Genomic DNA, 72089 nt, shown 5'->3' with positions numbered 1-72089 from the left:
AAAATCTCCCTTACTTCAGACAAGACGAACATGCATAGCAACTCACATGATATTCAACAAAGGTGTAACAGGTTGATGGCGTCCCCAGATAACATGGTTACCGCTCAACAAGCAACTTATAAGAACTAAGATACATAAGCGACATATTCATTACCACAATAGTTTTTTAGGCTACTTTCCCATGAGCTATGTATTGCAAAGACAAGGAATGAATTTTTAAAGGTAGCACGCAAGCAATTTACTTTGGAATGGCAGAGAAATACCACATAATAGGTAGTTATGATGGACACAAATGGCATGGGTTTTGGCTCAAGGTTTTGGATGCACGAGAAGCATTCCCTCTCAGTACAAGGCTTTGGCTAGCAAGGTTGTTTGAAGCAAACACAAGTATAAACCGGTACAGCAAAACTTACACAAGAACATATTGCAAGCATTATAAGACTCTACACTGTCTTCCTTGTTGTGTAAACACTTTTACCAGAAAATATCTAGACCTTAGAGAGACCAATCATGCAATCCAAATTTCAACAAGCTCTACAGTAGTTCTCCACTAATAGATTTAAACTACATGATGCAAGAGCTTAAACATGATCTACTTGAGAGCTCAAAACAATTGCCAAGTATCAAATTATTCAAGACAATATGAAGCATTTTCTGTTTCCAACCAAATAACAATAAGTATAAGTGCTGCGGCTTTCAGCTTTCGCCATGAATATTAAAGATAAAACGAAGAACATAAGTGTTCAAATGAAAAAGCGGAGCGTGTCTCTCTCCAACACAAGGATTGCTAGGATCCGAATTTATTCAAACATAAACAAAAATAAAAACAAACAGACGCTCCAAGTAAAGCACATAAGATGTGACGGAATTAAAATATAGTTTCACTAGAGGTGACCTGATAAGTTTTGATGAAGAAGGGGATGCCTTGGGCATCCCCAAGCTTAGACGCTTGAGTCTTCTTGAAATATACAGGGATGAACCATGGGGGCATCCCCAAGCTTAGACTTTTCACTCTTCTTGATCATATCATATCATCCTCCTCTCTTGATCCTTGAAAACTTCCTCCACACCAAACTCAAAACAATCTCATTAGAGAGTTAGTGCATAATCAAAAATTCACATGTTCAGCAAGGACACAATCATTACCAACTCTTCTGGACATTACCCAAGGCTACTGAAATTTAATGGAGTCCACTCAACACAGTAAAAGAGGCAATGCAAAATAAAAGGCAGAATCTGTCAAAACAGAACAGTCCGTAAAGACGAATTTTTTCGAGGCACTTAACTTGCTCAGATGGAAAAGCTCAAAACTAATGAAAGTTGCGTACATATCTGAGGATCACGCATGAGTTTTTTCAGAATTTTTAGATTCTTCTACAGATATAAAAACGCAAATTCGTGACAGCTAAAAATCTATTTCTGCGCAGAAATCCAAATATAGCATCAACTTTCTATTAGAGACTTTACTTGGCACAACAATACAAGAAAATAAAGATACAAAGGTATTGCTACATTAGTAACAAGCACCTTGACTCAAATATAAACAAAATTACAAAAATAAAATAATGGGTTGTCTCCCATAAGCGCTTTTCTTTAACGTCTTTCAGCTAGGCGCAGAAAGTGCAAATCAAGTAACATCAAGAGATGAAGCATCAACATCATAATTTTTCTTAAGAACACAACTTGTCACAAAAGGTATCTTAGATGCTCCATTATCTAAATTTCCCATAGTGGTACTAAGGGTTTTATCAATTTTAAGCTCATAATGATTCTTTGGCTTTGGCATCTTAGGGACATACATGAATTTTTGCTCCTTTCCCACATAAGCTTTCTCCTTAAACTTAAGAGAAGAAAAAGTTGAACCCAAGGTTCCCATAGCTTCTTCAAGTTCACCAATCCTATGGGTTTGATTATCATGGATAGCACAAGTTTCTAAGACAGCAATTCTTTCATTAATTCCTCCTAGGGATTTATCAAGTTTATCAGTATTATCAAGTAATATTCCCAATTTAGTCTCAACACTTGGAAGATTTTTCTCTATGGCTTCCAACTTTTTCATGACATCCTCAAGAGAGATTTCAATTTTAGCTTCATTAACAGGTGGTATTCCATCTAGACTCTCAATGATGCAACTAGCTTCTAAAGCAGGAGTACCTAGGAAATTACCCCCCGTAAGAGTATCAAGAACATACATATTCCAGCTAGAGATACCAACATAAAAGTTCCTAAGGAGGATAATAGTGGAGTGTTTCTTAGTGCAGCTATGATGAGCATCACTAATTCTATACCAAGCATCTTTAAAACTTTCTCCCCCCTTGTTGCTTAAACAAACGAACTTCAACTTCAGGATTACTCATTTTAGCAATAATAAAAATAAACTAAGCAGAACCGAATTAAATAAAGTAAAACAAGTAACTAATTTTTTTGTGTTTTTGATATAAAGAAAGCAAACAAGACAGAAAATAAAATAAAGCAAGACAATAAACAAAGTAAAGAGATTGGGTGTGAGAGACTCCCCTTGCAGCGTGTCTTGATCTCCCCGGCAACGGCGCCAGAAAAGTTGCTGCTGGCGTGTAGGGAGCAGCTCCTTGTGACGGTAAAGCACACGTCCGTTGGGAACCCCAAGAGGAAGGTATGATGAGTACAGCAGCGAGTTTTCCCTCAGTAAGAAACCAAGGTTTATCGAACCAGTACGAGATGAAGGTCACGTTAAGGTTGTTGGTGAAGGAGTGTAGTGCGGCGCAACACCAGTGATTCCGACGCCAACGTGGAACCTGCACAACACAATCAAACTACTTTGTCCCAACTTAACAGTGAGGTTGTCAATCTCACCGGCTTGCTGAAAACAAAGGATTAAACGTATGGTGTGGAGAATTATGTTTGCTTGCAGAAAACAAAAGAGAACAATGCATGATTGCAGTAGGTTGTATTTCAGATGTAAAGAATGGACCGGGGTCCATAGTTCACTAGTTGTGTCTCTCCAATAAGATAAATAGCATGTTGGGTGAATAAATTACAGTTGGGCAATTGACAAATAGAGATGCACATACATATCATGATGACTACTATGAGATTTACTTAGGGCATTACGACAAAGAACATAGACCGCCATCCAGCATGCATCTATGCCTAAAAAGTCCACCTTCAGGTTAGCATCCGCACCCCTTCTAGTATTAAGTTGCAAACAACAGACAATTGCATTAAGTACTGTGCGTAATGTAAACAATACAAATATCCTTAGACAAAGCATTGATGTTTTATCCCTAGTGGCAACAGCACATCCACAACCTTAGGGGTTGCTGTCACTCCCCCAGATTCAATGGAGACATGAACCCACTATCGAGTATAAATACTCCCTCTTGGAGTCACAAGTATCAACTTGGCCAGAGCCTCTACTAGCAACGGAGAGCATGCAAGAACATAAATAACATATATGATAGATCAATAATCAACTTGACATAGTATTCCATATTCATCGGATCCCAACAAACACAACATGTAGCATTACAAATAGATGATCTTGATCATGATAGGCAGCTCACAAGATCTAAACATGATAGCACAAGAGGAGAAGACAACCATCTAGATACTGCTATGGACCCGTCGTCCAAGGATGAACTACTCACGTATCAGTCCGGAGGCGGGCATGGTGATGTAGAGCCCTCCGGTGATGATTCCCTCTCCGGCAGGGTGCCGGAGGCGATCTTCTGAACCCCCCCCCCCCCCCCCGAGATGGGGTTGACGGCGGCGGCGTCTTTGGAACTTTTCTCGTATCGTGGCTCTCGGTACTAGGGTTTTCACGACGGAAGGAATATATAGGCGAAGGGGCAGCGTCGGGGGGCGCCCGAGGGGCCCACCCCATAGGGCGGCGCGCCAGGAGGTGGGGCCGCACCCCCTATGGTGTGGCCGCCTGATACGTCTCAAACGTATCTATAATTTCTTATGTTCCATGCTTGTTTTATGACAATACCTACATGTTTTGTTCACACTTTATATCGTTTTTATGCATTTTCCGGAACTAACCTATTAACGAGATGCCGAAGTGCCAGTTCCTGTTTTCTGCTGTTTTTGGTTTCAGAAATCCTAGTAAGGAAATATTCTCGGAATTGGACGAAATCAACGCCCAGCATCTTATTTTTCCCGGAAGCTTCCAGAACACCGGAGGGAGACCAGAGGGGAGCCAGGGGGGCCCACACGCTAGGGTGGCGCGGCCTGGACCCTGGGCACGCCCCCCTACTGTGTGGTTCCACCAGACCCCCTCCAACTCCGCCTCTTCGCCTATAAGAAGCTCACTGACCTAAATCCTCGACACGGAAAAGCCACGGTACGAGAAACCTTCCAGAGCCGCCGCCATCGCGTAGCCAAGATCTGGGGGACAGGAGTCTCTGTTCCGGCACGCCGCCGGGATGGGGAAGTGCCCCCGGAAGGCTCCTCCATCGACACCACCGCCATCTTCATCACCGCTGTTGTCTCCCATGAGGAGGGAGTAGTTCTCCCTCAAGGCTAAGGGCTGTATCGGTAGCTATGTGGTTAATCTCTCTCCTATGTACTTCAATACAATGATCTCATGAGCTGCCTTACATGATTGAGATTCATATGAGCTTTGTATCACTATTCATCTATGTGCTACTCTTGTGATGTTATTAAAGTAGTCTATTCCTCCTTCACGGTGTAATGGTGACAGTGTGTGCATCGTGTAGTACTTGGCGTAGGTTATGATCATAATCTCTTGTAGGTTATGGAGTTAATTATTACTATGATAGTATTGATGTGATTTATTCCCCCTTCATAGTGTAAAGGTGACAGTGTGTATGCTATGTTAGTACTCGGTTTAAGTTGCAAAGATCTATTATGCTCTAAAGGTTACTTAAACATGAATACCGAATGTTGTGGAGCTTGTTAACTCCGGCATTGAGGTGCTCTTGTAGCCCTACACAACGAATGGTGTTCATTATCAAACAAGAGTATATGTAGCACAAAGGAAGAGAACTTATTTATTTATGTGATCAATGTTGAGAGTTTCCACTAGTGAAAGTATGATCCCTAGGCCTTGTTTCCAATACTGCAAATACCGCTTGTTTACTGTTATACTGCATGTTTACTTCCTGCAATATTACTACCATCAACTGCACGCCAGCAAGCACTTTTCTGGCGCCGTTACTACTGCTCATATTCATTCATACCACTTGTATTTCACTATCTCTTCGCCGAACTAGTGCACCTATACATCTGACAAGTGTATTAGGTGTGTTGGGGACACAAGAGACTTCTTGTATCGTGATTGCAGGGTTGCTTGAGAGGGATATCTTTGACCTCTTCCTCCCTGAGTTCGATAAACCTTGGGTGATCCACTTAAGGGAAACTTGCTGCTGTTATACAAACCTCTGCTCTTGGAGGCCCAACACTGTCTACAAGAATAGAAGCACGCGTAGACATCAAGCACTTTTCTGGCGCCGTTGCCGAGGAGGAAAGGTAAAAGGCACTCACACTCCGGTCCCAGGTAACTAAGCACTTTTCTGGCGCCGTTGCCGGGGAGGTAAGGTAAAAGGTATTCACATCCTCCGACTACTAAGCCATTTCCTAGTATTGTTGCCGGTGTGTGAGTGCTCGAAGCTATTTCCTTTAGATCCTGCAATTGCATCTTTTTGTTTCTTGTTAAACACTAGTAAGGCATAATGGAAAACATCTGTGAGCTTTTTAAACTATTTCCTGAGTCAAGACATGAATGGTTTAATGCGAAAATTAAAAAACCTATGGAACCTTATTTGCATGCTAGTAGCAATGATATTAGTATGAACGCTTTGAACACCATTGTTGCTAATGATATAGAAAATTCTAAGCTTGGGGAGGTCGGTTTTGATGAAAATGATCTCTTTAGCCCTCCGGGTATTGAGGAGAAAGTTTATGTTGATTATGATATGCCTCCCATATATGATGATTATAATGATAGTGGTCTTTTGGTGCCGCCTACTATGGAGGATAAGTTTAATTATGATTACAATATGCCTCCTATATTTGATGATGAGAATAATAATGATAGCTACTTTGTTGAATTTGCTCCCACTACAACTAATAAAATTGATTATGCTCATGTGGAGAGTAATGATACTTTTATGCATGTGAATAAGAATGCTTTATGTAATACTTATATTGTTGAGTGTGTTCATGATGCCTCTGAAAGTTATTATGAGAGAGGAAAATATGGTTGTAGAAATTTTCATGTTACTAAAACACCTCTCTATATGCTAATTTTTTTGAAGTTACACTTGTTTTATCTTTCTATGCTTATTGCATTATGCTTCATGAATTTGTTTATTTACAAGATTCCTATGCATAGGAAGCATGTTAGGCTTAAATTTGTTTTGAATTTGCTTTTTGATGCTCTCTTTAGCTTCAACTACTATTTCTTGCGAGTGCATCATTAAAATTACTGAGTCCATCTTAATGGCTATAAAGAAAGCACTTCTTGGGAGATAACCCATGTCTTTATTTTACTACAGCAACTTTTGTTTTATATTTGAGTCTTGGAAGTTGTTACTACTGTAGCAACCTCTCCTTATCTTTATTTTGTTGCATTGTTGTGCCAAGTAAAGTCTTTGATAGTAATGTTGATACTAGATTTGGATTACTGCGCAGAAACAGATTTCTGTCTGTCACGAATTTGGGCAGGGTTCTCTGTAGGTAACTCAGAAAAATCTGCCAATTTACGTGTGTGATCCTCAGATATGTACGCAACTTTCATTCAATTTTAGCATTTTCATCTGAGCAAGTCCAGTGTCTCTAAAAATTTTGTCTTTACGGACTGTTCTGTTTTAACAGATTCTGCCTTTTATTTCGCATTGCCTCTTTTGCTGTGTTGGATGGATTTGTTTGTTCCATTGACTTCCAGTAGCTTTGGGCAATGTCCAGAAGTGTTAAGAATGATTGTGTCACCTCTGAACATGTGAAATTTTGATTATGCACTAACCCTCTAATGAGTTTGTTTCGAGTTTGGTGTGGAGGAAGTTTTCAAGGGTCAAGAGAGGAGGATGATATACTATGATCAAGAACAGTGAAGAGTCTAAGCTTGGGGATGCCCCCGTGGTTCATCCCTGCATATTTCAAGAAGACTCAAGCATCTAAGCTTGGGGATGCCCAAGGCATCCCCTTCTTCATCGACAACTTATCAGGTTTCTTCTCTTGAAACTATATTTTTATTCGGTCACATCTTATGTACTTTACTTGGAGCGTCTGTTTGCTTTTATTTTTGTTTTGTTTGAATAAATTCATGCTTGTGTGGGAGAGAGACACGCTCCGCTGTTGCGTATGAACACATGTGTTCTTAGCTTTACTCTTAATGTTCATGGCGAAGGTTGAAACTACTTCGTTCATTGTTATATGGTTGGAAACAGAAAATGCCGCATGTGGTAATTGGTATAATGTCTTGAATAATTTGATACTTGGCAATTGTTGTGCTCATATAGATCATGTTTAAGCTCTTGCATCATGTACTTTGCACCCATTAATGAAGAACTACATAGAGCTTGTTAAAATTTGGTTTGCATGATTGGTCTCTCTAAGTCTAGATATTTTCTGGTTAAGGTGTTTGAACAACAAGGAGACGATGTAAAGTCTTATAATGTTTACAATATGTTCATATGTGAGTCTTGCTGCACCGTTTTATACTTGAGTTTGCTTCAAATAACCTTGCTAGCCAAAACCTTGTATTGAGAGGGATTCTTCTCGTGCATCCAAAACCTTGAGCCAAAAACTATGCCATTTGTGTCCACCATATCTACCTACTGTGGTATTTCCTGCCATTCCAAGCAAATACTTCATGTGCTACCTTTAAACAATTCAAAACTTTATTATCTCTTATTTGTGTCAATGTTTTATAGCTCATGAGGAAGTATGTGGTGTTTATCTTTCAACCTTGTCATTTACTTTTGACAGACTTTCACAATGGACTAGTGGCTTCATCCGCTTATCCAATAATTTTGCAAAAAGGGTTGGCAATGGGGTTCCCAGCCCCAATTAATTAACTTGCATTAATAATTCTCTTCACATGTTTTGCTCTGATTTATCAGTAAGCAACTTAATTTTGCAAATAGACACTCCTCCATGGTATGTGATTGTTGGAAGGCACCCGAGGATTCGGTTAGCCATGGCTTGAGAAAGCAAAGGTTGGGAGGAGTGTCATCTAAAAAATAAAAAAATAAAAACTAAACTAAAGTACATGTGTAAACAAAAGAGGAGAGGGATGATCTACCTTGCTGGTAGAGATAACGTCCTTCATGGGAGCCGCTCTTGAAAGTCTGGTTGACGAGGTAGTTAGAGTACCCATTACCATTCGTTGACAACAACAAACACCTCTCAAAACTTTACTTTTATGCTCTCTATATGATTTCAAAACTTGAAAAGCTCTAGCGCATGATTTAATCCCTGCTTCCCTCTGCGAAGGGCCTTTCTTTTACTTTATGTTGAGTCAGTTTACCTACTTCTTTCTATCTCAGAAGTAAACACTTGTGTCAACTGTGTGCATTGATTCTTACATGTTTACCTATTGCGCTTGTTATATTGCTTTATGTTGACAACTATCCATGAGATATACATGTTACAAGTTGAAAGCAATTGCTGAAACTTAATCATCCTTTGTGTTGCTTCAATGCCTTCTACTAAGAATTTATTGCTTATGAGTTAACTGTTATGCAAGTCTTATTGATGCTTATCTTGAAAGTACTATTCATGAAAAGTCTTTGCTATATGATTCAGTTGTTTACTCATTGTCTTCATCATTGCTTTGAATCGCTGCATTCATCTCATATGCTTTACAATAATGTTGATCAAGATTATGTTGGTAGCATGTCACTTAAGAAATTATCATTGTTATCGTTTACCTACTCGAGGGCGAGTAGGAACTAAGCTTGGGGATGCTTGATACGTCTCAAACGTATCTATAATTGCTTATGTTCCATGCTTGTTTTATGACAATACCTACATGTTTTGTTCACACTTTATATCGTTTTTATGCATTTTCCGGAACTAACCTATTAACGAGATGCCGAAGTGCCAGTTCCTGTTTTCTGCTGTTTTTGGTTTCAGAAATCCTACTAAGGAAATATTCTCGGAATTGGACGAAATCAACGCCCAGCATCTTATTTTTCCCGGAAGCTTCCAGAACACCGGAGGGAGACCAGAGGGGAGCCAGGGGGGCCCACAGGCCAGGGCGGCGCGGCCTGGACCCTGGGCGCGCCCCCCTACTGTGTGGTTCCACCAGACCCCCTCCGACTCCGCCTCTTCGCCTATAAGAAGCTCCCTGACCTAAATCCTCGACACGGAAAAGCCACGGTACGAGAAACCTTCCAGAGCTGCCGCCATCGCGAAGCCAAGATCTGGGGGACAGGAGTCTCTGTTCCGGCACGCCGCCGGGACGGGGAAGTGCCCCCGGAAGGCTCCTCCATCGACACCACCGCCATCTTCATCACCGCTGCTGTCTCCCATGAGGAGGGAGTAGTTCTCCCTCAAGGCTAAGGGCTGTACCGGTAGCTATGTGGTTAATCTCTCTCCTATGTACTTCAATACAATGATCTCATGAGATGCCTTACATGATTGAGATTCATATGAGCTTTGTATCACTATTCATCTATGTGCTACTCTTGTGATGTTATTAAAGTAGTCTATTCCTCCTTCACGGTGTAATGGTGACAGTGTGTGCATCGTGTAGTACTTGGCGTAGGTTATGATCATAATCTCTTGTAGGTTATGGAGTTAATTATTACTATGATAGTATTGATGTGATTTATTCCCCCTTCATAGTGTAAAGGTGACAGTGTGTATGCTATGTTAGTACTCGGTTTAAGTTGCAAAGATCTATTATGCACTAAAGGTTACTTAAACATGAATACCGAATGTTGTGGAGCTTGTTAACTCCGGCATTGAGGTGCTCTTGTAGCCCTACACAACGAATGGTGTTCATTATCAAACAAGAGTATATGTAGCACAAAGGAAGAGAACTTATTTATTTATGTGATCAATGTTGAGAGTGTCCACTAGTGAAAGTATGATCCCTAGGCCTTGTTTCCAATACTGCAAATACCGCTTGTTTACTGTTCTACTGCATGTTTACTTCCTGCAATATTACTACCATCAACTGCACACCAGCAAGCACTTTTCTGGCGCCGTTACTACAGCTCATATTCATTCATACCACTTGTATTTCACTATCTCTTCGCCGAACTAGTGCACCTATACATCTGACAAGTGTATTAGGTGTGTTGGGGACACAAGAGACTTCTTGTATCGTGATTGCAGGGTTGCTTGAGAGGGATATCTTTGACCTCTTCCTCCCTGAGTTCGATAAACCTTGGGTGATCCACTTAAGGGAAACTTGCTGCTGTTCTACAAACCTCTGCTCTTGGAGGCCCAACACTGTCTACAAGAATAGAAGCACGCGTAGACATCACCGCCTCGTGGCTCCTCTTCTTCTCCTCTTCGGTGTTTTGGAAGACTCCATGGAAAATAAGACCGTGGGCTTTTGTTTCGTCCAATTCCGAGAATATTCGTAAACTAACTTTTCTAAAATAAAAAACAGCAGAAAACATGAACTGGCACTGCGGCATCTTGTTAATAGGTTAGTCTCGGAAAATGCATAAAAACATTATAAAGTATGACTAAAACATGTTGGTATTGTCATAAAACTAGCATGGAACATAAGAAATTATAGATACGTTGGAGACGTATCAAGCTGCTGTGGGAACACCGGGACCTTGCCGAGGCCTTCGCCTCCCTCAAGCTGACCCACAGCCAGTGCCAAGGTTTGTTTGTGCCTACCGGCTTCTTTTGTACCGGCCTCTATCTTGATGAACATTGTTAACAGGTTTCTTTTGCGCAGCTGCCCTGCCGAAAGCCTCCCTCGACGACCTTACCGGCCAAATTGCCGCGCTCAAGGGTAAGACGCATCTGGTGGTTTGTTTTTTCCTTTGATTGAGCCAACCGGCTTATTTTTTTTACTAACTCTTTCCATTCCGGATTTCAGCTGAAAAGGAAGAGCTGCTCCTCCAGCACCAACGCGAGCCGAACGCCCAGCGGGATGAAACCGCCAGCCTCAAGGATCAACTGATCCAAGCTGGGCTGCAGCACGCAAGGTCGCTGAAGGAGGCCATTGCTTCCCGCGACGCCAAGGTCGAGGAGGCCCAGAAGCAATTCGCTGAGGCCGAGGGACAACTACGGCAGGAGCTCGAGGAGGAGGAGAAGCTGCTGAAGCTGGAGCAGGAGAAGAGTGCAGGACTTGCTGCGTGGCAGGCCTCGATTGGCCACATGATCCAGGACACTGACGCCAAAGCGCTGAGTAGGTGTTCCTTTTCTTTTGCTTATAAGCTTTCTTTTCTTACCGGTGTATCCTCATACCGATTTATTATTTTTCCACAGAGCTGTTCCCGGACTCTCAGGAGCGCGCGGCGGTGACTTTCTCCAAGCACCGGATCGAGAATTCGGTTGCTGACGCCAACGCTCCCTAGACCCTAGAGGACCACCTTGCCGCTCTCTACTCCTGCATCTCCCACATGAGGGTTGTGGATCGGCACCTTGGGCAGCTGCCGGAAGTCGTGCTGAAGATCTTCAAGTGCCTCTGGCCCGGGGAACCAGTGCCAGACGACATCAGCGGCTTCGCGGAGCGACTTCAGGATGCCGGCAAGCGGCTCAGCGAGTGGCGGCATTCCGCTGCGTGGGCCGTAGCTGACACAGCGCTCCGGTTCGTATGCTCCTGGTACGAATCTCTGGATCTCGAGAGCTTGCACAGCATGCGTGCTGACGCTCCAACAGATACTGATCCAGAGAAGACTTCCGCGCGCCGCGCCCGTGCCTACCGGATCGCCAGCTACGCCTCCACCAACACCTTCATTCCTACTCCAGCGGACTTCGAGGAAGCGTTTACTGATGATGAAGTGGAGGAAGAAGAAGCCGGAGATGGCGAAGCCGAAGGAGAAGAAGAAGCTGAGCTTGAAGCCCCTAAGGAACCTGCTGCCGGTAACCCCGAGCAAGCCCCCGAAGTACCCGTCACACCTGAACAAGCCCCGGAGAGCTCATCTCTGCTTTACCTTTGAGAACTTTGGTCCTGCCTTATCATAAAAAAATTCGTGAAATTTCCCCCGGTATGCCGGGGTGGGAAATGTAATATACAGTTAAGTCCTTTTGGGTGTGGTAAACTTTAGTAGTTAATAGGTTTTCATGCTTGACTTTGAAGCTTATTATGCAAAACCGGTAACTTTTTTTGAGTTGAATATTTCGATTTGTTTTCCTTTGCACTTTGCGTGGTGAAGATTCCGGGTTCATTCTCGAATTCAATCTGATGCACACTTGGTTTTTTTTTGCTTTGGCTCTGTCTACCTCTTTTGGGTGTTTGACGTATGAGGCCCAAAGTTCTTTTGCCAAGCAAGCATTTTCTCGAACTTAGAGAAAAAATCGAATTTTTTCACAAAAAACCGGTATAACCGGGGTTAGTTAAACCTTTTCCGGATCATTTGTTTTTGGTTTCTTTCTTGTCTTTCATGTGCTCCGATCCTTCTGGTTTGTCTTACTTGCCATGAAGCCGGGTTTCGAACAGCAGCTAAGTCGAAGATTTACCTTTAGGTTAAGCACACTACTAAACCGGAAAGGAAAGTTCCCAACAAAAAAACCGGATACAGAAAAAATAAACAAATTGCATGCGATTTTGGTAGAAGCAGTCCCCGAGATACATTCAAGATGCCGGCATGTTTATTGATAGCAAATAAGGTACAAAAAAGGAACTCCTTACATTACATCCTTAGGAATAGAAAGGGCGAAGTAGAGCTATGTTCCATGGGCGTTTGGTTTCCTCTCCTAACATGTCCTTCTTTCCTTCCTTGGGTTCCTGTGCATCGATTAGGTAGTAGGCATCATTGTGTTGAGCCTTGCTCACAATGAAAGGTCCTTCCCATGGAGGTGAGATTTTGTGTCGTCCCTCAGTGCGCTGCACTAGACGTAGCACCAGGTCCCCTTCCTGGAACACCCTTGGGTTTACCTTCCGGCCATGATAGCGTCTGAGGTTTTGTTGACAAATGGCTGATCTTGCCAGTGCCAGCTCTCTTTGTTCCTCGAGCAAATCGACATCATTTTCTCGAGCCTCTTTTACCTCTTCTTCGGTATAGAGTTGAACTCGTGGTGAGTCATGGATGATGTTGGTTGGTATGATCACTTCTGCTCCATATATCATAAAAAATGGTATGTATCCGGTTGACCGGTTTGGTGTAGTTCTTATGCTCCACAACACCAATGGAAGTTCATCAAGCCAACATCCTGGCGTTTTTTCGAGTGGCTCGATAAGCCGAGGTTTTATACCGGACAACACGAGTGCATTCATCCTTTCCACTTGGCCATTTTCCTGCGGGTGTGCCACTGAGGCTAGGTCCAACCGGATCCTGTTATCCTCACAAAACCACTTGAATTCTCCTTTGGCAAAGTTTGAGCCGTTATCAGTGATAATACCGTGCGGGTAACCATACCGCAAAATGATGTCCTTCAGAAACTTGACGCTTGTGTGCCCATCACATTTCTGGATTGGCTTAACCTCTACCCACTTGGTAAATTTGTCCATCATGACTAGAATGTGTGTCATGCTTCCTCTCGCCGGCCGGAATGCTCCAACCATGTCCAGGCACCAAACCGCGAATGGCCAAGTTATCGGTATTGTTTTTAAATCGGAACCTGGGGTATGATTTTGCTTGCCGTACCTCTGACATCCATTGCACTTCCGGACTAAGTCCTCAGCATCTTTCAAATCCATGGGCCAGTAAAATCCATGCTGAAACACTTTTGCTACCAGCGCTCTGGATGAGACATGATGCCCACATTCAACTTGGTGGATTTCTCGTAGCATCTCCTTTTCTTCTTCCGGTTCCACACAACATTGCAGGACTCCGGTAACACTTCTCTTGTACATCTCTCCATTGATGATGGTGTAGGCTTTGGACCTCCTTTTGATTCTTCGTGATTCGGCTTCATCGGCAGGTAAACCGCCATTAACCAGGAATTCTTTAATAGGTTTTACCCAGTTTGGTGCTTCTCGGACTAAGAAGACCGGTACATCAATTTCCATGCAATCCACCGGCATAGATTCTTCCGATTTTGTTCGTGAAGTCCCCGGGTTACATGAAGCAGTCCCCAGGTTTGGATTGTCAATGTCCATCGGCACCACATGTGATTCCGGTACAAAAATTGACTCAGATTCTGGACTTGGTTTGATTGATGGCTTCCGGAGGTGAGCCAAAGCTATTCCGGAAGGAATTTCTTGCCTGGATGAGCCCAACTTGGAGAGTGTGTCCGCGGCTTCATTTTTCGCTCGTGGTACATGGTGAAATTCGCATCATTCAAAGAATCCGGCGATCTGATGCACATAACACCGGTATGCGGCCATGTTGGCATCTTTCGCATCCCAATCTCCGCAACAGTGCTGCACCACAAGATCTGAATCACCGTAACAAATGATCCGGCGCACTCCAACTTATTTTGCGACCTTGAGTCCATGGACTAAAGCCTCATATTTAGTGACATTGTTTGATGCTCTGAAGTGTATCTGCAGCACTATCTCAAGTGATCTCCCTTTGGCAAGGTGAGAACTACTCCGGCACTGAGACCTTTTTTGAGCTTTGATCCATCAAAGTGCATCCTCCAAAAGTCAATTTCCGGTTTAGGTGGCTTGTACTGCATCTCAGCCCAATCAACCAGGAAATCTGCCAAAGCTTGTGATTTTATGGCATCTCTTCTTTCGTACACCGGTACGTATGGTGATAGCTGAATTGCCCATTTGGCAATCCGGCCGCTGGCATCTTTGTTGCCGATGATTTCCGAGATAGGTGCCTCGCACACCACCTTCATCGGATGCTCTTCAAAGTAATGCTTGAGCTTAGTTGCGGCCATGTACACGCCATAGGTCATTTTCTGGTAGTGCGGATAGTTTTTCTTTGAAAGGGAGAGCATCTCGCTTAGGTAGTATACCGGTCTCTGCACTGTCTTTCCTTCCTCTTCTCTTTCCACCACAACCACAACACTTACGACCCGTTTTGTTGCTGCTATGTAAAGCAACATGGGTTCCCTTTTCAAAGGCGAAGCTAATACCGGAGTTGTGGCTAACATTCTCTTCAATTCCTTGAATGTCGCGTCTGCTTGTGCGGTCTAGACGAAAGTATCCAATTTTTTCATTAAGGCATATAATGGCAAAGCTTTTTCTCCCAACCGGCTTAAAGATGTCAAGCATCTGGTACACTTTTGCACATCTTTGAGCCATTGGGGTAGCACCATTCTTTCAATGGCCCGAATCTTTACCGGATTCACTTCTATACCACGGCTTGAGACCAGGAAACCTAGTAGTTTTCCGGCAGGTACGCCGAAGGTGCATTTTGCCGGATTAAGCTTCATCCGGAACCTTCGCAAGTTATCGAATGTCTGTCTCAAATCTTCGATCAAGGTATCTTTTACTTTAGTTTTTATCACGACATCGTCGACATAGACTTGCACATTTTTACCGATTTGATTGTGAAGGCATTTTTGCATACAACGCTGGTATGTTGCACTGACATTTCTCAAACCAAAGGGCATAGTGACATAGCAATAAGCCCCGTGCGGAGTAATGGAAGCAGTCTTTATTTGATCTTCGTTTTTCAGGGGAATTTGATGGAAACCGGAATAAGCATCCGGGAAAGACAGCAGTTCACATCCAGCAGTGGAATCGATCACTTGATCAATCCGGGGTAGCAGGAACGGATCCTTGGGACAGACCTTGTTTAAGTGCGTGTAGTCAATGCACATGCGCCAAGCCTTGGGTGCCTTCGGGTCTTCTTCCTTCTTCTTTTGGGTTTTCCAGCCATTCGGTATGCAGAACTTCCACGATGAAACCGGAAACCAGAAGCTTTGTTACTTCCTCTCCAATGATCTTCCTCCTATCTTCAACAAACCGACGCAAAGGTTGCTTTACCGGCTTCGCATCCTTCCGGACGTTCAGAGAGTGCTCAGCCAACTCCCTCGGCACACCCACCAAGTCATCAGTAGACCAGGCAAAGATGTTCCGATTCTCACGGAGGAAGTTGACGAGCGCGCTTTCCTATGCTTCACTCAGGCCGGCACCGATACGAACGGTGCGCTATTGGTGAGCCGGATCCAGCACGATGTCCTTTGTTTCCTTTGGTGGCTTGAAAGCCGGTGTGCCAAGGTTGCCGCTCATTGCCGCTAAGTTTAGTTGGGAAGATTGAGCCAGCGCAACTGCGGTTTGAATTCTCCTTTTTTCTTCCGCTATGACCAGCGATTCGGCCAGATATGATCCGGCAGAAGCAGTTTCCAGCGAGATCTTGTAATTTCCCACCACGGTTAAGGGACCGTTTGGTGCCGACATCTTCATCTTGAGGTAAGCCGTATGAGTTGAGGCCATGAACTTAGCCAATGCCGTTCTCCCCAACAAAGCATGGTAAGGGCTGTCGAGATCAACCACTTCGAACAGAATGTTTTCAACACGACAATTCTCTCGGCCATCAAACAACACATCGACCCGGACTTTGCCCATCGGGGAGCAGGACAATCCTGGAACTATGCCATGGAAAGTTGTGTGACTTGGATCCAGCATGTTTGGAGTTATGCCAAGGGTATGCATGGTATGCCGGTACATGATGTTTATGTTGCTACCATTGTCCACCAGCACTTTGCTGAGCCGGACTCGCGATACCGGTCCGTGCATGATCGGATCCACCACCAGAGCATATCCACCCGGATTAGGCATCACTTTTGGATGATCTTTAAATGACCAACTGATTTCTTGTTCTGACCACAACATGTACTTCGGTACTGTCGGTATCACTGCATTCACTTCCATGGAACGGCGATGCATACTTTGCCGGTCTCTTGGTTCGGTCATGAATACAACACAACACACATCCGGATCTTGGTAAACATTCCGGCCTAGCGGCGTGAGGGGTGGGGGACGATTGTTATCCTGCACCACCTGATGAACCCCTTGTTGCTGCTGCGGCTTGTTTTGCTGCGCGAAAATCTGCTGCGCGTTTGCTCCGGTTAACGGTGGCGGTGGTGGCAATGCATCAAAGCCTTGGTCTCTGGCATCTTTCGTTGCGGCTCTTGCCATCAAGTGCTTGGTCCAAGAGCAATCTTTTGTCAAATGATTTGCCGGCTTCGCGGGGTTAGGAGTGTGCCACAGGCACGGTTGCTCCATTGCGGATTCCATGGTATACTTTGGCTGATCATGCCAAGATTTTTTCTCCACCCACTATTTTTTTCTGGCCAGCCCACGGCTGATTTCCAGTTTTCTGCCTTTGGCTTCCGTCGGCTCCGGAATTATCTTATACCGCTGCCACATGTTGTACTCCGTATCTTCTATCCGGGAAATCTTCTCTTCTTTTGTTATCGTGGTTGTTCTGGTATTGATCTTGCGCGGTTGGATTCTTGGCGAAGAGTCACCCGCAATTGCCGGTTGCATTGGATCTCCCAACGCATAGCTATCAGGCACTCGGATCATTTCTGCCAAAGTGGTTGGCATGTTTCTATGCAGCTTTTGCCACAGCGGTGAGCCTCTCCAGCATCCATTGCAGAACCAAGCAATAGCTTGAGCCTCTATCACACCCTCACATGAGTTTCTTGTTGAGTTCCACCGGGTCAAATAATCCCGGTCTATTTTATTTTCGCGTTGCTGGCACATGGCGAGCTGCTGCGGTCTGTTTGGCCTCCGGTATGTGTTGCTGAAGTTGCTCACGAATGCCTCTTCAAAGTCAAGCCAACCATTTATGCTTCCCTTTGGCAAATTGTTCACCCAAATGCGTGCCGGTCCCACCAGCACTGACGGTATGTATCTTACCGCCCAACGCCAGTTTCCTCCACCAGCGGCGGTTCCTCCACCTCCAGCGACATATACCTTTGTAACATAATTAGCGAGCCAATCTTCCGGCTTCGTGGTGCCATCGTATGTTCTCGTATCTCGTGGCAACTGAAATTTACGCACTAGTGGTTCTTCCTTCATGATCCGTGGACCAAAGCATTTCGGGCCAGGTGGACCCTCAGCTTTTATCATTTCGGACAAATACACTATGTCCAGCCTGTGTCGCGCATCCCGGTCTAGCAGGCATCTTTCTCCCACACGTTCTCCCAAAGGGTTCCGGCAGTATCTAGCTCTTTCTATTCCGGAATCAGCTTCATCGTACCGGTCATGCACCGCAGCATTTCCTCTCTGGTACCTTGGTGGTGGCATTTCTTCATCGGCATATGCTGCTCTAGCCGCTCGATAATTTTGCCCGGTTTCACCTTTAACGGCATAAGCATTTACGGCATAGCCATTTCCGGCATTGCCACGGCCTGCCCCTTGGCTTTTTCTACCGACGTCATTTTGCCCGACTTTTTGTTTTCCGGCCAAAACTGAATCATACACAGTCATTTGCTGTGCGTTTATATCCTTTTCTCTTCTTCTGTCGGGATGGGGGGATGAAGCCTTGTCAACACCCGGATTTTTAAGTCCAGATGCCTGTTATGCCATACATTGCAATCCCAGGAATATTGTTGTTGCGAGACATAACAGTTGAATATCATAAGTCATCATTCATTACATACCATAGTCGTCTTACAAATTCGGATCACATGATCCATATTACACAAATAGTTGATCTATCGATCAACGAACAAACACAAGTTCATAGCGGAAGCGTAAGATAGAAGGAACTCTCTAGTCCACAGGCCAACGCTTGACGTCAGGAGTAGTCCTAGCTGTCGTAGACGTCCTGCTGTCCATCCTCTTCATACTGCGGTTCCTCTTCATAGTCTGGCCATTTGAATAGCCAGGGACAAAGCCGTGAGTACTTTAAAGTACTCGCAAACTAATACTAATGTAAGTACTAGCAATTCTAGTACGGGGGATGCTAAGCTCTAGTTTCTTTTGCATAAAGCCAATTTTAGTTCACAAGTATTTGAAATAAAGACTCTTCATGTGCTAACTAACTCAAGTGGGAACATTAGTGTCATTCCCGCAACTCTGTTGTAAGTCAAAGTCACCAATTCAATTTCAAATCACAAGTCACCCTTCACATGTCACATTTTTGAAAAGTTCTGATGACGGAACAGTATGGCCTTTCCAACTGTCCATAACCGTGGACGCGGCTATTCGAATAGTTCTACACTCTGCAGATGTCGTACACTTGTGCCACAACATTTGCAATAATCCGTCAGGGTTAACTGGCCCTGATTTACCACACTCCGTGTGCGGACTACCAACCATAACCTTTCACTTACATACCCTAGTATAGGCATCTCTCCCCATGAGCTTGGCCTCCCAGTGAAGACAAACTGTCAGCCTGGGAACTGCACAAGGCTTGGGCCGGACATTCACCTCATTTCACGTCATATCACATCATTTCATATTTCTTTGGAGGCAGCCCTTGGCATAACCCCGATGACGCTTGTTTAGAGGGAACCCATACTAAGATACATAAACTTCTAGTTAAGCCCTACCCATATCAGGTATTGTGGGGGTACTTGCAAAAATTGGAATGGTATCGCATCCGAACCCAACCATCAGTTTTCGTAAAATTCACCAAGTCATTCACAAGTCATATTCACCTTCAAAATCTTTCAGTAGAATGAATCATCATCCCAAGGTTTTCAAAGTCATTGCATTTCCCATGTTCCCATCTAGAGTAGTCAATTTTATTTATTTAGCAATAGCAACTAGTCATGAGGGGTGCTATCTAGCTGTGTTTGCTCTAGGCTAATTTTGATGCTCTTGTGCTACTCTAGACCAAGTGAACCATAAATCAAAAAGTAAACTTTGAAAAAGCAAAGCAAAACTGATTGCAAGGTAAAAACATAGGATAGGATCATTAAACATAAAGTAATATGTAATGGTGCCTTGCTCTTGTGGAGCTTTGCATTAGGGTGGCTTGCAAGAGTGTTAGCTTGCCTTGGTTGGGGAATTGGTCAAAGTGGTCTTCTTCTCCTTGGAAGTAGAACTCCTCCTCCTCTTGATACTCCTCGGTACTAACGTCTAAAATACGAATACGGGGCACACAATCATCATACCAAAATTATTTACTAAACTAGGCACACTCATGATTTACACAATTTAAACTAGCATCACACATTACTATTAATGAGGTGTAACACTTCATATGATTTGCATAATAGTTTTGGACAATATCCACTAACTAAAATCGCCATATAGTCCTTTATTTAATTTGGGTCATGATCACTCAAGGTAACCATACCATATTTTTGCATAAACAATTAGTGTAAGTGAAATGTGAATTATATCAATTGGATTCACTTCAAAATTCAAATTGGTTGATTTTTAAGATTTATTTGAATACTGAAAAGTCTCTGACTTGTTATTTTCATCACATTAATTCTACACAAGAATTCAAGGTGGGACCAGTGGGGTTGGATAGATATTTTTGCAAGCTTTTCAACAATGTAAAGTTCATCAAATTTGGTTGGTTAGATTTGAAACTATTTGAATTCTAGCACAGAGCCAGTGTTTGAATTTATACCAAATTATTTAACGGGATTTGAATAAACGGGCCTAGGCGGGAAAATTAACAGGTTGCGCAGCGCAGAAGGATTGGGCCGGCCCAGCTAACGCTGCGGGCCAGCTGACAGCAGGCCCCACCCGTCAATGAGCCAAACTCACCGAAGCGGTATGGATGATCGAGGGACGTAGGATCAGAAGAAGATCGTGCGGCGGTGCGTCGTCGTCGTCGTTGGGGAGAAGGGCTTGCTGCCGCGGCGGGGGTAGGGGGTCGGCGGCGAGCAGGAACTCCGGCGAGCGGCAGCGTTGAAGCGAGACGATGTTGTCGGCGACGGGGAGTCGATTGGTAGCAGCGGTGTCGCCTAAGGTGGACTGAATCGACGACGGCGATGAGCTACGGGTGCGGCAGACTCCGATCAAATTCCGGTGATGGAGGGCCAAATCGAGGAGGGGAAGGGGGATTGGCGAACGAGGGGAAGGAGGGGAGGCGACTGGTGTGAAGAAATCAAGCGCGGGGGCTCTCCTTTTATAGGCAAGTGAGGGTGCTGCGGGGCAGTGGTGGTGGCGACATGCGCGCGGCGGTTCCGGCGGAGGAAGGGGTAGGCGAGGACGGCGTACTGCTCAGCGCATCACAGCGGTCCTTTGAGCATCAATGGCGCGGTACGGCGAGGCGTACGACTGTCGGGCGATGGCGCGTACTGGCGCGGCAGAAGCGGGATCTTGTCCTTGTCTCCGGCGGCGGCGGGCACGGGTCGGCTACGTCAGCGTGTCCTTCGTGTTCCCCGTGCTGCGGCGAGACTCGTGGCGAGAGAGGGGGTCCGGGGAAGGCGCAGAACGTCGAGGCGACGCGTGCACCGTGGGCGCGCGGACGTGCACAAGGCGACGTGGCCATGCCGCCCGTGTCGCACGGGACGTCGCGGGCGCGTTCTGGCTAGGACGTTGTGGTCCACCTCTCGACGAACGGCGGCCACAGGCGTGCTCAGGGGACCAAGGCGAGCATATTTGGCAAGGTGGTCGAGGCCACGGTGGAGAGAAGGGAAGAGAGGGAGATGCTCATGGCCACGGCCGGCATGGTGGTGGCTTGGCATGCATGGCTCTCCATCTAGGCTTGCTATTTGGTGTGATAGAGGTAGGAGGGATTAGGGAACAAGGTGGAGTAGTTTGGGGCAGTAGGGTTAGGCCAAAGCTATTCACAATAGGGTTTTTGGTTTGTTCCATATTTGTTGCAAATTTTGCCCAAATTCAAATGGGTTCAAAAGGTTGCAAGATTTGGAAAAGTTTGTATTTGGTTGAGTTGTAAATGCTCAGAGACCAAGAGAGGTGGTGGTGGGATTGTCCAATTCAAAGAATGGCAAAAATTGCTAAGTGTGAGATTGTTCCACATAACAAAAAGTCTCAACTTTGCATGAGCATAGAGTTTGATACAAAGTGAATTTGGCATGGTGGTCTTTACCAAAGTTGTTCACCTTGATGTGCTCTTGGATGACAGGCAAAGAATTGGGAAAGTGTAGTTTGAAAAACTTTGAGATAGAGGGGCTCAAAGTAGTGACCAGAATATAAATGGCAGATTTGACCATTATTTTATGTGAGCACAATTTGAGTTTGAATTTGATTTGATTTGTGTTTCTTTGATTCCAAAAGTTGTAATAAGTGTTTAGTAACATAAAACAACTAATGGTGAAGGCCAAAATGGTCTAGGTCAAAGATTTGTAAAAATGGCATAAACCATATGTGAGGGTTTTGTGATTTTCTAACTTTTATTCTTTTATTTTTCTTTGCTTTATTTTGACAAGAATGAGGTTTCTTTGGTGTGAGATTGAGTTGGGTAAAAGGTTCAAACCATTTTGGGGCAATATGGGTGCCTAGGTCAAGGTTTGATATTTTGGCTAAGTGCCACATATGCCTCTATGCATATGTTTGATTTTATTTTGTTTCTCCCTTGAATTGGTTAGTAAGTACTTGGTTGAGTGTGTTGAGGTATTTCCAATCATCTACCTAAGGTAGACAAACAAAGTTTTAGCATTTACACAAAGTAGCCATAGGCTTGCATATGCCCTTTTTTCTTAATTAAGATCATTTCTTTTTATTTTGTTTTTCAAAGGTTGATGACAAGAGGGATGAGGTTTAGGGTTTGGTAAGTTTTGCAATGGTTCACCATCATTTAGCAAAGTAAGAAAAGTAGGGTTCAAAATTTACATATTAGGGCTACATGCCCACATATGTCTTTTTCTTTATTTTGGTTTCTCAAAATAGATCCACTTGGATTTGAGAAGGTTAGGGTTTAGGGTTTTTCTTATTTGATTTCTTTCTCTTTTATTTGGTATGTGATCTTCACTTGATCACTTTAGGGTTTTAGGGTTTATCACACAAACATAGTAACACTCATCATGGCAAAGCACAAGTATTAGGTATGAGCACTAGGCATAGCACCCAATTTAAGAAAAGTTTTTGTTGGTTCTCATTTTTGGAAAAAGGAAATTCATTTTCTCTTTGTTTTAAAATTTGGGATGTTACAAACCCTTCCCCCTTAAACAAATCTCGTCCCGAGATTTTAAGAAAAGTTAGGTTCCTAAGAGAGATTGGGCGATATGATTTAACAGGAAAACATACTTGGCATGGCCTGAGGTGCTTCTGGTGCTTCTGTTGCAGTCATGTTGTAGAGGCGGCCGTTGTTGTTGTTCTGGTTCCTTCGGGCTGCGAAGCGGCGCTGTTGCTGAGCAGGTGCAGCAGTGTTGGCGGCAATCTTGGCAAGCTTCTTGGGGCACTCATTGGAGTAGTGACCCACAACTCCACATTCATAACAAGTTATGGTTGACTTGTCCTTGGGGTTGACGGGGATGGCATTGCTTCCAGTCTTTGGGCCAGGGTTGTTGTTGTTGTTCCCGTTGTGGTTGTTGCTGTTGTGGTTGTTGTTGGTGTTGCCTCCGGGCTTCGGGGGTCCTCCATTATTGTTGGTGTAGCTTGGGCGGTAGGTCTGAGCAGGTGGCTTGTTGTATCTTGGGGCAAATCCTCCAGATGAGTTGTCGCGGTACTTCTGAGCATTGTTGGGTCCATTCTGGGGCATCATACGGCGCTTGCAGTTCTCATTGGCTTGGTGCAGTTTCCCTTCCATCTGGATGGCGGAGTCCACCAGGGCTTCTAGGTCAGCAAAGGGAATGTTGACCAGTACAGTCTGCATCTCATCATGCAGTCCATTCAGAAATCTCTCCTTCCTCTTCTCATTGGTGTCGGTTTCGTCGGGGGCATACCTTGACAAGGTGAGGAACCTGTCGCGGTATTCTACCACCGACATTCAGCCTTGCTTGAGTTCACGGAACTCGTCTCTCATCTTCTTGATCAGTTCTTGGGGCACGTGATACTTGCTAAACTTTAGCTTGAAGTCTTCCCAGTTCATCATACGTCCCGCATTCATTGCGCGGGCGCTTGTCCACTAGGCTCGTGCAGGTCCTGACAGGTAGTGGGTGGCGAACAGTACTTTCTCTGTGGCTTCAACTCCTGCAACTTCAAGGTTGTTCTCCATTGTCTGGAGCCAGTCATCAGCATCTAGGGGCTCTTCTGTCTTGCTGAAAATAGGTGGGTTGGTGTTTTGAAAGTTCTTCAGTTTTGACCCAGGGTGGTCGTGGTTTCCATGGCCGTGGTTGTTCTGAGCGATCTGCTGCCGTGCGGCAATGTTGGCTTGGCGTTCATCTCTCTCGGCTTCGCGGTCTGCCATCATCATCTCTAGCATCTGCATCATGGCGTCTTGGTTGGCGCTGCGGGTTGGTGGGGCCATCTGACATCGAGGTAGATGATAAGATAAGAGGGAAATTTCTATGTTTTGTTTGATTTACAGTTCAAAAAGTTCAAAACTTGAAAACTTGAGTAGTGTTGAGGGGGTAAAACCGACAACACTTTTTCATTCATACCAAACATCACACATTACAAATCTAACACACCGTTGGTTTGAAGAACCATTCATTCGCTCTACGATACAAGGGGATCCTGATACAACTCACACCTACTAAAGTGCTTTAATGATACTACTCTTCAGGGTGGATCCTTCGTCTTCACGGGTAATGTGCTTGGCGAGAGGCGAGGGCGTTGTCCAAATCCCTGCGGGTTTTGTACCGCCTAAAGTCCTGGTGTGCTACATAGTGGTTCATCTCCGTGTGTGGTGGCATGGTCATCGGTCTTCCCATGGAGTCATGTCTTGGGTAGTAGATGAAGCGAGTGTTCCGGATCTTGTTCTCATTTTGTCCACACAGACGGGCAATGGCTTCTTGCATAGCTCTGACTAGTCCTTCCTTCCAGGTGCTTCCCTTTACAGAAAACCATATGGTTTCCCATACCGGGGCTCCAAGCTTTCTTCCTAGATCAGCAGAAACTTCCCACCGAGGTGGTCCTCCCAACTGATCATTGAGATGTGTTCCGAAGAACTCGGGATACAGGTGTCCTAGATATTCCACTAGTTGCTTCAAATCTTTTTCGAACCTTAGGTCGCCTCCGTGACCAAGCTGATGGAACTCCCATTGGTACTCCATCTGTGAGTAATTAGGATAAGTAAGTTAGTGAAGTGATCCAGTGTGCAAAATTTTATGTAGAATTTCAAAGAAAAGTAGAGCATAAATTTCTCTTTTTGAAAAAGTTATCAAGGATAAGAGTGAGAATAAATTTTCATAAATATTCACTTTATTGGTTTTGAAACTAAGTTTTTCAGACGTCCATTCTAACTAGGGTCTCCTAAGGTCAAACAATGGCTCTGATACCAACTTGTCAACACCCGGATTTTTAAGTCTAGATGCCTGTTATGCCATACATCGCAATCCCAGGAATATTGTTGTTGCGAGACATAACAGTTGAATATCATAAGTCATCATTCATTACATACCATAGTCGTCTTACAAATTCGGATCACATGATCCATATTACACAAATAGTTGATCTATCGATCAACGAACAAACACAAGTTCATAGCGGAAGCGTAAGATAGAAGGGACTCTCTAGTCCACAGGCCAACGCTTGACGTCAGGAGTAGTCCTAGCTGTCGTAGACGTCCTGCTGTCCATCCTCTTCATACTGCGGTTCCTCTTCATAGTCTGGCCATTTGAATAGCCAGGGACAAAGCCGTGAGTACTTTAAAGTACTCGCAAACTAATACTAATGTAAGTACTAGCAATTCTAGTAAGGGGGATGCTAAGCTCTAGTTTCTTTTGCATAAAGCCAATTTTAGTTCACAAGTATTTGAAATAAAGACTCTTCATGTGCTAACTAACTCAAGTGGGAACATTAGTGTCATTCCCACAACTCTGTTGTAAGTCAAAGTCACCAATTCAATTTCAAATCACAAGTCACCCTTCACATGTCACATTTTTGAAAAGTTCTGATGACGGAACAGTATGGCCTTTCCAACCGTCCATAACCGTGGACGCGGCTATTTGAATAGTTCTACACTCTGCAGAGGTCGTACACTTGTGCCACAACATTTGCAATAATCCGTCAGGGTTAACTGGCCCTGATTTACCACACTCCGTGTGCGGACTACCAACCATAACCTTTCACTTACATACCCTAGTATAGGTGATGACGCGTAAAGCACACGCTCGTTGGGAACCCCAAGTGGAAGGTGTGATGCGTACAACAGCAAGTTTCCCTCAGTAAGAAACCAAGGTTTATCGAACCAGTAGGAGTCAAGAAGCACGTTGAAGGTTGATGGCGGCGGTATGTAGTGCGGCGCAACACCAGGGATTCCGGCGCCAACGTGGAACCTGCACAACACAACCAAAGTACTTTGCCCCAACGAAACAGTGAGGTTGTCAATCTCACCGGCTTGCTGTAACAAAGGATTAACCGTATTGTGTGGAAGATGATTGTTTGCAGAAAACAGTAGAACAAGTATTGCAGTAGATTGTATTTCAGTAAAGAGAATTGGACCGGGGTCCACAGTTCACTAGAGGTGTCTCTCCCATAAGATAAACAGCATGTTGGGTGAACAAATTACAGTTGGGCAATTGACAAATAAAGAGAGCATGACCATGCACATACATATCATGATGAGTATAGTGAGATTTAATTGGGCATTACGACAAAGTACATAGACCGCCATCCAACTGCATCTATGCCTAAAAAGTCCACCTTCAGGTTATCATCCGAACCCCCTCCAGTATTAAGTTGCAAACAACAGACAATTGCATTAAGTATGGTGCGTAATGTAATCAACAACTACATCCTTAGACATAGCATCAATGTTTTATCCCTAGTGGCAACAGCACAACACAACCTTAGAACTTTCTGTCACTATCCCAGGTGTCAATGCAGGCATGAACCCACTATCGAGCATAAATACTCCCTCTTGGAGTTACAAGCATCTACTTGGCCAGAGCATCTACTAGTAATGGAAAGCATGCAAGATCATAAACAACACGTAGATATAACTTTGATAATCAACATAACAAGTATTCTCTATTCATCGGATCCCAACAAACGCAACATATAGAATTACAGATAGATGATCTTGATCATGTTAGGCAGCTCACAAGATCCGACAATGATAGCACAATGGGGAGAAGACAACCATCTAGCTACTGCTATGGACCCATAGTCCAGGGGTAGACTACTCACACATCACACCGGAGGCGACCATGGCGGCGTAGAGTCCTCCGGGAGATGATTCCCCTCTCTGGCAGGGTGCCGGAGGCGATCTCCTGGATCCCCCGAGATGGGATCGGCGTTGGCGGCGTCTCTGGAAGGTTTTCCGTATCGTGGCTCTCGGTACTGGGGGTTTCGTCACGGAGGCTTTAAGTAGGCGGAAGGGTAGGTCAAGAGGCGGCACGAGGGGCCCAGACCATAGGCCGGCGCGGCCAGGGCAGGGGCCGCGCCGCCCTATGCTCTGGCTGCCTCGTGGCCCCTCTTCATTTCGTCTTCGGACTTCTGGAAGCTTCGTGGAAAAATAGGCCCCTGGGCTTTGATTTCGTCCAATTCCGAGAATATTTCCTTACTAGGATTTTTGAAACCAAAAATAGCAGAAAACAGCAACTGGCACTTCGGCATCTTGTTAATAGGTTAGTTCCAGAAAATGCACGAATATGACATAAAGTGTGCATAAAACATGTAGATAACATCAATAATGTGGCATGGAACATAAGAAATTATCGATACGTCGGAGACGTATCAGCATCCCCAAGCTTAGTTCTGCTCGTCCCGAAGCGAGTAAAACGATAACACGAGATAATTTCTGGAGTGACATGCCATCATAATCTTGATCATACTATTTGTAAAGCATATGTAGTGAATGCAGCGATCAAAACAATGTATATGACATGAGTAAACAAGTGAATCATAAAGCAAAGACTTTTCATGAATAGCACTTCAAGACAAGCATCAATAAAGTCTTGCATAAGAGTTAACTCATAAAGCAATAATTTAAAGTAAAGGCATTGAAGCAACACAAAAGAAGATTAAGTTTCAGCGGTTGCTTTCAACTTGTAACATGTATATCTCATGGATATTGTCAACATAGAGTAATATAATAAGTGCAATAAGCAAGTATGTAGGAATCAATGCACAGTTCACACAAGTGTTTGCTTCTTGAGGTGGAGAGAAATAGGTGAACTGACTCAACATTGAAAGTAAAAGAATTGTCCTCCATAGAGGAAAAGCATCGATTGCTATATTTGTGCTAGAGCTTTGATTTTGAAAACATGAAACAATTTTGTCAACGGTAGTAATAAAGCATATGCATCATGTAAATTATATCTTATAAGTTGCAAGCCTCATGCATAGTGTACTAATAGTGCCCGCACCTTGTCCTAATTAGCTTGGACTACCGGATCATCACAATGCACATGTTTTGACCAAGTGTCACAAAGGGGTACCTCTATGCCGCTTTGTACAAAGGTCTAAGGAGAAAGCTCGCATTGGATTTCTCGCTATTGATTATTCTTCAACTTAGACATCCATACCGGGACAACATAGACAATAGATAATGGACTCCTCTTTTATGCATAAGCATGTAACAACAATTAATAATTTTCTCATTTGAGATTGGGGATATATGTCCAAAACTGAAACTTCCACCATGGATCATGGCTTTAGTTAGCGGCCCAATGTTCTTCTCTAACAATATGCATGCTTAACCATAAGGTGGTAGATCGCTCTTACTTCAGACAAGACGAACATGCATAGCAACTCACATGAAATTCAACAATGAATAGTTGATGGCGTCCCCAGTGAACATGGTTATCGCACAACAAGCAACTTAATAAGAGATAAAGTGCATAATTACATATTCAATACCACAATAGTTTTTAAGCTATTTGTCCCATGAGCTATATATTGCAAAGGTGAATGATGGAATTTTAAAGGTAGCACTCAAGCAATTTACTTTGGAATGGCGGAAAATACCATGTAGTAGGTAGGTATGGTGGACACAAATGGCATAGTGGTTGGCTCAAGTATTTTTGATGCATGAGAAGTATTCCCTCTCGATACAAGGTTTAGGCTAGCAAGGCTTATTTGAAACAAACACAAGGATGAACCGGTGCAGCAAAACTCACATAAAAGACATATTGAAAACATTATAAGACTCTACACCGTCTTCCTTGTTGTTCAAACTCAATACTAGAAATTATCTAGACCTTAGAGAAACCAAATATGCAAACCAATTTTAGCATGCTCTATGTATTTCTTCATTAATGGGTGCAAAGCATATGATGCAAGAGCTTAATCATGAGCACAACAATTGCCAAGTATCACATTACCCAAGACATTAATAGCAATTACTACATGTATCATTTTCCAATTCCAACCATATAACAATTTAACGAAGGAGAAACTTCGCCATGAATACTATGAGTAGAAACCAAGGACATACTTGTCCATATGCTACAGCGGAGCGTGTCTCTCTCCCATAAAGTGAATGCTAGGATCCATTTTATTCAAACAAAACAAAAACAAAAACAAACCGACGCTCCAAGAAAAAGCACATAAGATGTGATGGAATAAAAATATAGTTTCAGGGGAGGAACCTGATAATGTTGTCGATGAAGAAGGGGATGCCTTGGGCATCCCCAAGCTTAGACGCTTGAGTCTTCTTAATATATGCAGGGGTGAACCACCGGGGCATCCCCAAGCTTAGAGATTTCACTCTCCTTAATCATGTTGCATCATACTCCTCTCTTGATCCTTGAAAACTTCCTCCACACCAAACTCGAAACAACTCATTAGAGGGTTAGTGCACAATAAAAATTAACATATTCAGAGGTGACACAATCATTCTTAACACTTCTAGACATTGCATAATGCTACTGGACATTAGTGGATCAAACAAATTCATCCAACATGGCAAAAGAGGCAATGCGAAATAAAAGGCAGAATCTGTCAAAACAGAACAGTTCGTATTGACGAATTTTAAAATGGCACCAGACTTGCTCAAATGAAAATGCTCAAATTTAATGAAAGTTGCGTACATATCTGAGGATCATGCACGTAAATTGGCTTAATTTTCTGAGCTACCTACAGGGAGGTGGACCCAGATTCGTGACAGCAAAGAAATCTGGAACTGTGCAGTAATCCAAATCTAGTACTTACTTTTCTATCAACGGCTTTACTTGGCACAACAAAACACAAAACTAAGATAAGGAGAGGTTGCTACAGTAGTAAACAACTTCCAAGACACAAAATAAAAACAAAGTACTGTAGGTAAAAACATGGGTTGTCTCCCATAAGCGCTTTTCTTTAACGCCTTTCAGCTAGGCGCAGAAAGTGTGTATCAAGTATTATCAAGAGACGAAGTGTCAACATCATAATTTGTTCTCATAATAGAATCAAAAGGTACCTTCATTCTCTTTCTAGGGAAGTGTTCCATACCTTTCTTGAGAGGAAATTGATATTTTATATTACCTTCCTTCATATCAATAATAGCACCAACAGTTCGAAGAAAAGGTCTTCCCAATATAATGGGACAAGATGCATTGCATTCAATATCCAAGACAACAAAATCAACGGGAACAAGGTTATTGTTAACGGTAATGCGAACATTATCAACTTTACCCAAAGGTTTCTTTGTAGAATGATCAGCAAGATTAACATCCAAATAACAATTTTTCAGCGGTGGCAAGTCAAGCATATTATAAATTTTCTTAGGCATAACAGAAATACTTGCACCAAGATCACATAAAGCATTACAATCAAAATCTTTAACCTTCATCTTAATGATGGGCTCCCAACCATCCTCTAGCTTTTTGGGAATAGAGGCTTTGCGCTCTAGTTTCTCTTCTCTAGCTTTTATGAGAGCATTTGTAATATGATGTGTAAAGGCCAAATTTATAGCACTAGCATTAGGACTTTTGGCAAGTTTTTGCAAGAACTTTATAACTTCAGAGATGTGGCAATCATCAAAATTCAAACCATTATAATCTAAAGCAATGGGATCATCATCTCCAATGTTGGAAAAAATTTCAGCAGCTTTATCACAGGCAGTTTCAATGATTTTAGCAGTTTCAGGCAGTTTTTCGCGCTTTGCATTAGAAGTGGAAACATTGCTAACACCAATTCTTTTATTATTATTAGTAGGAGGTGCAGCAACATGTGTAGCATTAGCATTACTAGTGGTGGTAATAGTCCAAACTTTAGCTACATTCTTCTCTTTAGCTAGTTTTTCATTTTCTTCTCTATCCCACCTAGCACGCAGCTCAGCCATTAATCTTATATTCTCATTAATTCTAACTTGAATGGCATTTGCTGTAGTAACAATTTTATTATGATGATTCTCATTAGGCAAAACTTTTGATTTCAAAAGATCAACATCAGCAGCAAGACTATCGACTTTAGAAGCAAGTATATCAATTTTCCCAAGCTTTTCTTCAACAGATTTGTTAAAAGCAGTTTGTGTACTAATAAATTCTTTAAGCATGGCTTCAAGTCCAGGGGGTGAACTCCTATTATTGTTGTAAGAATTCCCATAAGAATTACCATAGCCGTTGCCATTATTATAAGGATATGGCCTATAGTTGTTACTAGAATTGTTCCGGTAAGCATTGTTGTTGAAATTATTATTTTTAATGAAGTTTACATCAACATGTTCTTCTTGTGCAACCAATGAAGCTAATGGAACATTATTAGGATCAATATTAGTCCTATCATTCACAAGCATAGACATAATAGCATCAATCTTATCACTCAAGGAAGAGGTTTCTTCGACAATTTACCTTCTTACCTTGTGGAGCTCTTTCCGTGTGCCATTCAGAGTAGTTGATCATCATATTATCAAGAAGCTTTGTTGCTTCACCAAGAGTGGTGGACATAAAGGTACCTCCAGCAGCTGAATCCAATAAATTCCGTGAAGAAAAATTTAGTCCTGCATAGAAGGTTTGGATGATCATCCAAGTAGTCAGTCCATGGGTTGGGCAATTTTTAACCAGAGATTTCATTCTTTCCCAAGCTTGAGCAACATGTTCAGTATCTAATTGTTTAAAATTCATTATGCTACTCCTCAAAGATATAATTTTAGCAGGGGGATAATATCTACCAATAAAAGCATCCTTGCATTTAGTCCATGAATCAATACTATTCTTAGGCGGAGATAGCAACCAATCTTTAGCTCTTCCTCTTAATGAGAAAGGGAACAATTTTAGTTTAATAATATCACCATCTACATCTTTATATTTTTGCATTTCACATAGTTCAACAAAATTATTAAGATGGGCAGCAGCATCATCAGAACTAACACCAGAAAATTGCTCTCGCATAACAAGATTCAGTAAAGCTGGTTTAATTTCAAAGAATTCTGCTGTAGTAGCAGGTGGAGCAATAGGTGTGCATAAGAAATCATTATTATTTGTGGTTGTGAAGTCACACAACTTAGTATTTTCAGGGTTGGCCATTTTAGCAACAGTAAATAAAGCAAACTAGATAAAGTAAATGCAAGTAAACTAATTTTTTTGTGTTTTTGATATAGCAAACAAGATAGCAAGTAAAGTAAAACTAGCAACTAATTTTTTTGTATTTTGATTTAGTGCAGCAAACAAAGTAGTAAATAAAACTAAGCAAGACAAAAACAAAGTAAAGAGATTGAGAAGTGGAGACTCCCCTTGCAGCGTGTCTTGATCTCCCCGGCAACGGCGCCAGAAATTTAGCTTGATGACGCGTAAAGCACACGCTCGTTGGGAACCCCAAGTGGAAGGTGTGATGCGTACAGCAGCAAGTTTCCCTCAGTAAGAAACCAAGGTTTATCGAACCAGTAGGAGTCAAGAAGCACGTTGAAGGTTGATGGCGGCGGGATGTAGTGCGGTGCAACACCAGGGATTCCGGCGCCAACGTGGAACCTGCACAACACAACCAAAGTACTTTGCCCCAACGAAACAGTGAGGTTGTCAATCTCACCGGCTTGCTGTAACAAAGGATTAACCGTATTGTGTGGAAGATGATTGTTTGCAGAAAACAGTAGAACAAGTATTGCAGTAGATTGTATTTCAGTAAAGAGAATTGGACCGGGGTCCACAGTTCACTAGAGGTGTCTCTCCCATAAGATAAACAGCATGTTGGGTGAACAAATTACAGTTGGGCAATTGACAAATAAAGAGAGCATGACCATGCACATACATATCATGATGAGTATAGTGAGATTTAATTGGGCATTACGAAAAAGTACATTTTTTTTTAGATAAGGGGAGTACCCCAGCCTCTGCATCAATTGATGCATGCAGCCTTTTATTAAACTTATTTAAACAGTCTGAGTTACAAACTTAAAACACATCATGGATCACACAAAGTTTCCACATAAAACAGCCATCTAAAGAAAAAGAGGAAAACAAGCCGCCACAAGATCTTCATGTGAGCTGCCTATCAGTACGCCAACCGCACCGGCTGTATAAATCCCGTGCTACCATCGCCAAGCGGTTGCACCCAATATCCATGTCTAGGCGCGCATCCTCCGGCTGGAGATAGGACCACATATGGATCCAATGAGTAACTAGTGGAATAACCTGCAGAAAAGATGGGAAACTTTTTTTGTTAAAGATAAAATTGTTGCGGACATTCCATATTGCCCAAAGTAAAGCGCACACACCAACTCTAATGTGGCCTTTATTTTTCTTAGTTACACCATTTAACCAATTTCCAAACAGATTAGACACATTAGCAGGAGGTGGAATATTGAAGGTCATGTGAACAATACGCCAAAGGATCTTTGTAAACGGACAAGTAAAAAATAAATGTTGAATTGTCTCATCTTGATCACAAAAACAACATTTAGAACACCCCTGCCAATTACGCTTCTTGAGATTATCTTTTGTGAGAATGACCCTCTTGAGAAGGAACCACATAAAAATTCTGATTTTTAGTGGAACCTTGATTTTCCAAATATACTTCTTGAAATCACCAGCATGACCATCTAGTAAATCAAGGTACATAGATTTAACCGAAAATTGACCTGATGCTGTGAGATTCCAATGAAAAACATCATCATTATCTGAGAGCTGAACTCCCATAAGACGAACAACAAGGTGAGCCCATCTATCCCACCTATTACCCGAGAGTGCCCGTCTAAAACCTATATTTATGGGGGTCGCATTCCAAACCTGGGCTACCGAAACATTAGTCTGATTGACAATGCAATACAAAGAAGGATATTGCTCGCAAAGAGGTCTATCCCCAAGCCAAGCGTCCTCCCAAAATCTAGTATTCTGACCATTCCCTACCTCCATCGACCCTCTCATGAAGAAATCATCTTTCACACCCATTAACCCTTTCCAGAACGGAGAGTCTGATGGTTTCGCAATAACTTGAGATAAAGTTTTATCTTTTAGATACTTATTCTGCAGTAATTCTTGCCAAACACCTTGCTCATTTATAAGTTTAAATAGCCATTTGCTAAGGAGGCTCTTGTTCTTTAACTCGAGTACCTCAACGCCCAAACCCCCCTGTTCCTTTGGCCGACATATAATCTCCCATTTCGTCAGTCTATATTTTCTCTTATGCCCATCACTTTGCCAAAAAAAACGGGATCGAAAGAAGTCTAATCTTTTTCTAACCCCAACCGGAATCTCAAGAAAAGACAGCATAAACATCGGCAGACTCGTGAGTACAGAATTAATAAGTGTTAATCGATCTCCGTAAGAGAGCATCTTGCCCGCCCAACAACTGAGTTTTTTCTCAAAACGATCCTCTACAGGTTTCCACTCCCCATTTCTTAACTTTCGAAAATGGATTGGAATTCCCAAGTATCTGAATGGCAGAGACCCAATGTCGCACCCAAATAAAGTCTTATAGTCTGATTCCATATCTTTGGCCTTCCCAAAACAAAAAATCTCACTCTTGTGAAAATTTATTTTGAGACCGGATAGCTGCTCGAAAAGACATAGAATTAGTTTCATATTAAGGGCTTTGTCTAAATCATGCTCCATAAAGAGAATTGTGTCATCGGCGTACTGTAGAATAGAAATTCCACCTTCAACTAGATGAGGAATAAGCCCACTAACCTGACCATCTCTCTTCGCTCTCTCAATCATAATAGCGAGCATGTCAGCGACTATATTAAAAAGAATAGGAGATAAAGGGTCTCCCTGTCGCAGCCCCTTCTTGGTCTGAAAACAATGACCTATGTCGTCATTCACCCTAATATTAACACTCCCCTTCTCAATATATCGTTGAACCCATTGACACCAAGTAGGGTCGAAGCCCTTCATACGCATAGTTTGCTGTAAAAAATCCCAATTAACTTTATCATACGCTTTTTCGAAATCAATTTTAAAAAGTACTCCATCCATTTTCTTCCTATGAAGTTCATGAATGGTCTCATGAAGAATTACCACCCCTTCTAAAATATGTCTACCCGGCATAAAAGCAGTTTGTGTTGGCTGTACAACATTCTCTGCGATACCCGTCACGCGATTTGTCCCAACTTTCGTGAACACTTTAAAGCTAACGTTGAGGAGGCATATTGGACGATATTGCTGGATTTGAGTAGCATTCTCTTTCTTAGGCAAGAGAATAATTGTCCCAAAATTCAAGTGGAACAATGGCAGCTCATCATTTTGAAAAGCAATAAACATCGCCATGAGGTCAACTTTAATCACATCCCAGAAGCGTTGATAGAATTCAGCTGGAAATCCATCAGGACCTGGGGCTTTATTCTTTTCCATTTGCGAAATAGCCTCAAAAACCTCCTTTTCAGAAAATGAAGCCGTCAAAATACTATTTTCTTCCGCAGAGATCTGAGGAATATCTTGTGTCATAGACTCATCCATAACACAAGTATTCGGAATAGGAGGCCCGAAAAGAGTTTTATAATATTCCGAAATATAATTTTTAATATTCTCTTGGCCTATAATCGTTCCCTCGTCTTGCTCAAGTTGGAAAATTTTCTTTCTTCTATGCTTCCCATTAGCGATTAGATGAAAATATTTGGTATTCTCCCCTCCTTCCTGGACATGCTTAACTTTAGCACGTTGAGCCCATTTAGATTCTTCATCCCGACGGAGTTTGGCGATAGCGTCCTGAGCACTACGCAAGGCCCGTCGCTCATCCTCATCAAGAGGAGCAGATTCAGCTTTACAATCAAGAAAATCGATGATGCTAAGAAGGTGCTCTTTTTCGGCCTTATAGGACCCACAAAGGTTTTTCGCCCATCCCCTCAAAAACTGCCTGAGATGCCTAATCTTTTTTTGCCACACCTCCATCGGGTTAGAACCAGAAGTGATAGAGGCCCACTCACGAGCCACTATCTCAGCGAAACCATCATAATTAAACCAAGCTAGTTCGAAGGAAAAGTAAAATTTATTCCCCTTAAAGGCATGTTCTCCCGAATCTAGTAATAACGGGGTGTGGTCTGACCCTGATCCTGAAAGCGCCCGTACTGAAACTAGAGGAAACTTTTGCTCCCAAGAAACACTAGCAAGAATTCTGTCCAACTTCTCATACGTGGGGGTTTCACGGCGATTTGCCCAAGTGAACTGCCTTCCGGAGAGAGCTATCTCTCTCAGGTCCAGACTTTCAATAATAGCGTTAAAAATAAAAGGCCAGCGCGCATTAAAATTGTCATTATTTTTTTCCTCTTGTCGCCTAATAATGTTAAAATCTCCCCCCACAAGGATCGGCAAAGACTCATCCTCACATATTCGGACCAGTTCGGCGAGAAACTCGGGTTTTGTCTCATCTTGAGCCGCCCCGTACACCGCAACAAGAGCCCAGCAAAAATGATCAACTTTCGACTTAACATAAAACTTAACACATCTATCTCCGGCTACAACTTTCTGAACGGAAAGCGTGGCTGCATTGATCCCAACAAGAATACCCCCTGACCTACCAATAGGGGGAAGACAATACCACTGGAAATCTTGCCCCCCCCGAAATATTATTCAAGAAAGGGGTCGAAAAATTATCTCTACCCGTCTCTGAAATGGCAAAGAAGTCTAGCTTATGCTCAGCGATCGTCTCACGCACGAAACGGTGCTTTGCCGGATCTTTAAAACCGTCGCTATTCCAAAAAGAACCCTTCATCGAAATAAATAACTAATTAGACGGTTTATATTTCTTACTCAGGCGTACACTTCGACGCACAACTTTAGGTACCACCTTTTCTCTTCTTGTATAAACTTTAAATTTTTTCGCCTCCTGGATAGGTTCTTTTTTCTCCGGTGCTAACTGGGCATCATCACCAATGTCCAAGGAAATAGAGGACGCATGCTCTAAAACCTCATTATGGAATGAGTCATCATTATTATTAGGTTCTTCAGATTTCTTTACCTCGTCAAGGTTCTTTTGAATCATTATTAAGGTGCGATGGTTGTCTACCTCTTTGATAGACGCTATAGACTTAGCAGCTTGGGACGGTGAAGCCCCCAAAGATACCCCCAAAATCTTAGCCCTTTGTAAGAAAACATCATTGGGGATAGAACTAAGAGAAAATTTGGAGGTCATATTAGTACCTGAATAGGAAGGAATGTCCTTGGCCTTTGCCAATTTCTGAGCACGCTCTAACTGAGTATCATCGGCGTTCTCCTGAAGACGAATACGTTCACTTGAACGTGCGTCCAGCCGAGGTGAAGAAATACCCCCAAATGCCACAATATCATCGACAGAGTACCGACCACCAAGATAAACACCCGTGCCAGCCTTGCTACCACCAACCTCTTCAATAGGATCAAAGGAGGAAACAACTTTAGACAAAAAGGAAGGTTGTTTAGAAACATCCATTAGACCAGAAGACTCTTGCTCCTGAACGTTAAAACAAAAGGTACCTTCATTAAGGATATCGACATCACCTTTCCTTAAAGAACTCGTCTGAGACTTGACGGAAGACCCAGGTTGCTTTAGAACATTAACTTGCAAAGAGGAAAAATTATGTTCAGAACATTGAGTCGATTGAAAAGAAGCAAATGGAGTCTCTAGCTCCAGAATATTACCACACGAGGTACCTGAACATGGCGCAGAGCAGTCATTCACATTAACTTGAAAGTGTGCAGCACTAGGCACATTTGAGGAGGTAACATTCACATGCATTTTCTGAACCTGTGATCTTGCAGCATCATTACCAGACAAGAAACCAACCGCAGCCAGAGTGACCTCAGACTCTGCCGATCGGGGCACATCAGTGACATACACAGCAGGAGGAAACTTGTTTTTCTCCCCCGCGCAAGCGACACGGCCAGGAGAAATACCATCCACTGAGGAGAGCGACGCATCAACAACAGCATCATCAAGAACATGTGTAAACACTGGCCTAGCAGTAGAAGGATGAGCAGAGGTTGCATGCACCCGAGGTAACGGAGATCCCAGAAACTCATCATCATCAGTATCATAGTCAGCCCAAAGCTTCCGAGGAACCAAACCAGAGACTTTGCTATCAGACCACGATTTTGCATTAAAACTTTCCACTCTAGGACAGTCAATCTGGCCAATCTTGATCGCAGGCAAAGAGCAGCCCAAAACTTGCTTATTCTTAGGGGCAGTTTGCATGAAAGGGTCCTGCTTAGGCTTAGGTGTGGAATGAGCAAACAAAAGGCAACCTTCAACTTGCTTATTTTGAGGAGAGGAGTCCCTTGGAGTGTCTTGCTTTGGCTTTGTCGTGGGATTAACCTCAGCTCCCAAAGAACGATCATTGCCCTTTGGCATATCCTTATACTGCCCCTTATCTTTATTTGTATCATCACCAGAGCTAGCTTCATTCATCACAGCATCTTCCTTCTCCTTAGTAGGCTGATTCTCAAGCTTAAATAACAGACCATATCCCTGCCCGTCATACATATGATCAACAGTAGTAGTAGGGATGTACTCCACTCGGGTAACCTCCACAAGCATTCTAACCGTGGTGTGAGCCCTAGTGAACACCATGTCAACCTCTTTGGTCTTTCCAATTAGAGAACCAACACCAAACAGAGCAAGATAGTCACACCTTTCTTTGTAACAGACACCATGCACCCTTACCCACACAGGAGTAACACAAAATCTGTCAAGCTCAGCTGCAGACCATTCTTCAAAATGCAAAAACATGCTGGTATCTGGAACCGGCACATTTATAATTTTAGTCATCCTGGCAAGGTCAGCTTTAGAAGGGAAAATAGCTTTGAAAGAACCATCATCAATAAGAGTAAGATCCCACTGGTGATTATCAGAAATAATCCAGTGCAGCTCCTTAATAATCTCTGGGGCCGTCAAAATGCCTCCCTTGACTGAAATCTTACCAACTTTGCCACTATCATGCTTGAAAGTAACATCGTCTGAAGCTGGAACCTCATGAAACAGCAGCTCATTACGTGCAACACCATAAGAAATAGCCACTGGCTTGGGCATAGACAACAGAGGGCGGTTTTTGGACTCATGGCTGATCTTTTCACAGTAGATGCAAAGAATAGCAGTACAAGTTTCAGCAAAATGACCAAAATCATTACATTTTAGACACTGCATTTTATCAATCTTTTTCTGAGCACGAGCAGACAGAGCCAAACCAGAATTTTCCACAGAAGAGGCATCCAAAGACTGTGAACTAGTCGCAGCAATAGACCCGTCCGAGACTGAAGCATCAAGCAAAGAGGCATCCGACCCCTGACCAGAGGCGTCCACAGCAAGATTCTCATTAACATTAAACCGACGCTGATATCGGTTGTTGTTATTGTTATTGAAGCGACCAGACCCACGAAAATTACTATTGAAATTTCTATTCCACTGCTGCCTAGTATTGTTATAAGGACGAGATCGGTAGTTACCCCTATTCTGCGACCCATAGCCATTACCATATCCATTATTACCTTCGTAGTAACCCTCCTGAAAGCCGCCGTAGCCACGATCATCGAATCCATCATACCTTCTGTCGCTAAAACCAGAGCCACGACCAGCCAGACCAGATCCTCCTCCAGCCTGACGAGAAGCCGGTGGCTGCTGAAGCACACCTTGACCATTCCCAGCCGAGACAACGCCGCCAGCCACCACGGCAGCGATCGACGAAACACCGGCGGGCGCACCACCCGCCGCCACACCCCCACCGACACTACCAGCTTCAGTGCGACCAGGGGTAGATCTTGGGAGAATGGGCTGGCGCATCAAGGGTGGCTGTGGCTGCGGGTTGGCACCCCGAGGAGGAACATGCGAGTTCGCCATAGACGGCAGAGCCCTAGCCGCCAAACGAACTCTTGACGAGGAAGCGACCAGGGATTGACGAGAGATTGGCGCTGGCAATCCTCGTGCAATCAGCACTTCCCTAAAACCCTTGCGCTCTGAAGTGGGCTTCAACCCATGGGACCCATCACCATGCAACAGCCCTTTGGCTGTGTGAAGCCCACGTGGCCCAGGAAATTCAAACCCGCGAGATCCAAACGCATGAGATCCACGAATCACGCCGGCCGGAGAACTCCGGTATACTCTATGGTAGGGACGACGGCGCTCTTGGCCGGAGAAAGGATGATGAGCACGTCTGAACCGACGGCATCTTTCCTTCCGAAAAACTTTAACCCAGTCAGACGCAACGAAATCTTGAATGAGAAATACTGTCGGCTCTAGGACAGGATATTTCAACATCTTTTCACTCGGAGATAAACTACACGGCTGCTGGCGGCGTATCTCCGGCGATGAAATCCGCGATTCCCCAGGCGAGATCGACAAGAGCATCGCTGCACGACGCTGCTCAAAACGTTTTTGCAACCTCTTGACGTACCTTGCAGATGACGAGGCAGAAACCTCCGGTGATGACCGCCGGTAAACCTCCGACGACCGGGGAGACTGCTCCACCCGAACCTCCTCTTCTTCATCCTCAACAGCCAGACACCAGAACTTCCCGCCGAACGGCGGAGAAACGCCGCCAAAGGGGGCGTCGCCATGGGCGTCGCCCAGGGCGTCACCTAACGGCTCCATACATCCGTACTCGTGTCACGACAAAGTACATAGACCGCCATCCAACTGCATCTATGCCTAAAAAGTCCACCTTCAGGTTATCATCCGAACCCCCTCCAGTATTAAGTTGCAAAGCAACAGACAATTGCATTAAGTATGGTGCGTAATGTAATCAACAACTACATCCTTAGACATAGCATCAATGTTTTATCCCTAGTGGCAACAGCACAACACAACCTTAGAACTTTCACATCGTCCTGGTGTCAATGCAGGCATGAACCCACTATCGAGCATAAATACTCCCTCTTGGAGTTACAAGCATCTACTTGGCCAGAGCATCTACTAGTAACGGAAAGCATGCAAGATCATAAACAACACGTAGATATAACTTTGATAATCAACATAACAAGTATTCTCTATTCATCGGATCCCAACAAACGCAACATATAGAATTACAGATAGATGATCTTGATCATGTTAGGCAGCTCACAAGATCCGACAATGATAGCACAATGGGGAGAAGACAACCATCTAGCTACTGCTATGGACCCATAGTCCAGGGGTAGAATACTCACACATCACACCGGAGGCGACCATGGCGGCGTAGAGTCCTCCGGGAGATGATTCCCCTCTCCGGCAGGGTGCCGGAGGCGATCTCCTGGATCCCCCGAGATGGGATCGGCGTTGGCGGCGTCTCTGGAAGGTTTTCCGTATCGTGGCTCTCGGTACTGGGGGTTTCGTCACGGAGGCTTTAAGTAGGCGGAAGGGTAGGTCAAGAGGCGGCACGAGGGGCCCAGACCATAGGCCGGCGCGGCCAGGGCAGGGGCCGCGCCGCCCTATGCTCTGGCTGCCTCGTGGCCCCTCTTCGTTTCGTCTTCGGACTTCTGGAAGCTTCATGGAAAAATAGGCCCCTGGGCTTTGATTTCGTCCAATTCCGAGAATATTTCCTTACTAGGATTTCTGAAACCAAAAACAGCAGAAAACAGCAACTGGCACTTCGGCATCTTGTTAATAGGTTAGTTCCAGAAAATGCACGAATATGACATAAAGTGTGCATAAAACATGTAGATAACATCAATAATGTGGCATGGAACATAAGAAATTATCGATACGTCGGAGACGTATCAATAGGCATCTCTCCCCATGAGCTTGGCCTCCCAGTGAAGACAAACTGTCAGCCTGGGAACTGCACAGGGCTTGGGCCGGACATTCACCTCATTTCACGTCATGTCACATCATTTCATATTTCTTTGGAGGCAGCCCTTGGCATAACCCCGATGACGCTTGTTTAGAGGGAACCCATACTAAGATACATAAACTTCTAGTTAAGCCCTACCCATATCAGGTATTGTGGGGGTACTTGCAAAAATTGGAATGGTATCGCATCCAAACCCAACCATCAGTTTTCGTAAAATTCACCAAGTCATTCACAAGTCATATTCACCTTCAAAATCTTTCAGTAGAATGAATCATCATCCCAAGGTTTTCAAAGTCATTGCATTTCCCATGTTCCCATCTAGAGTAGTCAATTTTATTTATTTAGCAATAGCAACTAGTCATGAGGGGTGCTATCTAGTTGTGTTTGCTCTAGGATAATTTTGATGCTCTTGTGCTACTCTAGACCAAGTGAACCATAAATCAAAAAGTAAACTTTGAAAAAGCAAAGCAAAACTGATTGCAAGGTAAAAACATAGGATAGGATCATTAAACATAAAGTAATATGTAATGGTGCATTGCTCTTGTGGAGCTTTGCATTAGGGTGGCTTGCAAGAGTGTTAGCTTGCCTTGGTTGGGGAATTGGTCAAAGTGGTCTTCTTCTCCTTGGAAGTAGAACTCCTCCTCCTCTTGATACTCCTCGGTACTAACGTCTAAAATACGAATATGGGGCACACAATCATCATACCAAACTTATTTACTAAACTAGGCACACTCATGATTTACACAACTTAAACTAGCATCACACATTACTATTAAGTGGGTAGATGTGTTTTTATTATTTAAGAAAAATAATTTCCTCTCATACTAATTTAGGTGTTATTTTCAATTACTTAGAGAAATAATTTCCTCTCATTATCTTATTAAGATTTAATTTATCTCATGAATAATATATGACCTAGGTTGACTAAGTCAACCTCTTCATACTCATCATTAAAAGAAGATGATTTAAATGAGGTGAAGCACCTCATACAATTTAATCTTAATATGGTAAAGACTTAATATCATCAAACAATTCATATGAGACCTAAATGACCAGAGTCTCTACCTCATTTGGAAATGTTTGTGACAAGATTTAAATTCCTCAAACAATCATACATGAATTCATGTTGACCTAAGTCAACCATTCATCATCATCATTTGAGAAAATGATTTAAATGAGGTAGAGTTCCTCATACAATTTAACAATTCTATTTGTGATTTAAAATCACCAAGTATTTCATGTGAGAGTATTTTACCAGGGGTCCAAACTTCATATGAAGGTACTTGGGCCAAGATTTAAATGAGGTGTAACACTTCATATGATTTGCATAATAGTTTTGGACAATATCCACTAACTAAAATCGCCATATAGTCCTTTATTTAATTTGGGCCATGATCACTCAAGGTAACCATACCATATTTTTGCATAAACAATTAGTGTAAGTGAAATGTGAATTATATCAATTGGATTCACTTCAAAATTCAAATTGGTTGATTTTTAAGATTTATTTGAATACTGAAAAGTCTCTGACTTGTTATTTTCATCACATTAATTCTACACAAGAATTCAAGGTGGGACCAGTGGGGTTGGATAGATCTTTTTGCAAGCTTTTCAACAATATAAAGTTCATCAAATTTGGTTGGTTAGATTTGAAACTATTTGAATTCTAGCACAGAGCCAGTGTTTGAATTTATACCAAATTATTTAACGGGATTTGAATAAACGGGCCTAGGCGGGAAAATTAACAGGCTGCGCAGCGCAGAAGGATTGGGCCGGCCCAGCTAACGCTGCGGGCCAGCTGACAGCAGGCCCCACCCGTCAGTGAGCCAAACTCACTGAAGCGGTATGGATGATCGAGGGACGTAGGATCAGAAGAAGATCGTGCGGCAGTGCGTCGTCATCGTCGTCGGGGAGAAGGGCTTGCTGCCGCGGCGGGGGTAGGGGGTCGGCAGCGAGCAGGAACTCCGGCGAGCGGCGGCGTTGAAGCGAGACGATGTTGTCGGCGACGGGGAGTCGATTGGTAGCAGCGGCGTCGCCTGAGGTGGACTGAATCTACGACGGCGATGAGCTACGGGTGCGGCAGACTCCGGTCAAATTCCGGCGATGGAGGGCCAAATCGAGGAGGGGAAGGGGGATTGGCGAACGAGGGGAAGGAGGGGAGGCGACTGGTGTGAAGAAATCAAGCGCGGGGGCTCTCCTTTTATAGGCAAGTGAGGGTGATGCGGGGCAGTGGTGGTGGCGACATGCGCGCGGCGGTTCCGGCGGAGGAAGGGGTAGGCGAGGACGGCGTACTGCTCAGCGCGTCACAGCGGTCCTTTGAGCATCAATGGCGCGGTACGGCGAGGCGTACGACTGTCGGGCGATGGCGCGTACTGGCGCGGCAGAAGCGGGATCTCGTCCTTGTCTCCGGCGGCGGCGGGCACGGGTCGGCTACGTCAGCGTGTCCTTCGTGTTCCCCGTGCTGTGGCGAGACTCGTGGCGAGAGAGGGGGTCCGGGGAAGGCGCAGAACGTCGAGGCGACGCGTGCACCGTGGGGCGCACGAACGTGCACAAGGCGACGTGGCCATGCCGCCCGTGTCGCACGGGACGTCGCGGGCGCGTTCTGGCTAGGACGTTGTGGTCCACCTCTCGACGAACGGCGGCCACAGGCGTGCTCAGGGGACCAAGGCGAGCATATTTGGCAAGGTGGTCGAGGCCACGGTGGAGAGAAGGGAAGAGAGGGAGATGCTCATGGCCACGGCCGGCATGGTGGTGGCTTGGCATGCATGGCTCTCCATCTAGGCTTTCTATTTGGTGTGATAGAGGTAGGACGGATTAGGGAACAAGGTGGAGTAGTTTGGGGCAGTAGGGTTAGGCCAAAGCTATTCACAATAGGGTTTTTGGTTTGTTCCATATTTGTAAATTGCAAATTTTGCCCAAATTCAAATGGGTTCAAAAGGTTGCAAGATTTGGAAAAGTTTGTATTTGGTTGAGTTGTAAATGCTCAGAGACCAAGAGAGGTGGTGGTGGGATTGTCCAATTCAAAGAATGGCAAAAATTGCTAAGTGTGAGATTGTTCCACATAACAAAAAGTCTCAACTTTGCATGAGCATAGAGTTTGATACAAAGTGAATTTGGCATGGTGGTCTTTACCAAAGTTGTTCACCTTGATGTGCTCTTGGATGACAGGCAAAGAATTGGGAAAGTGTAGTTTGAAAAACTTTGAGATAGAGGGGCTCAAAGTAGTGACCAGAATATAAATGGCAGATTTGACCATTATTTTATGTGAGCACAATTTGAGTTTGAATTTGATTTGATTTGTGTTTCTTTGATTCCAAAAGTTTTAATAAGTGTTTAGTAACATAAAACAACTAATGGTGAAGGCCAAAATGGTCTAGGTCAAAGATTTGTAAAAATGGCATAAACCATATGTGAGGGTTTTGTGATTTTCTAACTTTTATTCTTTTATTTTTCTTTGCTTTATTTTGACAAGAATGAGGTTTCTTTGGTGTTAGATTGAGTTGGGTAAAAGGTTCAAACCATTTTGGGGCAATATGGGTGCCTAGGTCAAGGTTTGATATTTTGGCTAAGTGCCACATATGCCTCTATGCATATGTTTGATTTTATTTTGTTTCTCCCTTGAATTGGTTAGTAAGTACTTGGTTGAGTGTGTTGAGGTATTTCCAATCATCTACCCAAGGTAGACAAACAAAGTTTTAGCATTTACACAAAGTAGCCATAGGCTTGCATATGCCCTTTTTTCTTAATTAAGATCATTTCTTTTTATTTTGTTTTTCAAAGGTTGATGACAAGAGGGATGAGGTTTAGGGTTTGGTAAGTTTTGCAATGGTTCACCATAATTTAGCAAAGTAAGAAAAGTAGGGTTCAAAATTTACATATTAGGGCTACATGCCCACATATGTCTTTTTCTTTATTTTGGTTTCTCAAAATAGATCCACTTGGATTTGAGAAGGTTAGGGTTTAGGGTTTTTATTATTTGATTTCTTTCTCTTTTATTTGGTATGTGATCTTCACTTGATCACTTTAGGGTTTTAGGGTTTATCACACAAACATAGTAACACTCATCATGGCAAAGCACAAGTATTAGGTATGAGCACTAGGCATAGCACCCAATTTAAGAAAAGTTTTTGTTGGTTCTCATTTTTGGAAAAAGGAAATTCATTTTCTCTTTGTTTTAAAATTTGGGATGTTACAAGCCTGCCCATGCGACTTGCTTCCGGCATTCTTTGCCGAGTGAATCGTTTGAGACGCTGCAGCTGCCTTGTTGTTCCGGGCTAGCTCAGTATTTTGTGCCTCAATCATATCAAGTAACTCTCTTACTCGAGCTTGCTGTTTTTCTAAGGCATCGCCTGATAGTGACTCACATGCTTCTACTGCAGCCCTAGCAGCTTTTATAGTTTTATCCGGACTGCTGTACTTAGGTTTTTCTACCGGTCCCAAAGATACCGACACACTCTTACCGGAAAGAACTTCCCGACGCAGATCCTGGTCTAAGTTACAAGCCATAAGCCGGTTGCCTGCTACCCTAGCGGGATTTGCGCTAACTGAAGCAAAGCCATGCGCTGCATTATACTCACAGAGGGTTAGGTTAAGCTCCTGCTGGGCTCGAATGACGTCCACTGCGCCGGTAAGCAGCGTCTGTCGGTGTGCTTCCAGCTCCACCTTCGTGGCCGCGGCATCGGCTTGTGCGCGATGGGCGTGGCCAACACAATCATAGCAGCTTGGAGCGGTGTTGCTGCCGGTGGCGCGTTGGAGGTGCCGACGATGATCTCGTCGCGCTCGGTCGGTGGCTTCGTCGTGCGCCCGAACTTGGTATGCGCAGCGCCCTCCTCAGCAGCTCCTTTGCCAGCGCCTCCTGCGCCAGCCATCATCACCTCGACGCTGCCGGCGGCGCGGTCGAAGCGCGTCCCGCGAGCAGCTGCAGGCCTTGGCAGATCCGGCGCCACCAGCACCAGCGATGGGTACTGGCGCTCCGGCACGGTGCCGAAGTAGATGCGGTGCGAGCCGAACTCGAAGATGCGGCCGTTCTTAGGGAAGTGTCCGCCGTTGGCGAAGCACCCCGCGTTGTCGTTGACGAAATCCAGCAAGCCGAGGCGCTGGACGAGGCTAGAAACCACATGCTCGCCGAAAACGGTGAGCAGGCCCGCCCGAATATAAACTCCAGCAAGCACAGCTGCTGGCCACACGGTGGGCGCCAACTGTCGTCGTGGTGGAACAACAGATGCCATAGGATGGCATTAGTTGGGGCCGAATGTACGCTTGAGGTGTTGGAGATATGCCCAAGAGGCAATAATAAAATGGTTATTATAATATATCTTTGTGTTTATGATAATGTTTGCATATCATGCTATAATTGTATTAACCGAAACATTGATACATGTGTGTTATGTAAACAACAAGGAGTCCCTAGCAAGCCTCTTTATAAACTAGCTTGTTGATTAATAGATGATCATAGTTTCATGATCATGAACATTGGATGTTATTAATAACAAGGTTATGTCATTATGTGAATGATGTAATGGACACACCCAATTAAGCGTAGCATAAGATCACGTCATTAAGTTATTTGCTATAAGCTTTCGATACATAGTTACCTAGTCCTTTCGACCATGAGATCATGTAAATCACTTATACCGGAAAGGTACTTTGATTACATCAAACGCCACTGCGTAAATGGGTGGTTATAAAGGTGGGATTAAGTATCCGGAAAGTATGAGTTGAGGCATATGGATCAACAGTGGGATTTGTCCATCCCGATGACGGATAGATATACTCTGGGCCCTCTCGGTGGAATGTTGTCTAATAGCTTGCAAGCATACGAATGGTTCATAAGAGACCACATACCACAGTACGAGTAAAGAGTACTTGTCAGGAGACGAGGTTGAACAAGGTATAGAGATACCGATGATCAAACCTTGGACAAGTAAAATATCGTGTGACAAAGGGAATTGGTATCGTATGTAAATGGTTCAGTCGATCACTAAGTCATCGTTGAATATGTGGGAGCCATTATGGATCTCCAGATCCCGCTATTGGTTATTGGTCAGAGAGAGGTCTCAACCATGTCTGCATAGTTCGCGAACCGTAGGGTGACACACTTAAGGTTTGATGTCGTTTAAGTAGATATGGAATATGGTATGGAGTTCAAAGTTTTGTTCGGAGTCTCGGATGGGATCCAGAACATCACGAGGAGGTCCGGAATGGTCCGGAGAATAAGATTCATATATAGGAAGTCATATTCCAAATTTGGAAATGATCCGGTGCATTTATGGCAGGTTCTAGAAGGTTCTAGAAAAGTCCGGAAGAAATCACCATGGAAAGAGGAGTCCCGGAGGGACTCCACCTTGCATGGCCAGCCAAACCCTAAGGGGTGGAGTCCACCTGGGACTCCACCATAGGTGGCCGGCCACCCCACCTAAGGGAAAGGTGGGAGTCCCACCTTGGGTAGGACTCCCCCCTTGAGTAGGTTTCCCACCTATGGGAGGTTTTGTTGTTGGGGTCTTATTCGAAGACTTGGACTACAACTCTTGGGGATTTCCACCTATATAATGAGGAGGAGAGGGAGGGGGCAGCCACTCTTGGCCGCACCACCTAGGGCTGCCCATGGCCGGCGCCCTAGCCACCCCCTCTCCCCAAACCCTAGCCTCTCCTCCTCCACATAATACTCCCGCAGCGCATAGGCGAAGCCCTACCGGAGTTATCCACCACCACCGCCACCACGCCGTCGTGCTGCCGGGATTCCAAGGAGGATCTACTACTTCCGCTGCCCGCTGGAACGGGGAGAAGGACGTCGTCTTCATCAACACCGTACGTGTGACCGAGTACGGAGGTGCTGCCCGATTGTGGCACCGTCAAGATCTTCTACGCGCTTTTGAAAGCGGCAAGTGATCGTCTACCACAGCAACGAGAGCCTCCTCTCGTAGGCTTTGGAAATCTTCAAGGGTTAGTCTCATTCATCCCCTCGTTGCTCCCATCTTCTAGATTGCATCTTGGCTTGGATTGCGTTCTCGCGGTAGGAAATTTTTTGTTTTCTATGCTACGAATCCCTACAGTGGTATCAGAGCCGTGTCTATGCATAGATGGTTGCACGAGTAGAACACAATTGTTTTGTGGGCGTTGATGCTTATGTTGTCTTTAGTTTGAGTACTTTGCATCTTTGTGGCATAGTGGGATGAAGCGGCTCGAGCTAACTTTACATGACCGCGTTCATGAGATTTGCTCCACGCTCGACATGCAACTTGTATTGCATAAGTGGCTTTGCGGGTGTCTGTCTCTCCTACTATAGTGAAGATTCAATTTACTCTTCTATTGACAACACTAGTATCACCGTTGTGGTTCATGTTCGTAGGTAGATTAGATCTCACTCGAAAACCCTAAACCACGTAAAATATGCAAACCAAATTAGAGACGTCTAACTTGTTTTTGCAGGGTTTGGTGATGTGATATGGCCATGATGTGATGATGAATATGTATGAGATGATCATTATTGTATTGTGGCAACCGGCAGGAGCCTTATGGTTGTCTTTAAATTTCATGTTGAGTAGTATTTCAAAGTAGTTGTAATAGTTGCTACATGAGGTGAACAACCATGAAGACGGCGCCATGGACCTTGACGCTACGCCGAAGATGATGGAGATCATGCCCGTTGATGATGGAGATCATGTCCATGCTTTGGATATGAAGATCGAAGGCGCAAAGACTAAAGGGCCATATCATATCACATATGAATTGCATGTGATGTTAATCCTTTATGCATCTTACTTTGCTTAGAACGCGACGGTAGCATTATAAGATGATCCCTCACATTAATATCAAGATAATAAAGTGTTCTCCCCTCGTATGCACCGTTGCACAGTTCGTCGTTTCGAAGCATCTCGTGATGATCGGATGTGATAGACTCAACGTTCACATACAACGGGTGTAAGCCATGTTGCACACGCGGAATACTTGGGTTTGCTTGACGAGCCTAGCATGTACAGACATGGCCTCGGGACAACGGAAACCGAAAGGTTGAACACGAGTCATATGGATGATATGATCAACATGTTGATGTTCACCATTGAAGCTACATCATCTCACGTGATGATCGGTTTTGGTGTAGTGGATGTGGATCGTGTACCACTTAACAACTATGAGGGATGTTGTATTAAGTGGGAGTTCATTAGTAATTAGATTAAAACATGAACTAATTATCATAAACATAGTCTGAGTAGTATTTTGAATTAATTTTGTAGTATTGGCATCCGTTTTCTACCATGCGCTAGTCTTGTAATTGAGATAGAAATACTGTTAAAATCTGACAAGAAACTTTACGGACTGGTACCGTATTGTTAAAGAATCAAGAAATGATTAAGTCCTATTGCAAACTTTTAGTAAACCTCACATTGTTGATTCAAAGAGCTATGGTTTCAATTAGTACCTAAAGTTATCTTGTCTCCGTAAAACTTGAAGTTCAAATCTGTTTGAAAAGTAGGGAGCTGAAAATTTAATTTTCAGAAATAATCAAGGTATGAGATATATGTGATATCTAAGACCTTATTGCAAGATGATAGAATATAATTTGGCGAGACTACATAAACTCATAAGTTTTATGGGAATGTACGAAGGTTGAAGACGCAAGGCGTCCCAATTCTCCAACTATTGGGGCACTAACGATATTCGGATATCCATGAAATGATCGTCCTTAGTATGCACCATTGCTAAGACTCGTCGTTTCGAATACTGAGGTATAGATTCTACGTGTACATACAACGGGTGCAAGCCAGATTTGCACATGCAAATACTGAGGTTAAACTTTACGAGCCTAGCATGTACAGACATGGTCTCGGAAAGTCGTCATGAATTGATTGATAAAATTATGAGTGAAATTGTTCATCATATTACAAAGTTACTAATAGTGAAATCTGGAACACTTGTCATATGATGATCAACTTCAAAGTAAGAACCTCAAGGTTATTGGTATTTGACCAACAAACCTAGAAGTTATTGAAGGTGAAGTGTTTTCTGAATAATGAGGAAAGCTAAAAGAGAAACTACAAAAGATATTTTGGCAGAAAGAAAAGAAAAGACTAGAAAGTCTAGCTCAGGTGTATATAAATGATATACATGTTATGGTTGTATTCCTAGTTTGGTCACACAATGAAATTCTTGGGTATTAGTACCATATTGGTTGGTATGAAGTGTCATACAAAACAACGCAATACAAGAATACAATGGCCTAAGTGACTGACAAGGAATATGATAGAAATGCACGTCTAGAACAAAAATAAAGTGTTATTATGTTCGTCGTTGGCATTCTATCTAGCCCTTAGAATTTATAATAAAGAACTTAATAATTTTTATTTTGCTCTGGTCAAATGAAAACAATGAGTTGTTCAAATTATGACATTACTCCATGTACGATGGATAAGTTATTATAAATCTTAATAGTGAAAACACACATACATAAACACTGACGCTAAAATGCCATAAGGCAAATGATTTGAATTCCACTTATTTGTGGAACCGCCATTTAGGTCATGTTAGAGAGGAACGCATGAAGGAACTCCATGCAAATGGATTTTTGGAGTCATTTGATTTTTGAATCGTTTGGCGCTTGCAAATCTTTTCTAAAGAGAATGACTAAAATACCGTTCATAGGCCAAGAGTTGAACGGGCAACTAACTTAGTGGAAAAATACATGATGATGTATGTGGTTCAATGGGCATAGTTGTGTGCGGGAGATTCTTCTACTTCATGAAAACTTCCAACAATGAATTGAGTATATATGTATATATTCGATAAGGAAGAAGTTTGAAACATTTGAATGGATTCAAATAAATTTCAGCATGAGGTGGAAATCATCGTAATAGAAAAAGTCAAATATCTATGATTGGATCATAGCGGAAATATTTGAATTACGAGTTTTAGTGAACATCTAAGAGAGTTATGAAGTTGTTCTACAACTCACGTTTCTTGGAGTATCATAGTGATGATGGAGTATCCGAGAGATGTATCCAAATCTTGTTGGATCAATGATGAGATAAAATATTGATGCCATTATAATTTTGTGGATTATGCTTTAGAGACTACCGCTTTTACACTGAATAGAGCATCATCATGATCCGTTGAAATGATACCATACGAGTTATGGCATGGGTATGAAACCTAATAGTCATTTCTTAAATTTTGGTATGCATAGCATAAGGTAAATAAGTTTACAACCAAAATCGGATGAATGTCTTTGTTGGTTATCCCAAAGAATTAATTGGGAATTCTTCCACCATGGAAACAAAGACAAAAGTGTTTGTCGATGTTTCTTACTTATTTCCAAGAAATTGTTTCTAGCGAAGTATTTGAGTGGGAGGACAATAGAACTCGATAAGGTTTATGAACCTGAGCATAATAATCAGAGTAGCGTAGCATTGGAATTGGTTCCGGAAGCGGCCACGACGATCATGGCTCCCATGACTACAAAGTGTTTTAGCCATGGAGATCGAAGTACATATTGAACCTTGTAGGTATGGTTTACTTTGTGATCAAATAAATGATTTGTGGACAAAGGATTGATTTTGAACAATGATAAACCAACTACAAACAAAGAAGTTATGATGGGCCCTGACTCCGTTAAAATGGCTATGTGCCATGAAATCCAAGATAGGTGAATACTTTTTGAAAGTAAATGGATCTATAAAAATGATGGACTTGGATGATATATCCTTGAAAAAGCTCGACTTGTTGAAAAGTTGTTTACGACAAAGTTCAAAGAGTTGACTACGATAAGATTAGATCTTCCGTAGCAATGCTTATAGTCTATGTGGATTATTCTAGTAATCGCTACATATTTCTTTTATGAGATATGCTAGTAGGATAGCAAAATACATTACTTAAAAGAAGTGTGTATTAAAGGTGTATACAAGATACAACCAAGAGTTTTGCTAGTCCGTGGAATACTAGATAGGTATACGATCTTCAATTGGATGAAGTGAGTATCACGGAGTTGGAATCTTCACCGGATGAAATAGTCAAAGAGTTTTTTGATTTCACCAGAAACAATGAAGATGCTTGCATTTGCAAGAAATTAAGTGGGAGCGCTGAGACATATTTATAATACTTTATGTAGATGACATATAGTTGGTTATAAATAATGTAATTATATACTTGATTATAAAAGGTTTCATTGAGTATTAACTTCAATGAAAGAATATGGACTGAAACATATTTATTGTCAAGATCTATGAAGATAGAATGAAACACATAATAAGTTTAAGTCAAAGTACATAGAAAGGATATTGAAGTAGTTCAATATAGAAATATTAAGAAAATGTTCTTGTCATGTGAAGTTTTAACAAGACTTGAGTGTATCTGACACTCAATGAGTAAAAACACAGGAGTGATTTAGATCACAATTAATATGTACACAATCAGATGTCCTGTGCTCTAAAATGTTATGAGCATATACCAGAATGATTCATGTGATGATCATTGGACAAACAGTAAGAATATCCCTGTGTACTTTAGAAGAACCAAGGATATATAAATAGTTTTGTATGGAGAAATGACAAACAAATCGCTGTAAGTTTTGTTCGGAGTCTCGGATGGGATCCAGAACATCACGAGGAGGTCCGGAATGGTCCGGAGAATAAGATTCATATATAGGAAGTCATATTCCAAATTTGGAAATGATCCGGTGCATTTATGGCAGGTTCTAGAAGGTTCTAGAAAAGTCCGGAAGAAATCACCATGGAAAGAGGAGTCCCGGAGGGACTCCACCTTGCATGGCCAGCCAAACCCTAAGGGGTGGAGTCCCAGGTGGACTCCACCATAGGTGGCCGGTCACCCCACCTAAGGGAAAGGTGGGAGTCCCACCTTGGGTAGGACTCCCCCCTTGAGTAGGTTTCCCACCTATGGGAGGTTTTGTTGTTGGGGTCTTATTCGAAGACTTGGACTACAACTCTTGGGGATTTCCACCTATATAATGAGGAGGAGAGGGAGGGGGGCAGCCACTCTTGGCCGCACCACCTAGGGCTGCCCATGGCCGGCGCCCTAGCCACCCCCTCTCCCCAAACCCTAGCCTCTCCTCCTCCACATAATACTCCTGCAGCGCATAGGCGAAGCCCTGCCGGAGTTATCCACCACCACCGCCACCACGCCGTCGTGCTGCCGGGATTCCAAGGAGGATCTACTACTTCCGCTGCCCGCTGGAACGGGGAGAAGGACGTCGTCTTCATCAACATCGTACGTGTGACCGAGTACGGAGGTGCTGCCCGATTGTGGCACCGTCAAGATCTTCTACGCGCTTTTGAAAGCGGCAAGTGATCGTCTACCGCAGCAACGAGAGCCTACTCTCGTAGGCTTTGGAAATCTTCAAGGGTTAGTCTCGTTCATCCCCTCGTTGCTCCCATCTTCTAGATTGCATCTTGGCTTGGATTGCGTTCTCGCGGTAGGAAATTTTTTGTTTTCTATGCTACGAATCCCTACATGAGGATCCGGGGGGTAAGGTTAAAGGGGAAAAGAGACAGAAATCCGGTATGTATTTCTTAACTTGGCTGAAAGCCAGAGGTTGAAGAACGTACGGTACAGGACCTGTTCTACATGCTACAGAATGGGTCTCTCTCTATCAGCTATCGTCTGTCCCGCGTAGGGGTGTGCCTCCTCTCTTTATATAGGGGGAGAGGTGGCTTACAAGGGAAGAAACCCTAATGGAATATTTGATGATCTAAGCTACTTTATAAAGCTTCTTTGGCCCTGTTGACGCCGGTTCTGTCTTTAATCAGGGACTGATGACCTCGTCCGGTATCTTTTACGTCACCTTCTGCTTTGGCGCCAGGACTTCGATTAAAGCTGAAGTGCTTCGCTCATCTTGTCCTTTAGTCCTTGGTGGAATCTTTGACTGGAATGCCGACATGCTACAGTTGAGCCTATGCCGGTTCTCCGGTATCTTTACCTTAGAGCTCCGACATCTTTGCCTTGTATCTCAATCTCTTATGTTTACCGTATTCCGGCATACCCCTCCTGGGATACCGTTTGTACTAACTTAGCACAATTCTCACTTAACTTTGAGCATTCGGATTAACCTTTATTCCGGTACACACATGCTTCATCATGGCATATTTGCCATGGTCTTGGCCTACCGGGGGCCATCCCCCCGACATGATAGGCTCGCAGAATAAGGCGAGCCTTCGTGGCGTTGGGGAATCCTTCGTGTGACCCCCACCTCTCCAAACGTAACGTACCTTGTTGCAAAGGAAGAGAACACGTGAATACATCTTCGTCTCCGCGTGCCTCGATTATTTCTATACCCGAGCTTACTTTCCTTGTGATAGCCATCATGCTTGAAGCACATATACCTTGCTATCACTTGTGCTACATATATCTTGTGCCTATCTTGCTTAGCTCTAGTTGTTGTTTTTGCACTTAGTTGAGCCTAGCATATTTAGGATTTGTGCTTGTAAAATAAATGTTAGTTTAATTTTGTATTCTTACAAGCCAAATCTGTAAGAGTTTTAAAACGCCTATTCACCCCCCCCCCCCCCCCTCTAGGCGACATCTCCTCCTTTCAGATGGTTCACTTCTTCCCCTTAGTTTCTTTCTCAATTAAGGATGGATCTGAGATTAGGTTCTGGAAGGACAAATGGTTAAGTAATACCACGGTCGAAGAATAATATCCTCCAACCTTTACAGCCGGTAATTAACTTTAAGAATTTATGGCAAATGAAGATACCTTTGAAGACAAAAGTGTTCGCATGGTATCTTCGTCGTGGGGTGATCCTTACTAAGGAAAATCTCGCAAAACGTAACTGGCAAGGAAGTAAGAAGTGTGTTTTTCGTCATCATGATGAGACAATCAAACACTTATTCTTCCAATGCCATTTTGCTAGGTCTATATGGTCAATCATCCAAATAGGTTCAACCTTATATCCACCAACAAGTGTTGCTAATATTTTTGGCAATTGGCTTAATGGGGTGGACCATAGGTTTAAAGTACTTATTAGGGTGGGAGCGCTTGCCATGATTTGGTCGCTTTGGCTATGTAGAAATGATAAAGTGTTTAATAATACAAATTATTCACTTATGCAGGTTATCTACCGGTGCAGTACTTTGCTCCGTTCATGGTCGTCTCTGCAGCGTATGGAGAACCACGACCTGTTTACGGAGGTCTCTACACGGTTGGAGACCGCGGCGAGGGAGTTTATTACCCAACATGGGTGGCAACATAATGTCAGGATTGATCCGGTGCCACCTTAGGGGATATATAGATTTATGTTCAACTTTGTATCGTAACATCTACTTTCTTTTGTTTTAAATTTGTGTGCGGCTGTGTGCGTCCTAGTTATGCAGAGGCCGGATGTAATGCTTAAAATTTTAAGTAATAAAATGCCCTTCAACGAAAAAAATGATGGTTCAAGGAAGGTTTCCTTTGAAACTTTGATATGTTCATCTAATTGAACTATTACTGGAAGTAATTAAGCGGCTCACTTAATTGTATGAAGGGCAATGATTTAATTATTGGATAAACAAGCCTATGTCTGAACCATGTTTGGCAATGAGGAACTTGCTATTGGTTTGTTCCTATGGTTACTTAATGTTCTTGTACACATGGATCTAGTGATGTGAAGCAGTACTTTATATTGTTGTTCATTGCTCTTCATGGAATATGAAAGATGGATTTTAATGGATGGATTGCTTTACAATAGTTGTTCTAAATGATGAAGCCACTTGTCCTGCTGGTTGTTTGGTGTATTTGTAGGCGATTAAGATCCAGAAGATGGAGATGCAATGTGAAGACAACAGTTAGGATTTAGTTTAGGTTTTCAATTAGTACTTGTAATTTTCTGTTATTATTTATTATTGTAATATAAAGAATATTGTAAAGACAATGTAATTGTGTTATTTGTCAATAAAGCCCTAATTTCCCTCCTTTTGGAATTTTTGTAATTTATTTGTTATTTAAAGTGTTAATTTGAATTCAAAATGAATACTTGGTTACAATTCAAATTTGAATCCAAATGAAGTGTTTGAATTTGAATTCAAAGCAGTGATTTGAATTTGAATTCAAATGATGTGTTTGCATTTCAGTTCAAAGTAGTGATTCAATTCAAGTGTTTTTTTAATTGCACTTTAATTTTGAATTCAAAGTGTACATTTAGATTTCAATTCAATCCCCCCCCCCCCCCACCCAACACACACATACACAGAAAACCCTAAGTGCAAAGAGGTCATGTCGAAATCTATCGCACTCTCGGCGCAACTAAACCCTAATTCATAGCGAGAGAGACATCAACCCCTCTAGGTTTTATGTTTTATGCATTTAAGCGCGCAAATTTTTTCCCATTTTGCAATAAAATGCACAACCCTTCTAAAACTACCCCGTGGTCATCCTAAAACCTAGGATGTTACAGCTCACTAAAGTAAGAAATTTTAGTTTTTTTTTGTTAATACATGTATGTAGACAAGTTTTATCGTGTAGGTTTTCATTTTGGTATGAATCTAATCTACTTTGAAATATCGAAAAAGTCTTATATCAGTGAGCAGAGGGGACTAATAATATAACCGTAAAAATCAGTACTGACACAAAATTGGCATGAGTATTGAAATATCACCCCCGCCTACATTGCTAAACTAGCTCTGCTCTGATCTTTTAACTCATTATTTGGAGTACTTTGTACGAACGCCCCAAATTATCTTTAGCTACAAAACGGACAAAAAAGGGGGAAGAACAGACATATGACAGCGAGAACAAAGAAATGACAGACCTCAGCCGCTAACTAGATTGCCAGACCAAACCAACCAAAGAATGTATGGACAAAAGGGCAAAAAAGATGTATGCACCAATGACAGCATTTTTCACGAGCTTTTATGTCACAAAAACAGCTCGTTTGGATGAGAGCATCACAGAAGCGCAGCCAAGTCTTCCATTTGAGAGCATCACAGAAGCCGCAGCACCTAACTTCTCTTAAGATATTTTCTATACCTCTGTTTGTGGGATCTGTCGAGCAACAACATAAGTCCAACATAGCTCCCGCACAAACCAATAGGATACCTGCAAACAATGCCCAGCAATGGTTACTTAGAGAAAGATACAAGGCAAGGTTAACTGATAGAGCGAGATTTAAACTCACTTGATGCGATCTAATTTCCTTCCCCGAATGAAGACAGAAGTGATCCACTGGATGAAACAGAAAACAAGCAATTCAGCAAAGAACATAAGGTGTTTCCATAGTTGCCATGTAACATTGACATCTGCTACAGCCGGATTAAGAATGGGCAAATAAAAGCGAAGTGGTCTGCTTTTTTTTCCTCCCTTCTCCCTACCCATTTGTCTGGCAAGTTGGTCCACTGATCTAAGTTCAGAGAAATGGGAACGCACAAATTGAAAAAAAGAGCTGTGGGAAACAATGGCTCCTTAGATTTAACTGAATTAAATAATCATACCACAATTTGCACAACAGTGTCAGGCGCGATGACAGCTATGGCAGGTCATAGTCATGTGTCCACAGGTCGAACCTCGTGCTTATTAGTCAAATGTTAGTCAGGATCCAACTCTGACACCTCATCCCATTATGTCACATATTTTACTTTGTTTACAGTACATTTGCTGGCAGACCTGACACTAACCTATAGTAAACATTCAATCGTGATCTAATTCTGACACCTCACATATTGATAAGGTAATGTCACGTATATTACTTTGTTCACAGGACATTTGGTAGCAGACCTGGCACTAACCAATACTAAAAAACGTTGACCAACAGGTGAAGGATATCCCTCCCTTGGCTATAGGCACTCAATCGTGATCCAATTCTGACACCTCGCATGTTGATAAGGTATTGTCAAGTATTACTTCGTTCACATGACATTTGGCAGCATACCTGGCACTAACCAATACTAGAAAACGTTGACCAACGGGGGAAGAATCCGTCCTTTGGCTATACGTTGCTATATATATGAGACCTCTCCAATGATTATTTCACACGGATAGCACTTAAACACTTCACCCGTGATTCGAACCCGGGTGGATGAGCTCACCACCATGAGCTCTAGCACTTGGTTCTTGCACTGACCAATACTAAACAAATAACAATAATATAAATTGTAAGAATGTTAGTGTGAACTTAATTTCATGCTCTCAGACCAATTCAGGCTGTTTTTTCTCTGGTCTTTGGTAGTATGATGGAATTCAACCAATAGTGTCTAGTTCACAGTTGATGCAGTATAAGGTGTTCACATATTAACTAGTGAACCGAGAAAAACAAGGTCTGGAAACTGAATGCAACAGATGCAACCAAATCAACAACTGTCTATATCCTGTGACACTAACTCAACTACAACCCGCAAAAAAAAAAAACTCAACTACTCGAGTACTATCTGTTTAAATTAATACCATACGGGTGATTACACAAATAATGATTTAAAGTCGCAGGTTAAATAATACTGTAGCCTATTTATAATAGGATGTTACATAAGGGTAACAGAGTGCAAAGAAGCAGCAACTCCATGGCAAACAAGTAAACTTAGTTAACATTTGAGGCTTACTTAAAGTAGCATACACAGATGCCTAGATAACAAGGGGGTTATAGGGTGCTTTATAAATAATAATAGTACTATGAATTTGTGGAATGCCATTTATGGAACCTATAGGAGTAAGATTGCATTGAGAAAACAAGTACTGTTTTATAACAGACAGAGTTGTGCTTCATCACAAGAATACACGTTACGAAACTTCCATAATCACAACCAAACGGTAACTCCATAAATTTTAATATTTAGACACGTATTGTGATTTTAACAGACTGAGGGAGTATGTAAAAATGTTCATCCAGCGAAGTAGATTTTCATAAAATCTAATGACATAATGAGGTAAAATTATGCAACAATCGTTACTGGCGATTATAACTTCCCTTTAGAAAAAGATGGCTAAAGTTCATTATAAGTTATATTGACGTGTACAGCTCAATCATATTAATATATATTCACTTCAGAAAAATACGCAATCAACAACGACTCTCTGTTATCTAATACTCGCACGCCATGACAGCATGAACAAATCACGAAGAACTTGAAATGTCCAAATAAGGTGAAGCTGCAGCAACTGCGTGACCGCATATATCCCTAATATAACAGACTACCAAATATGACTTTCGGCATGTTATATCAAGCAACAAAATACTTGTGGTAACTCGCTCTCTCCGTATTCGGCGCACGTATTGCAATACCCTAATGCATGTCTAAATTATAGTGCGTGTGGTTTCCTCCCAACCCAGTGTTAGGGACGACATGAAAAAAAAAATGAACAATACTTAATGTGTGAATTTAATAGAACTGGCCAATTAATAGGAACAAGAACAAATTGAGGATTCATCATTTATAGAAGCACAAGAGGAGCTGAATATTTTACCTTAATTACGGTGACAAGGAAGAATTTGGCGGCGAAAGGCTGGTTCTTCACCACCTTTCTGTCTGGGTGCATTTTGAAGGAAAGTGCATTGAGCGGCGCTTCGTCGTCGTCGTCGCATAGGTGGTGAGCAATATCGTTGAGCATGAGAGCCTGCGCCTTGTCGGGTCCCATGGACATGATTGCATGGCGCATTGACTCGCGGTCTGCCTCGAGTGCCTGAAGCCTTGCGCTGAGCTTGTGTATCTCCTGCTCCTCGGTCCAGGCCGGAACTAGAGAGCCGAGGTTGGTCTCCATTGGCGTGGGGAAGTAGCGGCGGTCCTCGGGCGCGGCATGCACGGCGTCAACAGTGTACACCCGGTCGCAGCAGTCGTCGTCGTCCTGCTCCACCAGGAAGGGGGACTCATCAGGCAGTGCAAACAAGCTGTCATTTGAGAGCGCACGCGCATGCCGAGGGCGGGCGCAGGTATCTGCGGCTCGGCCGGGCAATCTGTTGAGCAAGTGGTGGGTGCGCGGGGTACCAACGTCTGAGGGCGCGGCGGGTTGGTCGAGGCAGTGGATGGAAGGGTAGTCGTCGTCCGCGAATGGGTGGTCCCCCGGGGCGGCGGCGGCGGCCGTTGGGGAGGAGGGGAGGGATGACGGGGAGAGGAAGCCGAGCTGGAGGAGGCGCGAGCGGCAGGCCCTGAGCTGCGCGGAGAGGGACTGGATGGATGCGTCCCGTCGCGCGATGGCGTCGTGGAGCGCGGCGAGCTCGGCGGCGTCATGCGCGAAGCGGTCCTCGGCGAAGCGGCGGAACTGGCGCGCCTCCATCATGGCCTCGGACTTGTCTCGCTGCAGGCGGAGGATCATGGACATGGCCTCGCTGGCGGCCTCGGCGGCGGCGCCGCGCTCCGCCTCGAGCTCCTCCTGCAGGCCCGCCATCCCGGTCTGGTGCCAGGCGAGGGAGTCGCGGAGCGCCGCCGCCTCGTCGCCGGGCCCCACCCGCGCCACGGCGTCCGCGGGCAGGTCCCGCTTGCGGAGCGTGACGCGCGCGGGGCCGGCCATCAGCTCCTCCCCGGCGCCGCAGTGCGGGCAGGCGTCGCCGGCGGGTTCGGTCGCCATGGCGAAAGGAGGGGCAGCGGCAGGCAGAGGCGGGCGGGCATCCGGCGAGGGCGAAGGCGGCGTTGCGGCGGTTAGGGATTGGATGCGGTCAAGCGGAGGAGCGCGAGAGGCGGTCCGTCCGGGGGTTTGCGGCTCAAGTTTGGGCGTGAGCTTGGGTTCGGTTTAGGAAAGTTTGGGGTGGTGGGCGTGCAGGACTGCCGGGTTTGGGAGGGGAGAGCGGGGCAAGGAAGATTTGGCTAGTAGGGGAGACGGTGGGTTGGGTGGTCCGCCCTGCCTGCCTGGCTGCGGCTGCGGCGCGTGATATTTCGGGGCGAGACGGCGGGAGAGAAAGGAAGGCAGGCTGGCGGCGTGCAGAGCAGAGGTGGAATTTGAGAAAGAACAAAGGTCGGAGGAAGGTGAGACAAGAGCGGTGAACTGGTCTGGTCTGCGGCTGCCGATACCGGTGCCGGCAGGGCGGGGGACCTCGTGGGTGTCGTGGTCGTGGGCGTGGCCCAACCATGTCAGGGTTAGTTGGAACTTGACGGACCAGGACAAGCCTTGTGCCGCTTTCTCGCCTTAATTTTTGTTTACCTTATGTATGGCCCAGTTATCGGATGTGCACGTCATCAGTTCCATACCCTCGTCTCCGTATGGCAACGAGGACACTAACCACTGGATCACTGGTTATTGTTCAACCATAACTATCTTCATGCACGCAAAATTTTCTCCATCCCCATCTCCACTAACAGTCATGGGGCTAGTTCTTTTACCATCCCATCCCCATCGGGTAAACAAATAACCATCGGTTAACCATCCCCGCTTTAGCTAGTAACTATGAGTTCCAAAATAAAATGATAACATGGTAGGATGACAGGGCTGTCTGGATCAGAAAAATTTAGGAAGGAGAGGAAAGCGTTGGGGAGTTGGAATTTGGGGACTATGGCGGTTGGGGGCGAGAGGGAAAATGTGAGCACAATAGGGTTAGGGTTTTCTGCCATCTATACATACCTATCTTGTACCCTAGTGCCACATGTCATGTGCCTAACGGGGATTTCATGGTTATCGGGTATGGATAGTGGTAACACAGACCCATCCCCACCTTACCTAATGGGGAGAGTTTGCTTCCAATAAGATTTCCACGGGGATGAAGTACTAACCAAAACCGTCCCCTAATAGGTGAATTAACCACCGGGATCGGGGAATGGGACCCATTGCCAAATTGACTCTCGTCTCGTTGCTTACTGTTTTATTACAAATCTTATCTAATTTCTACTTCTTGCCAAAACTATTCTGGAATTTAACCTTTGCTTCGGCGCCATCTATAATGAAATCAAAATTGTGCAGGTCGGCGCAAACACAACTAGACGCCGAAGCAGGCCATCGTCAAGTAACATAGAGCTGAGGCAAGGTCAGCACCAATGGCGGCAATGGCGCCGGACCACTAAAAGCAATTTCGTGCTGCTTTTCTGTCACGACGGTGCACCTGAAGACCGCAGTCGCGACAGTGAGACGGGCCGCCAAGCGACAAGAGATCAAGGAGGCCCATCTGGAGATGAAGAAGAAGGCCCAAGGCCCTGGACCAGCTCCTGGTGCGACCGCACCCACTCGCTGCATCAAGTAGGCTAGTGTCGTGGAGAAGGGGCATCTGAAATTCAGTATTGTAGCAGACTACCGTGTGGTAGCTTCTCTCCCTTTCTTCTCCGATGAATCACTGGATTCATCTGGATTATGTCCTCTCGGCGTGACGCCGAGGCCTGAACCTTGTTGAGTTCGTGTATCCAACTCCATCTGGCTGCTGTGAGCGTAACATCTGGTATCAAAGTCGTCAATCCTTGGCCAGTGTTCTTCCCTCCACAAGCAAATCTCAAAAGAAATCCTACAAAAATCCCAGATCCCCTTCCAAACCACACAATCTGATACGGGCATGAAGGCCAAGGTGAAGCCCAATTTCAAGACTCCACCTAGCTAGTTATCTTATTTATCGTATTTTATGTCTATGGTCATATGTGGGCCAAGTAGGGATTTTATTGAGTTGAGTCAGTTTGGTTTGGGCCTATCCAAACCAAGGTAGAGAGGCCCACTAGGGGCTGCCCGGCCACCACCTCATATAAGGGTGGGTGCGGCTAGGTTTTAGGATTTAGACAAGTTTAGGTTAAAAAACTATTGTGTGTGTTCACGTGTATCATCCCTCCGGGGGTACGGCGCTGTCGTTTATCTAGTTCTTAATAAGACCCGCTGCGAAGGTTCTTGTGTTCATCAAGGATTGTCTAGCTCGGGTTTGAGGCGTATCGTTTGTCGATCCGTTGCTTGCCGGATTCGTCCCTCTTCTCCAGGTTGCGTTCATCGCGTTGTTGGGAGATTCTATTATCACGGGTTCTCGCTGTAAAAGATCGGGAAACACCCTAGGAGGATCTGCTGGGATCCCCTTATCATGTGGTATTAGAGTCAGGTTTCCTCTCCTTGGTGACTTCCTGTACTGGAACAACCTCCTCCGCGATAGTGTTTGAGCACACCCCCTCCTTGTCCAACTCCGGGAACTTGACCCGAAATCTAGCACGCAGAAACTGCTTAAAATCTTCCCAACTAGAGCATACAAAAATGATACCTTGAACTATCAGAAAATCATGGTACCAATCAGCCAGAACATCATCAACACGCCGGGATGCAATATCAAATTCAGTTTGGCCACCGAACGTACTATCAAACGCCTTGCATCTCTCAAAACAACCGTCAATGTGTGACTCCCAAAGCTGAAATTACACCGGTGTCGCGGACCTAGCCAACCTCCATGTGATTGTAGATGCATCAAATTGTGAACCCGTCACCATACCGAGGTAGTCATGATAGATATCTTTACTCATGTCTACCACGCCACCAAAAAACGAGAAACAGTAGGGGAAACAGCCACAGCAGTAGCAGACGAAACAACCGAAGGCTTCACAGAACAGCAACCGGGCCGGTCAGGGGAGCCAGTTGCGCCGGCCTTAGAACCGGTTTGTCCGGCCAAGGAGCCGGTTGGACCGGCCTGGGAGCCGGCTGATCCGGCCTGGGACCCGGTCGGTCCGGCCTGGGCGCCGGTTGGTCCGGCCCAGGGGCCGGTCTGGCCGGGCTGTGCGCCGGTCTGGAGTGCGGGACGCCCAGTACATCGCCCCGGTTGGCACCAGCGTGCGGGCTGGTTTTTGCCGGGCCGGCCGGTGGTAGGGTCGGTCTGCCCGGGCATGGGGCCGGGTGGGCTGGTTGGCCGGGCCTTGCATCGGATGATGCCCGAAACTTCATCTTCTTCGCGATTCCAAACCTTGAAATTCGCGATTCTGCCAGCAAAAACTGCCCTAGACGGTGGAAAATCTGCGCCCCAACAGCACCAAACTTCCTCCACCTCAACCTTCTTCAACCTTGAGCCAATCTCCTCCTATGCAAACCGATCTGATGAGACCGATCAACAAACCTCGCCGTGAGCAACCCAGAAATCTGATACCACATGATAAGGGGATCCCAACAGATCCTCCTAGGGTGTTGCCCCATCTTTCACAGCGAGAACCCGGGATAGTAGAATCTCCCAACAACGCGATGAACGTAGCCTGGAGAAGAGGGACGAATCCAGCAAGCAACGGATCGGCGAACGATACGCCTCAAACCTGAGCTAGACAATCCTTGATGAACACAAGAACCTTCGCAGCGGATCTTATTACGAACTAGATAAACGGCAACGCCGTACCCCCGGAGGGATGATACATGTGAACACACGCAATAGTTTTTAACCTAAACTTGTCTAAACCCTAAAACCTAGCCGCACCCACCCTTATATGAGGGGGTGGCCGGCCAGCCCCTAGTGGGCCTCTCTACCTTGGTTTGGACAGGCCCAAACCAAACTACCTCAACTCAATAAAATCCCTAATTGGCCCACATATGACCATAGACATAAAATATGATAAATAAGATAACTAGCTAGGTGGAGTCCTGAAATTGGGTTTCACCTTGGCCTTCATGCCCGTATCATCCATGGTAAGGGGATCCCAGCAGATCCTCCTAGGGTGTTGCCCGATCTTTCACAGCGAGAACTCGTGATAGTAGAATCTCCTAACAACGCGATGAACGCAGCCTGGAGAAGAGGGACGAATCCAGCAAGCAATGGATCGACGAACGATACGCCTCAAACCTGAGCTAGACAATCCTTGATGAACACAAGAACCTTCGCAGCGGATCTTATTATGAACTAGATAAACGGCAGCACCGTACCCCCGGAGGGATGATACACGTGAACACACGCAATAGTTTTTTAACCTAAACTTGTCTAAACCCTAAAACCTAGCCGCACCCACCCTTATATGAGGGGGTGGCCGGCCAGCCCCTAGTGGGCCTCTCTACCTTGGTTTGGACAGGCCCAAACCAAACTGACTCAACTCAATAAAATCCCTAATTGGCCCACATATGACCATAGACATAAAATACGATAAATAAGATAACTAGCTAGGTGGAGTCCTGAAATTGGGCTTCACCTTGGCCTTCATGCCCGTATCATCCTCCCCCCCTTCAAGAAGTGGTGTCCCCAACGTGTGAGGGTCTTCTGTAAAAGGTGACGTGATATGAACATCACACGTCTGCGCCGTCCTCAAGTCTTGCCTGCCTACCACACCACATCCTCCTCTCGGCGTGCTTGACTCGATACAGCACTTGGCGCCTCCTTTCTTCTCCACATGAGCTTGGACTTCGGCGCCAATACCTTCTTCTTGTGAGGTTTTGATGGACCCCTGTGTCGCTGAACATGACCCTGCACAAGATGTGCAATGCATGGGACACATAAATGCCTCACACGTCCATCCTTGCCTCGATGCATCCGCGGTGTCGCGGAAAACTAGACTGCAGTACTCCTAGCACGGTAGTGCCGCTGCCAACTGTCTCCACTGACGTGCTTGCCTCCCACTCCTCCCACACGCATCTGCGCCACATGCACTGAAACACTATCAGCACAAACATCATCAGTCTATATACTGGCATCAACACAAACTGGAACTGTAGCACATGCTGCAACGTCGGCATCAACAATAGGACTAGCTTCATCCGGCTTGTCACCAACAAGAACTGGCTTTGTCATCTACACGCATGGCTGAAACATCACCAACATCGACGCTTGGAACATCATGCACCTCATGCTGCACTTCAGCCTTGTGCAACTTCTCCTTGCGGACCACTAACTCCACATCGAACTTGATATGACCATCACCCATAGGCTTCAAAGTCCATGGTTTGCCACCATGCATAAAAGAATATGTATTTGTTCTCCCAGCATGTGTCACATTACGATCATATTGCCATGGACGCCCAAGTAGCAATCCACACACCTCCAATGGCAACACATCGCACTCTATCTCATCAACTATAAATGGCACACGCACCTTATGAGTAATCTTCAGCATACCACAACTATTCAACCACTCAAGAAGTTTAGGCTCAGGAAGACGCCATGTAGACAACCCCAATGCTGCCACCATCGCCTTGCTTATGCCATTAGTACAGCTACCACCATCAATCATAAACTTGCAAGCCTTGCCATTTATAATGCACTGAGTCTGAAACAAACTCCACCACTGAACCTTGTCAACTGTCTTGCAAGAATCACCGTGTACCTTCTTGAGTTGCATATTCAGCCCGCTCAGTGGTACATCCTCCTCCATAACCATAGTAGTGCCCATGGTATCAGAGCTAGGTTCCTTCCCCTTTGAAGATATCACCTCGCCCTCAGTGACTGTCGGTACTGGACTAACCTCCTGAATAGGAGCTATGCACTTGCCAACTTCCTCTATTGCATGCACAATGCCGGACGGCTGCTCACTTGCCTCCATATATGGTAATACGAAACCATCACGAAGAAAAGTTTTGAAGACCTCCCAAGTACAAGCAAAGTCTCCTCTTTCAACCGCATCACACCATCAATGGTCTAATTCCTCGTCCACATGCCGGTGAGCAAGGACATACGCATCATACCCACTAAACATTCCATTGTATCTGCGACATCGATTGAAACCCAGTTCCATGTCCTTCTCCCAATCTTCATACTCCTCAACTGTCGCGAGATGGTGTAAATACCAATGAAGCTTGGATGCCTGACGCTCTACTCCCTTCATGATGTCAAGATAATCATTGAAAACAGCACTGGATTTCTTCCCAAGAGAACACCGCATGCCCAAAACATCGCCCGGAAACGAATCTGTGGCGAAAGATTGCTGAACTGCCGGTCTGGACACTGATTGCGCTGGCCTGGGAATCGGTTCGTCCGGCCAGGGAGCCGGTTGGACCGGCCTGGGAGCCGGTTGATCCGCCATGGGAGCCGGTCGGGCCGGCCTGGGCGCCAGTTGGTCCGGCCCAGGGGCCGTTCTGGCCGGGTTATGCGCCTGGCTGGAGTGCGGGACGCCCAGTACATCGCCCCGGTTGGCACCAGCGTGCGGGCCGTCTTTGGCTGGGCCGGCCGGTGGTAGGGCCGGTCTGGCCGGGCCTGGGGTCGGGTGGGCCGGTCGTAGGGACGTTTGGCCAGGCCTAGCACCGGGTGATGTCCGAAACTTCATCTTCTTCCCGATTCCAAACCTCGAAATTCGCGATTCTACCAGCAAAAACTGCCCTAGACGGTGGAAAATCTGCGGCCCAACAGCAAACTCTTCCGATGCAAACCGATCTGATGACATCGATCAACAAAACCTCGCCGTGAGCAACCCAGAAATCTAATACCACATGATAAGGGGTGATCCCAGCATATCCTCCTAGGGTGTTGCCCGATCTTTCACAGCGAGAACCCGGGATAGTAGAATCTACCAACAACGCGATGAACGCAGCATGGAGAAGAGGGACGAATCCAGCAAGCAACGGATCGACGAACGATACGCCTCAAACCTGAGGTAGACAATCCTTGATGAACACAAGAACCTTCGCAGCGGATCTTATTACGAACTAGATAAACGGCAGCGCCATACACCGGAGGGATGATACACGTGAACACACGCAATAGTTTTTTAACCTAAACTTGTCTAAACCCTAAAACCTAGCCGCACCCACCCTTATATGAGGGGGTGGCAAGCCAGCCCCTAGTGGGCCTCTCTACCTTGGTTTGGACATGCCCAAACCAAACTGACTCAACTCAATAAAATCCCTAATTGGCCCACATCTGACCATAGACATAAAATACGATAAATAAGATAACTAGCTAGGTGGAGTCCTGAAATTGGGCTTCACGTTGGCCTTCATGCCCGTATCACAGTCCTAGCGATTCCAGAGTCTAGATCGAAGCTCTCCTTCTCTCGAAGTGTGGGTGGCGGCGAATCGGGCGCAGGTCTGGGGTTGCGAATCCCACCTCCGTCTCGAGCTCGCGGCAGTGGATCTGTGCGCCTTCAGAGGCGTAGCCTTTCGGCGGCGGTTGACGCTCGTACCCGGAGCAATGGTGTGGAAGCAAGCAGACGGGATCGGCATGGAGAAGGATCTGGCTGACCTCAAGGCGCAGGGCGCATTGGTCGTCGATTCAATCAAGGCCATGTCGGACACTCTCAAAGGACTCAGCACCTGGATGCCTTCGGTGGTCACCTCCATCACCACGATCCAGCAGTCCATTGACGCGGTGGCCACCCGTGTTGCGGCGTTGGAGGCGATGCGGTTGATCGACAGCGACCAAATGCCTCGGCCCGATGGGCACCACCAGCAACATCACCACCAGGCCCTGATTCGGATGCTTTACGAGCACCGGCTCACGCCCTGGTCAAGGGTAAGCGTTTTCCTCACACCTCGGTTCATTTCGATTTAGGCGAGAGTTCCACTAGGAAGGCATACATAGAGGACAGTAACTACACTCACCACTGTGCATCTAGGGATAGGAACCCATGACGCATGCCTAAAACCGATTTTCCACGCTTCGATGGTGAGAACCCTAGATGGTGGAAAATAGTGTGTGAAAAGTATTTTACCATGTATGACGTTGATAGGGATTCTTGGGCAAGTTTTGCTACTATGCATTTCCATGGGAATGCTGCTCTTCGGCTGACCAACCTTGAAAATTGAGACTTGGGAGGAGCTAGTTGTAGCTGTGCATACAAAAATTGGGGAAAATAAACACCTTAAACACTTAGCTGCATTAGAACGTTTGAAACAGAAAGGGACAGTTGAGGCTTACTATCAGGGTTTTGAAAACTTGAGACACAAAGTGTTGCTGCATAATAAACACTATGATGAAGCATTTTTTGTTACTAAATTTGTAGTTGGATTAAAAACAGAAATACAACAAGTTATTAGATTACATTGTCCTAGAACAGTTGATGCTGCGTTATCCCTTGCTGGAACACAGGAAGAGATGTTGGAAGAAGCTCGGCAATCCCCCACTGGCCGCTATAAACAAGAGTTCTTCAAGACCAATGCTCGAGCTAGCTATGTTAATAGAGGAATTCTGTCCCAGCCAAATGATAAGCACAAGAAGACAGAAGAAAAACCTCCTTGGTCTGATCAGTTGAGAACCCTCAAAGCACAGCGTAGAGCCCGGAGAGAGTGTTTCAAGTGTGGTGACAAATACCAACCAGGGCACAAATGTGCCAAGCAGGTAGCTCTGAATGTGGTGGAGGAGCTCCTGAAATTGTTACAAATTCAGTCAAGCTCTAAAGACGACAAAGAGGAAGAATCTTTGGAAGAAGAAACATTAATAAAGATATCTTACTTAGCTTCGTCAGGCACATCTGCCAAGAAGACCATCAGACTTCAAGCATGTGTCAATGGCTGGCAGGTCCTCATATTGGTTGACTCTGGAAGCTCGGGCAGTTTCATAGCCGAGCAGACAACAACAGACCTAGGACTACGGAGTGTGCCGTCGGAACCCGTCAAAGTGGTGGTAGCGGATGGCGCGCGTCTAGACTGCTCCAAAGAGATTCCTGATGTTATATGCCAGTGCCAAGGCAACGTGTCTAAATCTACGTTGAAAGTGTTTCCTCTACAAGGGTACGACATGATTTTGGGCATTGACTAGCTCGAATCTTGTGGACATGTGGATTAGCTGGGAGAGAAAGATTCTCAGATTCAAGCATGGTGGCAAGCGCATCACACTCAAAGGTGTTAAGAATCGCACTGATTCTTGTTCGCAAATCTCAGGGGCGCAGCTTCATAAACTCATCAGGACACGGGCCCTGGCCCAGGTGGTTCAACTCAGCACAGTCCAAGAGGTAGCAGCCAAAAGCGAAGAGCAGCACCAGCTGATCGCACATGTACTAATGGATTTCGAGTCATGCTTTGGGGAACCACAAGAGTTTCCACCGAACAGAGCGTTCGATCACCACATCACATTGATGCCCGGTGCGAAACCAGTCAGTGTCTGTCCATATCGCTATACACCGCAGCAAAAGGATGAAATCGAGAATCAAATTGCAGAGATGTTGAGGAAAGGAATCATCAAGCACAGTCACAGCCCATTTGCGTCCCCATTTCTGCTAGTGAAAAAGAAAGATGGCTCCTGGCGATTCTGCGTTGACTATCTCCACCTCAACGCTATTACAATCAAAGACAAGTACCCCATGCCAATTGTCGAAGAATTACTTGATGAACTCGCAGGAGCGCGCTTCTTCACCAAACTGGACCTGCGCTCTGGTTACCATCAAATCCGGCTGGCGGAGCAAGATGAAATCAAATCTGCCTTCCGGACACACAGCGGGCACTTCGAATTTCGAGTGATGCCCTTTGGGTTGTCGACAGCACCCTTCACATTCCAGGCGGCAACGAATCAAATCTTCGACCATCAGATTCGCAAGTCCGTGCTGGTGTTCGTGGATGACATCCTTATTTACAGCAAGTCAATCGAGGAGCATGCATCACACATGATGGAGGTATTCTCAATTCTGCATCAACACCAACTGTATGTCAAGCGCAGCAAGTGCACATTCGTGCAACCGTCGCTGGAGTACCTGGGGCACATAATCAGCGCGGCCGGTGTTGCCACGGACCCGTCGAAGATTGAGGCAGTCAAGTTATGGCCCAAGCACACAAACATCAAGCAGCTCAGGGGATTCTTGGGGCTAGCTGGTTACTACAGAAAGTTCAGACGTGGATCCGGCGCCATATGCAAAACGTTGACAAATCTTCTACGGAAGAATGTACCTTTCATCTGGGCGCCCCAAGAGCAAGCTTCATTCGAGGCTCTCAAGCAGGCACTAATGGCAGCTCCTGTGTTGGCACTTCCGGATTTCTCCAAATAATTCATACTGGAAACTGACGCATGTGACCGTGGCATAGGTGCGGTCCTGATGCAGCAAGGACACCCGATCGCGTTCCTCAGCAAGGCCCTGGGCCCCAAAAACCAGGCATTGTCGATATATGACAAGGAATGCTTGGCGATCCTGCTGGCTATCGATCGCTAGCGCTCATACTTGCAACATCAAAAATTCAAAATATGCATATACCAGCAGAGCCTGGTGCATCTGGATGATCATCACATTTCGACACCAATCCAGCAAAAGGCATACTTCAAGCTGATGGGGTTCAATTGCCAGGTCGTGTACAAGAAAGGCGCTGAAAACAGAGCGGTCGATGCTCTGTCTCGTCGCCCAGGCACAGATCAGTGCCTGGCAATGTCCATAGTTTTAATATCCCAGAACATAGGACCAACGAAGGGTAGATTTAGAAATGGG

General features: G+C 44.5%; 1 protein-coding gene and 1 pseudogene across 2 annotated transcripts; both read right to left on the bottom strand.

Annotated features, from left to right (window-relative positions):
• Positions 1–33812: 33812 nt before the first annotated feature.
• Positions 33813–40069, bottom strand: LOC139839252 (uncharacterized; annotated as a pseudogene).
• A 17646-nt stretch (positions 40070–57715) lies between these two features.
• Positions 57716–61565, bottom strand: LOC127295178 (myosin-binding protein 7). Of its 2 annotated transcripts, XM_051325080.1 has the most exons (4): positions 60895–61565; positions 60373–60750; positions 58097–58143; positions 57716–58017 (listed from the first exon to the last, which is right to left on the bottom strand). In XM_051325080.1, exons 1-4 carry the CDS (start codon positions 61468–61470, stop codon positions 57921–57923), a joined length of 1098 nt encoding a protein of 365 aa, XP_051181040.1. In that variant the 5' UTR covers positions 61471–61565; the 3' UTR covers positions 57716–57920. The 2 variants fall into 2 exon arrangements, with proteins under 2 accessions (XP_051181040.1, XP_051181039.1); XM_051325079.1 differs by having other exon boundaries at positions 60373–61565.
• Positions 61566–72089: the final 10524 nt, after the last annotated feature.

This window comes from Lolium perenne, chromosome 4 (genome assembly GCF_019359855.2).
Source record: "Lolium perenne isolate Kyuss_39 chromosome 4, Kyuss_2.0, whole genome shotgun sequence".
Lineage (NCBI taxonomy): Eukaryota > Viridiplantae > Streptophyta > Magnoliopsida > Poales > Poaceae > Lolium > Lolium perenne.
Note: the sequence above shows the minus strand (reverse complement) of the source record. Positions and strands in the feature narration are given on the sequence as shown.

Bases quoted from the DNA above. Each gene is read 5' to 3' on its own strand.
- LOC127295178 (XM_051325079.1), bottom strand. From the start codon at position 61,470: ATGGCGACCGAACCCGCCGGCGACGCCTGCCCGCACTGCGGCGCCGGG. The intron at 58,144-60,372 runs GTAAAATATTCA...TGTTTCATCCAG, and splicing joins TCCTTGTCACCGTAATTAAG to TGGATCACTTCTGTCTTCAT. The intron at 58,018-58,096 runs GTGAGTTTAAAT...CATTGTTTGCAG, and splicing joins AGGAAATTAGATCGCATCAA to GTATCCTATTGGTTTGTGCG.